Below are 72,089 nucleotides of genomic sequence, written 5' to 3'. Positions count from 1 at the left end.
TGATTAACCTTATGTCTAAGTTTCATGAACTAGGTTCATATATTTTCTAAGTTATGATGACATTTCAAAAACTTAACCTCAGGTTAAGATTTCGATGTTGATTCCTCCAACATGGTCTAAGTTCATTGACCCTAAATGACCTTTGACCTTGGTCATGTGACATGAAACTCTAATAGGATGTTCAGTAATACTTGATTAACCTTATGGCCAAGTTTTATTAACTAGGTCCATATACTTTCTAAGTTATGTCGTCATTTCAAAAACTTAACCTCAGGTTAAGATTTGATGTTGACGCCGCCGCCGCCGTCGGAAAAGCGGCGCCTATAGTCTCACTTTGCTTCGCAGGTGAGACAAAAACTGATTTTCTTGGAGTGGCCCTAGCCTCCTTTGTAACTTAACTTTTCATATATTTCCTTCTTATTTTCCCACTTGTTATCTGTCTCCTGGTTTCCAAAAATCTCGTCTTATTTCTCTTCCACCCCTTTTGTTCCTACTTCCAACACCAGCTCTCTCACCACCCCCTCTAAATTATCTCTTCATAATTATGTGCCCCTCCATTTCTTTCTCATCTCTTTTCAACCCACTTCTCATCACTCTTTCCCTCTCTCGATCTCCGTCTCACTTTGAATTTTGCCAATTCCAAATCCCTTTCATTTTAGCTCGGTACAAATACTATATGAACACAAATGAAAGACATGAAGGAATTTTCTGGTTAGTGGTGAATTTTATTAATTATCCAGAAAAAAAATCACATTATCAGAGGATTAAGCTTTACCTTTTTCTTAAGCGTATGTTAATAGTTTGAACCAAAATAAATGTTTTTGTATGCTGGGGGGGGGGGGGGCACAATTCCCCCTACTTTTTGAAGCACTGAAAAGTGCCTTTTTATGCAAGAAAATGCCCCCTCACGAACGTGTACTGTGTCCCTTTCACCTGATGAGAACCTGTTTTAGGTAATACCGATTAGTGCTCTTCCTTATATGCAATTTTTCACCGAAAAATGCCCCCACGTGTTCTGTGCCCTTCCATCTGAGAGCCCGTTTCATGTAATACAAAGTGCCCCCTCGCCTTCTTGAAAGTGCCCTTTCTTGAATCACTGCCCCCTTTTACCCAAGAAGAGCGCTTCTAAAGAATTTGTTCTGTGCCCCTTTCACTTGAGAAGGATCTGTTTTATGGTCACCATGACGAGTGCCCTTTGAAACAAGAAAACAATATTTTCATTTCTATAATGTACTTCTGAAGGAAATCCTGTGTGCATTAAGTTTAATAATTCATGTGAGTGGGGTATATAAGCAGGTTCGTACAGATGGAGGGGGGGGGGGCTTGAAGGACTCTTGCCCATAGGCGGTGGAAGCGGTGGGATAGGGGGACCTGTCCCCCTAAATTTGAGGTGGGGGACAGTCCCCCTCCTAAATTTTTTGTTGAGAATCTTTTTTTTTGCTCGTCAATTTTTTTTCCTGCGTCCCCCCTAAATTCAGGTAGACCCCCCCTTAAAATTGTTGTGCCCCCCTAAAATTGTGGTTGACAACCTTTTTTTTGCTGGAAATTTTTGTGGTCCCTTCTAAGATTTAGGTGGATAAATTCAGGTGGACCCCCCTAAATTTTTTGCCTTCCGCCGCCAATGCTCTTGCCCCCCCCCAAAAAAAAATCACGACCAAGGGGAAAAAAAGAAAAAGGAAAGCAAAGGGTGAAATATATCATTTTGAATATTTTGTCGAAATCTATCACAAAATTGGATATTTGTTTTTAAAATGTCAAAATTTTGCTTGCTCGCAACTTTTTAAAAATTTCACATAAAACAGCATTTTCCCTGTGCCCCCCCCCCACTTTCAAGCAACTTCAATCCGCTGCTCCTATTTGTATGTTTATAGCTTCTCTTTTTGCAACCAATTTTAATGAAAATCAATAAGAAATTTCATACGTCATGAATTTGGGTTGTGATAATAATTTTTTTTTTAATTGGACTTGGAAAAAAAAAAACTTTTCCATCTTCATCACGTGGTTCCTAAGTCTTCAATGTTGAATAGTTGGATTTCTTGAATGAAAACATCTGTTACACCAGTCCTGCAGATTGAAAAAAATAGAGAAAGAAAATCAATTAAATTGTCATGATTTATAAAACAAATGTTTTAAGAAAAGTGAGACTATGCATATATATGTTTCTTCAACACATACCATAGGAAATCTTACTTCTACTAATTATAAACTTGTACTTCTATAAAGCATATATATCACTTAAACATGTTCTCTGCAGTTTACATACTACTCTCCATTCTAACTACATGTACTCTTTGATTTCTTGTAAATATGAATATATAAATTAACATATGTAAATTATATGAATAGACAGAATTAAAGTTGATATGTTTTGTTGCACAGAATATTTTGATCTGTAATTAAAAACGACAATAACTATAATCTAAAAACAAAATTGAAATGGGTTTTTCAAAGGCAGGTCTATTTGTTGCCAAAAAAATGTGAACAACCTCCATTATCAAAAATAATCACTAACTAGCTCACTCACTCATATAACCGCTGTAGTTTGTGTTTCTCTTTGTGGTCCAGGCACTGTTCTATTAGGCCTACTTCACCAATTATTTATCATCATCAATCACCTCCATGGAAATTGTCAAACTGCATCATCCTATTAGACAAAATGTAAAACCAAAAAAAAAATCGTAAATCTACAAATATGAATATCACACTAAAGAATGAATAAAATGAATTTTATAAAATATAACTCATGAAAAATAAATATTGCTTTGTTTATAAACAAATAGGAAATAAAAAGGCAATTTAATTACTAGTAGATCAAGGACATGACCTAATTTTATAAATTTGCCCAAAGTACATATCTTTTGACATTGGTTCTACTTTAGACTCGAGAGCCTATATATTTAAGAAGTGTATGTTCAGTACAGATCCTACCTCTTTGTGGCTCAGGTTATTTTTATTTAATGTAAACATGGTTAACATTCAATGCATGTTATGTATCTGTAATTTTGAATGGGTTAGTTTAACTTTAATACCTGGATGAGAATCTGCAAAATGATGCATGCACTTATGATCATCATCTTGAACCACATAGGTAGACCTCTATACTGTTTTTCTTGTCCTTGTTCTTCAAACTCAACCTGTTTGTGAAAGAAAAGAGTACAATAATAAGAAGTGATATTTTTCATGGCCGTTTGTATAGGGGAGGGATTTGGGTAAGAGCTGAAATGTGAAAACCTTCATAAAAAAAGAATTGCATGACATCCTTCAATTTTATTTTAGAAAATGCACAAAACGGCCATAGGTAATATTGGTTACTTCTGGCCCTCGCTTTCTGAATTTTAGGTTTCTCTAAATTTTTTCAAATGTCTGCCCCCCCCCCAAAAAAAAAAAAATCTGCATCTTTTTATTTCAGTTGACTTTAACATAATTTCATCTCATGCACTGGGTCTAGATCTATTTGTAAGAAAGTATAGATCTAGTCCAAGACTCAGAGCTGTGCAACAGCATTCGCGTATCTAAATTACTCGTAGGTCTAGATCTAGATAGTAACGATGGACTCTCGATCTATCTAGACCTAGAAAGTAAAGCTTTGGTTCTAAACTGAGATCTAGGCCTATATGGATTTGATGTCTGACTTTTATTCCTGGCTAAAAGTTTAAACTTCATTGCCATTATTGACCAAGATTAGATCTAGGGTCCACTGACACTGACAGACATACTCGTACATGTAAATGGAGTCGTTTAGGCCCAGACCTAGATCTAGGCCTAAATTACAGACCTAGATCATAAGCCCTGGGCCTGGGGTAAGTGTCGCGGGTTGGGAAAGTATAATTTAGATGACTAGATTTGAATTAGGTTGGCCTAGAATTAGAAAGCATCGATGAATAAAAGTAAAGTAGGCCTACCGTAGATCTAAGTCTAAAATAATAAGAAGCAACACTACTCACTAGTTGCTGGTTTCTAACCAAGTTAGAAATTAGATCTAACGTTAGGCCTATCTAGATCCTAGATCTAGCCTATTGATAATAAGACAAACATGCAGAGCAGCATATTATTTCTTATAGACCTCTACAGGAATAACCGTCGTTTCTGGGGATTTATTCAACAATTTCTGACATTAACTATTCGTGAGTGAGCCAACACAGTTCAGCGGAACAACCAAAATAGAGAGACTGAAGCTTTTGGTCTAGTTATTTCTAAGACAGAGTCTAACTATATAGACCCTATTTATAAATAACAATAAGTTAAAATGGGTGGGGGCTAACATTGGCGGCGGAAGGAAAAAAAATTTGGGGGTGTCTACCTGAAATTTTGGGATGGACACATGTAAAAAATTGGACAAGTGCTCCAAAAAATTTTGACAAGCAAAAAAAAAAAAAAAGAAGGTAGGCCTAATCAACCTAAATTTTAGGGGGGACAACACACGTTTCAATGGGGGTCCACGTGAATTTAGGGGGGACGCAGGGAAAAAAATGACAAGCAAAAAAAAAAAAAAGGGTAGGCCTAGCAAAAAAAAATTAGGGGGGGACCGGCCCCTCACCTAAAATTTAGGGGGGGACACGTCCCCCCCCCCCCGCTTCCGCCGCCTATGGGGGCTAAATGCAGAAGCCTGAAGTTATGCAAAATAAATTTGATATCTGAAACTGAAAGTGAGGATTGACACAATGACACTGACAGGCAATATATCTTCATCCACACTCCACTTCACAGTTTATTCCTGACTGGGTTTCGATCTACTGAAGATAGATGCAGATCTCCCTCCATCTCCCTCTAGATCTAACGTTACAGTATACAAAAAGAAGCTTCATTCTTCTTGATTTAATCAATCATGGGTTGGTCCTTGTTAATTGGAAATGAACCAAACCGGCCCGAAATTCTCTCTATGACCAATCGGCTAGGAGCCCATACAAAATACATGTGGTTAACACAGCGGCATAACCGCAACACTGCAAGCAACATACAGGCTGCACTGGGCGACGATGACAATCTAACTTCAATTTCAAAGACCAAATTCTGCTTTCCTTTAACAGAAGAATGATAGCAAACTCTCTAATTTGGTAGAGAAATAACCTGAGATCACAAAATACTGTGTGAAATTTGTAAGTAGTCCACTGAATTCATGTGGTTATATCAATTTATACGTACTCACCGGAGTGTTCGTAGGTCCATTTTTGTGTGGAAAGAAAAGTTTCAGATTCGGGTTCAGAATGAATAAATTAGATGACGTAATGAGGTCAAATGAATAATTACTTCTGTAACACGATACCACTAGTATCGATGACAAAGAATCGGGGAAATCGCGTATTAATGACGCTCTTAGCCAATGAAAAGGGCGGAATATGAATATATTTACGCTCATGAATGTCAATGGGGGCTTATTTTTGTCTTCAAATGATCGCGGTAGGCGGAGCCTAATCTCATTTGTATTGTGCTGAACGCGCGCGCAGCTTTCGGTCTAGTAATATATTATAAGGTCTTTGGTCATACTCCAGTTCAGAATATTGAGCCCAAGAGTATTTGACCACGCTAAACTCACAGTGATGATGCTCTTGCTGTATCCCTCACCCCTGGACCAGCTGCCAAGGTCAACAGATTTGCTTGAGAAGGTAGAGTCATAGCAGGCCTCTGTGTAGAGCAAGAACTGCTCAGGAAAGAGCTGATGTGTCTCAGAAAGCTTCAGTTCATAGGGTGTGTACTTGTCTATGTACCAGTGGACTCCTATTCCTGAGACAAACCTTTTAGCTTCAGGATCCCCAAGAACCTGCAAAGATAATGGCCCGAATTCAAAAAGGTGGTTTTGAAAACTCACGGTTGAGTCAATGGTTTATGCAGATTTCCTGTATAAATTACGCTTAATTTACTAATTCATTAAAAAATATCCAATGCTGATGTGTGCTCTTGTCACAGTGTGCCAAATTGACGCCTGTTGCCGTGGTTATATCCACGCTATTTTATTAATGAGTCCACTGTTTTTGATTAGTGAGTCCACTCTTCAAACAGTGGACTCATGAATAAAATAGCGTATCTAACCATGGTAACAGGCGTCAATTTGGTGCACAGTGACAAAAGCACGCATCAGCATTGGAGTTTTTTATACACGCGCCCGATATGCGCTAAAATAAGTGTAATTTATACTGGAAATCTGTATAAACCATGGATTCAATCGTGGCTTTTCAAAACCACCTTTGTGAATTCAGGCCAAAGAGTTTTACATAAATAAGGCCATGTTCATGGGAGATGAAGGGGATCCAGGGTAAATGAAGGTCCAAAGGCCATAAGGACATAGTTTGATTTAATAAAAAAATAGATACAACAAGCTATTTCACACAGCAGAGAAAAAGTTGTGGTAATTGCATTTTGACTTTAAGAATCATGTCATAACTATATAAACAAGGCATAAGCGATTTTGTGTTTCGCCCACTTGAAATATAAAATATGAAAATAACCAGAAATATCATGATTTGCGACAGAATTTATCGAAACTTCATTGTGAAATGACTGGTATGGAATAACACTTGTCATAAGAATCTTGCACATAAACTTTAAGCTTCATTTCTTTGGAACAATCTCCCCCTACAAATTCGCAATGCTAATAGTGTTAATACATTTAAAGTTATGCTTAAAACTCATCTTTTTAAATCTTAATATCATAAGTTTATTGGCCCATTTTATGGTATTTCTTTATTCATGATCTGTTGAGAAAGTTGTAAATTGTAATATTAGTTTTGATACATTTTGTTGAGCAAAGTATTTCTATTTCCTTTATACTTCATTTTCCTCTCTCTTAACCGCTTAGAGGCAATTTTGCGATTTTGCGGTATATAAAAATTGTTTATCATTATTATTAATATTGACCTCAAGATAAACTTTGACCATACCATGTGACCTCCCAACACAACAATATGCAGGTCCCCTAAGCACATCTACCGTCGAAGTTTGGTTGAAAAGTGATTTACAGTTGCAGAGTTATGTGTCATTAGAGAGAGTCTTGCACGAAAACTTTAACGTTGACCTGAAAATTACCTTTGACCTTAGCATGTGACCCCCGACTGCAACATAACATGCAGGTCCTCCAAGTCATCTACCATCCAAGTTTGGTTGAAAAGTGACTTAAGGTTGCGGAGTTAATACATGTAAGTGTCATAAGAGAGTCTTGTATATAAACTTTAACATTGACCTGAAAATGACCTTTGACCTTACCATGTGACATCCGACTGCAGCATAACATGCAGGTCCCTGAAGTCCATCTACAATCTAAGTTTGGTTGAAAAGAGACTTACGGTTGCGGAGTTAGGTGTCATAAGAGAGTCTTGCATGTAAACTTTAACGTTGACCTGAAAATCACCTTTGACCTTACCATGTGACCTCCGACTGCAGCATAACATGCAGGTTCCCCAAGTCCATCTACCATCCAATTTGGTTCAAAAGTAAATCAAGGTTGTGGAGTTATGTGTCATAAGGTTTGTGACGGACGGACGACAGATGATGGACATTTGGACCCCTAACTAAGTCTAGCCTTCACCTCTGGTGGGCGAGACAAAAAGAAAGAACATATTTTAATTGTATTAGAAGTTGAGGAGAAACAAATTCTTTAACGAAAAAAAAAGAAATTCATGGTAAAGAAAAAAGCTAAAAAATTGGAATCCCAATTAAACTTAAGCCGGAAATATGGCATCCTTTCATTAATATAATGACATGTGTATCTGAACAGGAAGGATTTAAAAGGAAGTTATATGACGTACATGTAGGGGGCAGAGAGAATCTTACAAAAACATGAACGTCATATAACTTCATCTGATGACAGCATATGTTATTTAAAAATGTATGCCTCAGAAATGTTTGCCCAACTGTGGCAACTATAAATTTGACTGACCATTTGTGGCCAAGTTGGAAGATGAAAGCTCTGTCCATCAAGCATCATGAGATGAATCGGTTGAAGACCTGAGGACTCTAGAGCAGGGCCTAGATCTAGCTTGATAAAATCCCGCTCCATCTCGGCGGTGAAGTGCATTGCCTGGAAGGGGAAGTGTTTAATAGCGCCATCAATAGGTTCATTTTGGACAGTCAAGCCCCACAAAGTCAGGTTCTTTTTCTTGTATTCTTCAACAAATCTAGAAAGAAATTGTAATTATAGGGTTCTTGTTAAACATTCCATCAGATAGGCTTGGATATATATATATATATTCTTACAGTGTGGAGTGTGCCACTCTAGTGAGAGTGTTTTCCCCTAATCCCTGAAAATGGAAAAATCGAAGGCACTGTTTATCATTTCAAATCTTCACCAAGTAACCTGTTTGATTACTAAATGCTATAAATTCCATAGACTTGTACAGGAGCGGCTCAGTTCATGGGTTAGTTCATTTGAAAGAAATCAATTCAACAGTATGATTGCATACAGGCCTAAAAAGGTATTATTCTGTGTGCAGCCAAAAGATCCTTCAAAACTGGGTCAGGATTGGTGGCTTCATTGGTGATCATTATAACTCAGTATATCTTACTGTAACGCATTTAAAGGTGTAGCTAACTGTGCACTGTCTCCCACTGACTGTGTGATATAAATGGCTTATCTTAAAATATACCTACTGGGATAACTATTAGTAAAACAGAAAATTTAGCCCATGATTTTATTTGTGTAGATAAAATTGTCTTTGAGAGGAAAGGTACATGTACTTAATTTGCTTATTCATGATAACATATTTGTGATATGAATGTATTGGGCATTGAATTATTAAATGTGTTACCACTGAAGTGGGCCTATATCACAAGACTACACTGCTAAGAATGTTGCATTAGGGGTAATGAACCTGGCCAGATGGGGTTGAGAACCCTAGGTGGGGCTATTAAGACTGCTGGTTCATTTCCCCTTTAACAACTGCTACTAAAATAATCCTGACTCTAATTATCATCCTTGCCATATAATATACAGGGGCAGAAACGTAAAGAGGTATACTTGGTATATATACAATCGAATGTAACTTTTATACAGATTTCCATGGACTCACAGTCAGTGGCATAATTACTCCACAATTTGGAGAGGGCCGAACATGGTGTATGGAGCAAAATTGATGTAAGTTTGTGAGCGAGCAAGCAAAACTACTGACCCACTTGATACATAAAGCTTATTTTAATTTGTGATACCATATATTTTGACAATATATTCAGAATATAATATGGCAATTCTCTTTTTTTCCTCTGAACAACCTCTTTCTTTTTCTCATTTTCAGCTTGAAAGTGCAGTGGGAGGGCATGCGGCCCTGGCAAGCTTATCTCATCCATAGGGAAGGCGGGGTAAGTTGAGCATAGGGGCAAGTTGAGCCACCAGCCCCAGGCCAATAATGAATGAGTCAGACATTGTGGTGGTGTCATGTATTGATGACCCATAGCATAACCCCTAACCCCACCACATTGTTTTCAACTTTGAAACAAAAAGTAGTTTTTTTAGAGGGAAAAATATGAATTTCAGCCAAAAAAGTAAAAAAGAGTGTGAAATAGATAAGTGCTTTATAAACATACACATCTTTAAATATAATAAAGACATGATAACAACATTATTAGTCCAGGTATGGATCTTCATTCTTGTCATAGTCTTTTATATGATGGATGCATAATAAATGTGTGGATACAAAATTATCGCACTAAGTTCGGACTGGGGTAAGTTGAGCCAAACAGCATGGGGCAAGTTGAGCCATGGTAATTCCTATGGTAAGGTATCTTAAAAAACAAACAAACCATAAAAATCAATTGAAATGCTGGCTGAAAGGAGCAAATTTAAATGACTGCTCTTTTCCTTTTAAAGGATGTTAGTATTTATAGAGAATTAGCAAGTGAAAAGACTTTAAACAAAAAATTGACATGCTGGTTCTTCCTTCATACATTTTGTACATAGTTTTTGTGGCTCAACTTACCCCAGAAGGTGGCTCAAACTTACCCCATATATGGGGCAAGTTGAGCCATTTGACATCGTTTTTTTCAAAGGTCACGATGACTTTCATTGTGGGGATAGAAAGTTATATATAGGTGGAAAATATTTCAGAAGAATTAAATTTCAAGGCAAGGTACTTATTTCGACAAGATTATTAATCATATCAATTCTAACATGCAAAAAGCAAAAACTGTCACAACTTACCCCGCCTTCCCCTATATATGCCAGTGCTCACAGTTATGCTTAATTGTAAAAAAGGGGAAATCATTTATGTTTGTAATACAGTGCACACATGTCTAACATAATTTTTTTGGAGAATGATCTAAGCATACATTTAACAGACTACAACCTACATGTATGTCTAATCAACTTTAATGACCCTTACCTCACAAAATATTGAGCCCAAGTCTTGAAGTACTTTCCCCCAGGCTCCCCAATCAGTTGACCTTTTCCATTCATATGTCCATTTGTCTTCATCCAAGCTGGGGCTGACCAGGGACTTCCAAACAGCTTGACCGGTCTTGACGAGTGCTCGAGAGCAGACTTGATCATTGGAATCTATTCCAAGAAACAAGGTGAAGGTGTGTCTGGATGAACTTGGCAACTGTATCCCACTGATAAAGGTGTTGCAAGAGACTTGCGATCAATTGCAAGTCTATTTTCAGTGCCTAAATAAATCATGTGTCTTGCAATTAATTACTCATTTTTCAAGGAGGTGTGTAAGCTGATATGCTGGTTGCAGCTAAAATTGGTCTATTAAATGTAAAATTGCCGAAGAATATTTTTAATTGACTTCAAAATAATTCTTGCAATCAAAGGAATGATACAATGATTCTTCTTGCTCATACATATCAGACTTTCAGTAAATCAAAAGTTTTAAATCTGGGTCATGTTTCATATAGACTTGTTACAGTAACAAGTACAAAATTTCTATGACAAATTTTGAATCAACCAATCAAATTGCGGGATTTCAGTAGCTTTAAACTGTTATTGCAATTTTGTTATTATAACAAGCTTTATGAAACGGGACCCTGGTGCCAATTGTCCAGTCCCTGTTAAACGATGGATGAAGGGCATATTTCAAATGTTCTACTTTTATATAATGTATTTATTATTCATGATATTAATAAATTGTGCAAACAATCTTGTAAATGAAAGTGCCAGCTGCCCTTTTTTTTCATACTACAATATTGTATGATCATAAAAAAATCCCCTTTTCTCATTGAATTGAATTGAATTGGGTGGCCAGATTCAGCTTATCCACGCTTGTGGCAATCATCTTAATCCCTACCTATACTTTGCACGATTCAGTGCGTCCTACATGCATCGGGAAACCAACCCTCTTACTCTTGCTCCTTCACTCGCTTTTCCGTGCCATCCCTTCCCTGAACCATCCACCCAACATGCCCATCTGCATATATCATAAGATTTAAAACATCTTCCGCAGAGCTTGTTCATTCAAAGCATATTCCAAAAATTTAGCAGGTAAAGTCATAATTCCCAGACAAATAAAAGTATCTCAAAAGTGTGTTGATTTATGAAGCTGCAAGAGCCTTGGATGCAGAAACTGAGAGAAAAATTGCAATGCTATGGGATTTGTTGCAATATGTCTAAATTAGCATTTATTTTTTTTATTAAATAGCATCATTAAAATCACATCGTCAAAATGATCCCTACCATGACACCCAATATATGAGCAAAAAGGATACAATATCAATTTTGAACACATTTTACTTACCGAATTCTTCAGATGTATTGTAAACATACTTTGAACAAATGTTCCTTTACAAAAATGTGAAACAGCTTCTTTTGCTTGGGAATGCAAACAACATTAACACATAGGTTTTAAGAACACTTCTCACATCATTCGAAGCCTATCAATATTATATTCATCTCATTGGGTAGAATTTGCTGCCAATGGATGATAGCGGTTAAATACCTTAAACTGAAGATCCTCCTTGGCTAAAGAGAAGTTCTCAAGACTAAAATCTCCATTGTTATCATCATAAGAGTAAGGATGGGTGGAGAAATCACAGCTTGCCATTGGAATTCGCCCCATAGTGTATTCAATACCTGTTAAATGGAACAAATAAAATAGAGATAAGATAACTTTTTTCCGGAATTAAAAATTAAGTCTAAATTTGACCTGGGTATAGGAGTATTGTAAGAATTAATGGGTCATTTCTATGAATGACCTTTAAAGACCTTTGACATTTGTCCTACTATTAACTACTATTAACTAACTATTGAATGATAGTCCCTCCTACAGGCTAGCCTCCTTCATTTGGCCAAGTTTGAGTTGATTTATTGAAGCCATAGGTTATATCAATGAGCAATTAATGATTTCCGTGATGCACAGCTTAGAAAAAAAAATTGAATCATATTGCTTTTAAGAGGGGATGACATACATGTACTGTGGGAAGAGGCACAATATGAAACCTTATTTACTTCAATTGCCCTATTACCTCAAGATGAAAATTTGTAAAAGGAATTTAGGAAATTTATTGCACGCAATCATAAACATGATAGACCTGATGTAGAAATATAAAAAGTTACTTTGTTGTGCTTCCAAGTAATTTAGGAAATTTATTGCACGTGATCATAAACATGATAGACCTGATGTAGAAATATAAAAAGTTACTTTGTTGCGCTTCTAAGTAATTTAGGAGATTTATTGCACATGATCATAAACATGATAGACCTGATGTAGAAATATAAAAAGTTACTTTGTTGTGCTTCTAAGTAATTTAGGAAATTTATTGCACGCGATCATAAACATGATAGACCTGATGTAGAAATATAAAAAGTTACTTTGTTGGGCTTCCTCGTCTCTAAGATCAACATTTTCATGAATAAATCAAAGTTTTATATTAAATTTCTTACAAATACCATCCAGTAACATGTTATCGAATCCCCAGAAAAGTTTGCTCTGACGTAAACTGATCTGATGAAAAAATTACGAAATTCAGTAGTTGATTGATTAAGTTAGAAAAATATCTAAACCTCAAACATAACTTTAACCCTTATCCTACTAGGATTTTTTTCCTTTACATTAGCCAAACTATCTTCCAACAAATAAAAACAGGAGCAATAGCTTATGTCAGAGGCGAACCGTGACCCGGAGGAGACAATGATTGGAGGGGCACTGTATTGTTTGTGAACAATGCTGCGCCCCTCCAATGCTTTGTCTCCTCCGGATCACGGTCCGCCACTGGTTTATGTATATGATGAGATTTGCTATTGATCTGAAAAATCTTGCACAATTTAGAAAGCTATGTACCATTGCTTGAGAAATAAGATTTGATGAGAAGATCTTGCGCCCCAACTGAAAGGTTGAAGAAATTCATCCCAGCTGCATCTGTAAAGGCACCTCCAAAGCCAATCACAGTCTGGTATCTAAGACTAGCATCGACAGTGAACTTCAGTCCATGATCTGATTTTCAAGGGAGCCAAAGATTAAGTTTCACTAATAACAATGACAAGTAAATAGCATTGGCTTGAATAGTATTGATACATAATAGGCCTAATACATAGAATTTACATATACATGCAAAGCATTTAAATTTAAGACTATTATATGAAGTTATTTTGTGTTAATTCTTTGTTCATCAACAAATCTCTCAGGAGAATGCAAATCAATTAAAGCTATCATAATAAATTTTACAAACAAAAAATCATAAATTTGATACCCGACTGCAAAGATACATTTGATAATTGAACTGCATTTTCTAACAAAATTTTTGTATTAATTGATTTGATACATGCATGACAATTAATTGCAAACTGAACTAATCAATATTATTTTTAAATCACTTCATCAATAAATAAAGAAGTACATTCATATGAAGAAATGAAAATATTCATTGGAGTTAATATTGTAGCATTTATTGAATTAGCAAATTAGCAAAAAAGAAAACATACATTAGCAAAAAGAAAACATACATTGCAAATTTAAATAAAATAGTCCTGCTGAGAATATACGTAAACCACAAATCACCAGACCATCTGTAAGTTGTTTTTTATGGTATCAGCTTTATTCTTTGATTTATTAATGATATAGTTACACTGATACACTTTTGATCATTGTTCTTTCTGACAATTAAGACAGTTATTTGATTTTTTTAGTATGATTACTGTTTTTGTTTTTTTACAAAATCATGAAAAATCAATATAAAAATAAAAGATAATTGGGTGATCTGTCATATACATGACAGACCACCGAAAAGAAATCAATGGCCCGAATTCACAAACGTGGTCTTGAAAACCCACGGTTGGGTCCATGGTTTATGCAGATACCCTGTATATTTTACCGCATACTATTAAAACAATTTCAATGCTGATGCGTGCTTTAGTCACAGTGCACCAAATTGATGCCTGTTGCCGTGGTTATCCACGCTATTTTATTAATGAGTCCAATGTTTGAAGAGTGGACTCATTACTCAAAACAGTGGACTCATGAATAAAATAGCGAATCTAACCATGGTAACAGGTGTCAATTTGGGGCACTGTGACAAAGGCGTGCATCCGCATTGGGCATTTTTTATACACGTGCTAAATTAAGTGTAATTTATACAGGGAATCTACATCAACCATGGACTCAACCGTAGCCACCTTTGTGAAATTGGGTCATAAAGTTTCTTGCATAACACCTTGGGCATTTTATCAGATCCTACCTGTAATATTAGACTGTTCCGATATGTTGTAGACATGCTTGGCCAACCGATCAGAGGCACTACTCGAAGAGAAGACGGTAAACTTTGTGCTCGTGAGAGGGTCATAACTGGACACAGTATCACAGTAGGTTGAATTGCACACACATACAAAGGATTCAGATCCTGAAAACTTCTTTGGGATGCAACGTTTCACTACAATAATATTTTAAAAAATGATGTTTTATATTTCATTTGTAAAAATAAAATACCTTATATATTCAGACTGTGTAGGCCTATATCTACCACCTAAAACCATCTTAACAATGCCCTTAACAAGAAATTTGAGATATCACTAGTCTCAAAAGACAAAAGTCAAGAGCAATAGAAGTTATCCTAAAATGCAATTGAAATGATTTTGAGGGGATTTTCACATAATAAATTTCACACTTTTTTGTTTCTCCTCATTGAACTATAAAGAAGGAAAAATCTGTCTGATATTAATTGAGGAATGAGATGAGGAGTTATATTATATATTACAGGCCTAGACCTAAAAAAAATTTTCATACTTTTTTCAGTTTTTTGTTTCTCCTAGACCTAGTGTACCAAACATAGCTCATGACATGATTATCGTTCACATGGAGGTGCAGTGCCTTGGGACGTGGGGCAATGTCAAAATTCAAGTTGCAAAATGACACATTATTGAAAGTCAATGTTCTTTTTTCGGTGGTTATGAGTGAGTTTCTCAGCGGTTTCTTTTAATTGTTTTCATGCACCTTAACAACAACATTAACATGGAATCAAACACACCTCTACACAAGCAAAAACACAACAAACAAACAAACATGCATGGGTATTTTAAACCATGACAACCATGACTAAAACCATGTTATCTCACAGAACCATCACTACAGAAGCAGGGGCTTGATTTGAATGGACTTTCATCTCTATTGACACAGACAAAAGAATCATGTTCTGTATTGACCCATCATGACTATTTCTGCTTGTTTTGCAGCTTTTCAATTCAGACCTCATCCAACACTTTGAATCCTGCTCTTTTCGTGATGGCATGATCATAACAAGCATGGTATCATTTAAAAGAGAATAAAATGATCCTTTGAATGATATCAAATAGGCACTGCGTAAAATTGGGAGTTGGGAGAAATTAATGGTCAAACTCAGATTTCCAAACCCTTTTTGCTCGTTTTGCAGCTTTTAAATTGAGACCTCATCCAACACTTTTGAATCCTGCTCTTTTTGTGATGGCATGATCATAACGAGCATGGTATCATTTTAAAGATAATTAAATGATCTTTTGAATGATAAAAATATATGTATTATGTAAAATAGGGAGTCGGGGAAAAATAATGGCCAAACACTGATTTCCAAACTTTTTGAGGGGTTTATATATCAAGTTTGGATAAACCAGGGAAGTGGGAGTTGCGCAACAGCCAAAGTAAGTCACTGTTTTTTTTCCTTTTAAGTTTAATAATTTTTTCCCCGTTTTGGTCCAGTTCTTTTAATATATATTTTTATGAAAAAAAGACAAAAATAGATAGACCCATCGGGGAGATTTTGCATTGTTAACCCCCCTAATAGTGACTGCATGATCGATCGCGAGCCATCTGTGTACAAGGAGAATTTTTTTTTTAAATTGTTAAAAGACTCCTCGAAACAGATGGCTGCCAGCTGTCTACAATGGCCAATGCTCTTGGTTTATAGCAAACATGTACGGCCTTATCCTGAAAAACAAGTCACCTCTTTTCTCGTGTGCTTGTTGTGTACTTAGGTCAATGGGAGATGAAAGTCACCGCCGCTGACTAAATGAACGGCAGTGAATGGAGAGTGGTGACTTAAACCAGGATGCCACTTGTTCTCCTTTCCATTGACGAGTGGATACCGTGCGCCACCATGGGGTCTCGAAAAGTACCCTTAACACGTATTTTCTATATTCTGAAAACGCACCCCTTAACAAGTATTGGCGTGTGAAACCCTACCCTAACAAGCATTAAAAATGATACTCTTGGCAAGGATTCCATGAATTGAACCCCTAAACCAGTAATTGTTATATTACGGACATTGGTCGTCGGTTTTACCTATATATTACAGATTTACAGCCCCACCTCCACACCTCATACTCTAAACATGTAGTGTTGACTCCTGGGGCAAAAAGTACATCCTTTATTAAAAACATTTAGTCTCAATTTTTTATACCCTCGCAAATCTGACCCTAAACACGTAGCTTTCCGAGCAAAATAGCCATTTTTCATTATTTTAGTGTTTTTGACACCCTTATTACAACGTGAATTGGGATTAGGCCTATAGTAAAATGTCAGAAATTGTTAAATAAATCCCCAGAAACGACGGTTATTCCTGTCTAGTATGAAAGATGCCACCTCAAACTTGGGCACTTGCTTACTGCGGCAGCCCAAACCCGTACTGTGTAAAGACGTGTCGAGGTCCCCTGGGCATGGCATTTAAAAACCCAGGAACTCCCGCCCGCTACGCATTTTTGTTATGAATCGTAACAAAATGGCCGATCGAGACTGGGGTAGGAGAGAACTTTTTGTTTTTTTGAGGTTCCAGTTTGTTCCCAGATGTCAGGAAACTGCCACTCGTTAGACCTTCATCCATATAATCATGGTAAGTGCTTGATTTCTGTTTTACCTATTTATTCGGAGAATTATTTTGACCATACTTCACGCTTGTCAGGTGAGTATGCCTTACACGTAAGCCCGGGGGGGGGGGGGGTGCACTCAGTATATAATGCATAGTGGGTATGTGCCGCGGAGGGGACCCCCATTTTTACACCCAAATTTCCGTTCCAAGGCATAGCATTTTTGTCTTATTGAGAAAAAAAACAAAGAAAGCCGCTCCAAGGCAAAGCATTTTGTTCTTATCGAGAAAAGCGAAGAAATCCGCTCCAAAGCTTTGCATATTTTTCGTTACCCCGTTCCGGTCGCATTGATCTGCTGAAATTTTGGTGAAAAGCGGCTGCCGAGCGCTGTCCGACCATCGTCTCTGCCCGAGCGCACCCGGCCGAGGTCGCGCTGTAAGGGTTTACAGGCATACACAGTATTGTTTGCACTAGTCTGGTCAGTTAGCGGAATTATGTGGACACGGTGGACAAAAGCATGATTTTTTCTCCAGACCTTTGTTTATGTATAAGAATTAAGAATGGGGTATGCTCCAAAAAATCTGGCTGCAGGAACAGTGAAAAAATGGGTGAAAATGTCAGAATTTATGAGTTCAGATTTGTCTGATATATAGACTAGCGCTAGTCCAAAACTCAATAGCAGTGCATTATTTTGCATTGGATTAGTTCTTGAATTCAGACCCTTTTTGAACAGATCTTCTGTTTGTCCTCGCATCTCAATGCACCAAATATCTGAATGAAGATGTTAACCAAGCCGAAGGGTGACGGTGGAGGGGGTTGAATGTTGGTGTGTGTGTACATATTTTGGTCTTGGGGTAAAGGTGTGCAAGACACATTTTTTGCATGTGTTGGAAATTGTGTTGCCATGGTAACAGTGTATTATTGCAAATATAAGGTAAAAATCTTGCAGTTAGAACCACTTCCTCTGTTTTTAACCGATTCTCATGAAATTTGGCACACACATTGGTCTTGAGGTGAAGATGTCTAAGACACACTTTTGTGTGTCTCTCAGAAATCTTGTTGCCATGGTAACAACATATTATATGGTGAAAATTGGGAAAAAATCTTACAATTCAAACTGCTTCATCAGTTTTCAATCAATTCTAATGAAATTTGGCACACACATTGGTATTGAAGTAAAGATGTACTAGGCACTTTTTGTGTGTGTTTCAGAAACTGTGTTGTCATGGTAACAAATTATCATATGGCAAAATTTAGGTAAAAAACTTGCAATTTGAACTACTTCATCAGTTTTGAACCAATTCTCGTGAAATTTGGCTCACACATTTGCCTTGGGGTAAAGATGTGCAAGAACCTTTTTTTGCATTTGTCAGAGTGCATTACCAAGATAGCCACATATGATAGCCAGAAATGTAGGAAAACTTATTGTGGATCAAACTTCTTCCCCTGTTTTTAGTCAGTGCTCATAAAAATTGGAAGAAATATTCATCTTAGGGTAAAGATTCATATTAAATTCTAAATGTCTTCTCTGCATTAAAATGTGGGGGTATTAATCACCTTCATTAATATTTCTGGGTTGGGGGAAGGGGCAGGATTAGTCCTTTAAATCTGACATCAAAGAAGGTTAAAGGCAGTGGCCATTAGAAACATAAAAATGATAAACACTCTTAAAAAACGCATCCCCTTAAGGGCATATAGGCTGGAGGTACACTGGGTGAATATGAAACCTTCCGCTGAAGCAGAGGAGTTCCAACACTGGCAAGCAAAACAAAATGTGTACCCCTTCTACTTTCAACAGCTGATTTTCCAAACCTTAGTTCCACCTCCCCAAGATGTGCACCCCTCCCCATACCACTTTTAGTTCTACTTCCCCATGCTCAAACCAGTCTACACCTTTGTCCCTCAGGGGTCAATGCATTTTTGAAGCTAGACATTACTCTTTTTTTTGGGGGGTGGGGTCTTTAGAAAATGACCTCATTAAAATTACAGTTAAAGGATTATGACTAGGAACTTAACACCCCCCCCCCCCCGAAAAAATAGGGGGCTGATAATACTTTTTAGCAGAAAATCCCCCCCCCCCTTCAAAGGTAAGAAGAGTCCTTTGCACTTCAGACCATTCATTTGAAGCTTAATGCATTCTGATTTGATCAAAAAATTGTTTACAGTACCCAATTAACCATTGTTTATTTATATTCTCCTACTCGATTGATTGATTTTATTTGTCAGGTAACTGTGAACAAGTACATGAAAATATGAACAGTAGTGTATACCTTGACAGGATTGCCCATGAAAGCCGAGATGGCTTATTTCCAATGGGGTCCTTACATCAGTAATTGACAACAATGTACATCTATGAAAAACACCTAAAGAAATCTACAAACTACATCAATTAAGTCTAGACCACTAAAATTACACGAAGAATTGTGAAACTTAATATATAAAAAGACAAAAACAAATACGTACTCAGTCTTTTATTCATATTCCGTTCCTACTCTTTCTTTTTAACTTTCACATCACTCTTGATTTTGAGCTTCACCATGCCATCTCCTTCTGTTTCCTGTCTCTCTCTAAGTATATTTTTTCTGACATATTTTAAAGTGTACCTTTAATCATGCAACTAATTATTATAGAAATATAAATATATACAAAAATATCTGCACTTGTTTTAGAAATTCACTTGCAAATCCATGACTCAGTAACATACCATATCAAAAATATACCTATGTGCACAATAGATTTTAGCCTTATATTTTCTTTCATTTAATTTTTTCAGTATATTTCTGTGACAGCCCCTGCTTCATGCTTCAAATAAAACATTGATTAATTGGACACCGGAAACTTTTTTTTTCAAAGAAGAATGTTTGAGGCTTTAAATTAATATGCTGAAGTGTAAAGGATTTCCCTTTTTTTTGGGGGGGGGGGTGTTAAGTTCCTAGTCGTTATAATTTCATTTTAATCTTTATGTGGCAATTTTCTAAAGCCCCCCCCCCAAATAAAAAATGTAAGGGGTGTTTTTTTTTAAGAGTGTTTAAGTTCCTCATGGTCATGGCCTTTAACCTTCTATATTTTTATGCTGTCAGTTTTAAATTTAAGGACCTTCTCCGCCCCCCAAAAAAGCCTATAAATATTATTGAAGGTGATTAATACCCTGCGCTATTATATGACGTTATAAAGGGAAATCAAACCCAAATAAACACATGTTTTTAGAGGAAAATGAAAAATCAGACAAGTTTCTAGGTCAAAGTTTGAACAATATCGGACAAACCATAACAAAGTTGTGAACATATTAAAGTTATAAACATTGGTAATCACTATACCCATGAAGACTTCAAATTGACCGCATATGTGATGTCACAGTGATTTAAGAAGGCAAGGATCACTCTTCCATGTACTGGAATAATTAATTAGCTAAAATTTCTTTTTTTTTTGTTTTACTTCAAATTATATCTTTCTTTCATGAGGACACAAAACATACTACCGGGTTTATATTACGGCCCCAATGGAATAGGGATTTAGGAGAAAACCAAAAATCCTGATAACTACTAGTCTTATGGGAAAGTTGTCCTTGCGGCCCCACCCCTTGTCATAATTTACTTACCCAGTTGCCAATTTGAATTCTACATACTGTAGCCTTAGGGATCTTAATTTTAAAGCAGCCATAACTTTATTTTGCTTGTCCGATTTCTTTAAAACTTTCACCATTCTTATTTTTCTCCTTTTCCATGCACAAAACATTATGACCAAGGCTTGATTCCCTATTAATACTGAATATGAATCGTTACCCAAAATGGATATTTGTGTCAACTTTTATGAGCACAGGCTGAAAACTGAGAAGTAGACTGATCCACAATGAGTTTTCCCCATATTTCTGGCTAAATGTGGTTACCAAGGCAATGCACTTTCTGACAAAAGGTTCTTGCACATCTTTACCTCAAGGCCAATGTGTGAGCCATAATTATTTCATGAGAATTGGTTCAAAACAACAAAAAAAAAAACTGATGAAGTAGTTCAAATTGCAAGGTTTTTACCTAAATTTTGCCATATATGTAATATGTTGTTCCCATGGCAACACAATTTTGGAAACACACACAAAAAGTGCCTTGTACATCTTTACTTCAATACCAATGTGTGTGCCAAATTTCATGAAAATTGATTGAAAACTGATGAAACAGTTTGAATTGTAAGGTTTTTTCCCAATTTTCACCAGATAATATGTTGTTACCATGGCAACAAGATTTCTGAAAGACACACAAAAGTGTGTCTTAGACATCTTCACCTCAAGACCAATGTGTGTGCCAAATTTCATGAGAATCGGTTAAAAACAGAGGAAGTGGTTCTAACTGCAAGATTTTTACCTTATTTTTGCAATAATACACTGTTACCATGGCAACACAATTTCCAACACATGCAAAAAATATGTCTTGCACACCTTTACCCCAAGACCAAAATATGTACACACACACCAACATTCAACCCCCCTCCACCGTCACCCTTCGGCTTGGTTAGCATCTTCATTCAGATATTTGGTGCATTGAGATGCGAGGACAAACAGAAGATCTGTTCAAAAAGGGTCTGAATTCAAGAACTAATCCAATGCAAAATAATGCACTGCTATTGAGTTTTGCACTAGCGCTAGTCTATATATCAGACAAATCTGAACTCATAAATTCTGACATTTTCACCCATTTTTTCACTGTTCCTGCAGCCAGATTTTTTGGAGCATACCCCATTCTTAATTCTTATACATAAACAAAGGTCTGGAGAAAAAATCATGCTTTTGTCCACCGTGTCCACAAGTAGGGCATTTTTGACGCTAACAGACCAGACTATAGAAGCTTTCATATATATTACTGAGGACTGCTTCATACATGTAAGGGAGGGGAGTGCGACTTTTGGGAAAGCTGCTAAAGCTATGGTCTTGGTTATGAGTTATCTGTAGAATAAATTAAGCCTTTTAATGTTATTGTGTGACTCTAAAACTATCCTGTCTGAAGTCTGGTTCTTGTTCAGGTATTCTACCCCTTTCAGCGCTAGCTGCATCATGCACGCATACCCGTTCCATAGGGGTGCATACGCACGTACTCACATGCTGGCGATCCGTTCCAAGGACCCCCGTTTTCACAAAATTGCAGTTCCGAAGCCCGTTCCGAGGACCTGGCCTCCTTTTTAGTTTTACGATAAGCCCGCTCCAAGGCCCCCGTTTTTTGTCTCGCCTGCGGGACACCCCTACCACTTTTTTGGTCGAGTGCCCCCCCCCCCCCCCCCCCCCCGGGCACGTAAGGTCCTGGGCTTAGGCACTTGCCAGCTTTTACACTACAATTACAAATTTACCTTCTTCACTCTGAGCCTGACTGTCATGACTGTGTATGTGACTGTGAGCAATTGATAAGGAAATCGGCATCACTACTAGTACTACTACTGCCACCACGCATGAAAGAACAAGGCCCATGCCATGGCTCAGCTTGCTCATGATGATGATGCTCTCGTGGTCCGAGCCTTCATGTAAAAAGTTATAAACTTTGCTGTCTCGGTGATTCAAGAATAACCTGCATGCGTTGGCCCCTGGTCCTGGACTCCTGATAAACCTTTTGACACTTTTCAACGTTAGAGAGGCGCCTCGATCGGGCTCATATGCTCAGCTAACGTAACATCCGGCTCTGCTCTCTCTCGCGATCGCTGATCCATGATCAGCTGATCGCGTAGCAGCAGTCACCTGTCCGTTGCAAATAGTGGGCGTGGCAGGTCTGGCCACCGCCATGAAAGTTGTAGTCCACGTCCTGGACGATTTTTACTGATTGGGCAAACCATAACCAACACACACACGCCCGGCCCGCGCCCTCCACTGATTCACTTACCCCCAGTGATTCACCTTACCCACTGATTCACTTTCCCCGTTTCATATGACTATTCAGGGTGTGTGTATGCGTGTTATGGGGTTGTAGTGTGTTGGGTAGTCGTGTCGTACAAAATAACAACAGTCCAGGAGGTGGACTATGAAAGTTGTCAATGACAATTTGAGCGAAATCTATGAAATTAATTGGGTGAAAAGTTATGTTGAGATTTACTAATGGATAAAGAAAAATTACAGGTGAAGATGATGATGACGTAGGAGGAGGAGAAGAAGGTGAAGATGATATGGTCAAGTAGGAAAAGAAGAAGGTGCGGGAGAAGGTGAAGAAGAATCAGGAGGAAGGACAAGGTGAAGAAGAAGAAAAAGAGGAGGAAAAGAAGGAGGAGGAAGGAGGAGAAGAAGAAAAAGGAGGAGGAAGGAAGAGAAGAAGAGGCTGAAGAAAAGAAGAGGAAGAAGAAGAACTGAAGAAAAGATTAAGAGGAAGAAGGAAGGAGAAGAAAAAGAAGGAGGAAGAAGAAGAAGAAAAAGAGGAAGGAGGAGGAGAAGGAGTTGAAGAAAAAGGAGAAGAACTAAAGAAAGGAGGAAGAAGGAAGAGGAGGAAGAAGAAGATGAATAAGAAGGAGGAGAAGAAGAAAGAGGAGAAAAAGAAGAAGAAAAGGGGAGGAAGAAAAAAAACATCAAGAGAAAACATGGGAGAACAAATAGTATATGAATGATACAGATAAGTTAGATACTGAAAGTTATCCTGCCAAATAGAAAGTATATTGTTCAAACCTTTTTTGTATTTTGATATGTTAGGGTGAGGGAGTTATTTTTGTGTCTAGAAGCAAAACACTTCTTTCAGCTACCCTGGACAGCTTCAAGATGCTACAATAATCTGACATGTTCTTTACAACAAAAATATTTGAAAACAAAAAATGATCCTATCATCGAATATGTGGTCAACCTGGGTCACAGTTATTTGCAACATGTTTCATATTACTTTGTTTCATGTTTGCCTGACATAGTACTGTCAGACATTAAGCCAACTCAAACTGGATTTTATTAACATCCTCTTGACTCTATATGCAAATTGGCTGAAATGACTATTTTAAACAAGGGTCAGCTGGGTTCAATGAATATCTTAATGGGGGGGGGGTTGTAGGGGGGGCACTTCCTTTGACAATCGAGTGGATAACATGCGTGACCTTTAGGTCTTGAAAAGCACCCTAAACATGTATTTTCCATATAATTCTGAAAATGCACCCCTTAACAAGTATTGGCGTGTGAAAACCTACCCTTAACAAGTATTGGAAACAAAACGATACTATTGGCAAGTATTCACTGAATTGTACCCCTAAACAAGTACAGCGATATTTCAAACACGGACCGGACGTCGGTTTTACCTTTACTTACATCATTGGGTTTAGTAAAGCCCAACTCGCGCAAATCGTACTCTAAACACGTAGTGTTGACTCCTGGGGCAAAAAGTACATCCTTTTTAAAACATTATAGTCTTGATTGTTTATTCCCTCGCAAATTTGACACTAAACACGTAAATTTCCTTGCGAAATAGATACCCTTTTTTCATTATTTTAGTGTTTTTGACACCCTTATCACGTTATACGTAACGTGCCCTATCTTGAAAAAGACATCCTTTTTACGTGTATTTTTGGTCGGACATGGTATCCACTCGTCAATGTAAGTGCCCCCCCGGAATGTTATTTCTATGGTGGCATGTGAATATTTCCTGACTTGAACACATTGGCGTAAATCTGTGATGTCATACTATCAAATGGGGGATGAGACAATAGATAACCCCCTTTGCACACGAACCACCCGGTTCCATATTAAGGCAATGGGGTTCTGACACACCCTATACCCTATACATACCAAGTACCCCCCCCCCCCCTCTCTCTCTTTCTCTCAAAGTCAAAGTCTAACATTTTGATTTTCAAGGATCTTTTGGGGTTCCCTTTCAGGAAAATGACAATATTTAGGGAACAATATAGGGTAAATTTCACACACAATTATCATTCTTTGAATCGGTACAAGCAGATTCTATGAGCATCCTTTTCTCTTAAACTGAACTACTTTTAAACTGCATGTGTAATTAAACAGATTCAGATGATCTTCTTCAAACAAGGTGAATATCAATAAAAAGTGGGAAACTAATAAAATGTTGTATCTTTCAGAATAAAGAATAGAAGTTTTAAAGAATTTGATAATTTGTTTTTGTTTAAACCACATCAGCATCTGTTATCTGTTTATTTTATGTTGGGTGCCTGATTTATTTTGTCTTCTTTGGCTCCCCCATAGTAATGTACATTTCTTTGTATTACTTTTGATCAACTCTGTTCACTTTCCTTTTTCAATTATGTTTGTTTCCTATTCTGTACACATTTGTAATGTTTTTTTATATTATTATATTATTGTAGAAATAAATGATTTGATTTGATAAATATATTATAAAAAAATGCACCATATACTGTACAAAAGCAAAATGTCATGTCCACTTACATGCCTTTCCTACTAACACCTCTGCAAAATTAATGATTGGAAATTGACCACTATGAAATTATTCAAGTAACGCAACAAGAATGCATCTACAGATCCACTTTCTTTGAAAACAAAATCTTTAATGCACTGTAATTGTTATTTACACATTAAATAAACTACATACAAGAAACTTACACACACATTTGATTTCAAGGTGAACGGTGATGCCCATAATTTACATCTCCATGAAGCAGGTACCCATTAATTCCTACCTTCCAAATTTACTGTATTTCTAATAAACTGAGATACTATGCAGATATTGCCTACCAGCTACTGAGAGGTAGAATACATTCCTTAACAACGGTATATTTTTCCCCAAGGGAGAATATTTTGCCTGAAGCACACAGCACTGCTTTAGAAGGCCGGGGAGTTGAAATGTTATTTACTTTAATTGAAAACAGATATTGAGGTAAAGTTTAGTCTACGTATATCCACCAGAGTCTGCATTGTCTCGGATGAACTCACAACGCTTGCTGCAGCTCTGATCCGTCTACATCATAATATAAAAACATGCGCATGCTTCATGTAATCTTTGCATACACTTGACAGCATACATGTACCTCAGGCAAACTACCTGGTTACTCAGCTTAATAAGCAGTGAGAGATGTCACCTCAGTGAACAACATAATGCCAAGGTTTGCAATACATTGCAGTTTTATTCACTGAGGTGATGTCAAAGCCGAGCTGCCGAGAATATAACAGAATTCGCTGTTGCAGCTACATGTACATGTATGATCAGGTAATGGCTTATATATGTCACTATATAAATTTATGACCATGTATCATAATTCATGTACTAACATTATTTACAGCCAAATGTTTAGCCTTTCCATGAATGTGTAGACTTCAATCGCACATCCAGGCTATTAGGGATTCTGCCCTGCCCCTTCTGGAACACATAAAAGTGATAATCTGTGCCTTGAGCACTGTGTAAAATGGGTCCAGGCACTTTTATAAGTTGCATCGTTATATACAACAAAATATATTGCTTATCATATATACATGAAGTCCATGTATCAGGTTTTTTTGTTGCGCTGGAACAAGTAACATAATAAGATAGGACATTTGCATCTTTCTTTAAATAGAATTTCAAGGTCATTATTGAATACATTTAAATAAACTCATGATTTTTGGTGACAGTCAACAAATAATCAAACAATAGTTTCTATGCTACCATTGCTATGGTCATTCACATCAAAAGTCAACCATATATCTGTGCACATCATTTTTTTTTATATATATCAACCTTTTCTGATCTTAGTTTACTCATGATAATATGTGTCCATAAATTATGCAATTTTCATTCTAGCTGACTAGGTTATCTTCATTCTTATGAATAAACCTTGATATGATAGCTTACACACATTTATAAACATGATACCAACTTTGGTACAATGTGAAAAGTATTATCTACATTTATTCTTGGGGGTGATAAACATGTAGCTAGTTTCCTACCCCCTTCCATCCCCTGCCCCCCCCCCCCCTGCCTCCCCTTGCTCTATTTCCTTCCCCCTCTCTCTCCATCTCTCTCTATTACTCTCCCCTCTCTCTCTTTCACTTTCTCTCTGAATAAATTTATCACATTATATACATACAGTAATTTAAACTTATAAAGATGACATTAATATATATTACTACAATTTAAACAAGAATTCTACTTTGAGTGAAAGAATACTGTATAAAAGTGAACATTTTTTTTAAATACGTGATTGTCTGGGTTGAACACAATTACTAGTCTTATTTACATTTATCAACAATTTAAATGAATATCAGCTCTTACATTACTTTACAATGGTATTATAATAAGAATAATATCATAGTTAAAGGTTCATAGATATTTCCATTTAATATGAATCTGTTTCATTCTTGAAAATCATTAGGCCTAATATCATATATTCTTTATTATTACTAAATAGGTTCATTATTGCGGATTGAAATAATCGCTAGAGGGTATTCATTTGTCTCGCAATCTACTATGGTCAACAAGGAAATTTGTGATCACTCTCGCAAAAAGTGTTCACTGGCTTTCTAGGAAATTTGTGATCACTCTCGCAAAAAGTGTTCACTAGCTTACAAGTTCACGAGCTTTCGAGTGCCGCTGCAACTCTTTATCAAGTGACGAAAATTATCTGATATCGTACTCTATTTATACTAACCTCCAAGACCGTACGCACGAACGCGAGAACAATAGGTGGGCACTGATCCGATGTGCGAGTGGTCAGGAGTTATGCTAATACGCCGTGGGTCGGCAATATGCAAATGAGACCAAAAAATTGGCGGGCTCGCTAGTTTCCCGTGGGCGGGGGTTGACTAGCTGAGCGGTCCCTTGATCGGGGCTGGGAACGATCGGGTCGGCGTGCACTACCTGGCAGTGCACGCCGACTCGATCGTTCCCGGCCCCGATCGTTGACCATGTAGTAGATTGCGAGACAAATGAATACCCTCTAGTGATTCTTTATTATTATTACAGGAATTTCTACAGGACAGAGTTGATCATCATAAATCATTTAACATTGAGAACCTACTCATTTGAATGCAAATTAACTCTTTATATCTTTATATTACAATACAAAATGCAAATTAACTCTTTATATCTTTATATTACAATACAAAAACTATTGCTTCTTCTCTAACTTGCATATTTTCATATCAAGTCATCATGAAACAATTTTTGCATACATACAAATGTGGATGGAATCTGGTAGCAAAATCTAGAACTTACATCTTTTATATACAAGTTTACTGTACTAAATAGTGAACAAGCAAGGCTGTTGAATAAAAATAAAACAAAGGTTTGAATTAATCCTTTTGTTTGTTTGGGGGTATTTTACAAACAAAAACAACCAATGACGATTTAATCTCCAGATTTCAATGTCAAAATTTATGTTCATGGCAAACATTGTTTTGCTTGATGTCCAAGTGCATCCATACAAAGGTAGAAATAAAAAACAATAGTGAGAGATCTATCTCATACTGATCAGCCCTGAATGAATTCAAAATGCACGCAAAGAATATTCAGTAAAAGTTTCAAAGAAATACGAAATACTGTCTGAAAATATGACAAATGGACGGACTCCTGTGGTGGACGAATTTTATTCATATGTACATTGTACATACATGTACACATGCAATCTCCTCTCCCAAGCGTTTCATGATATTAAAAATCTAAATCTAAAATACATGTACATTGTTAATTTCAATCAATTATTACACATTCTTCATCAAATAGCATAGAGTATTCAATTTCAATGAAAAATTACCCCCTAAAATTGAAAATTACTAAAATTTTGAGAACATCAGCTTCCCCCAAACCATTCCTTCAACTGAAGGGGTACTCCAGGCTGAAAATAATATGACTTTAACAGGTAAAGAAAAACTAGACAAAGAAAACACAAAAAATTGGACAAAGAATAACAAGGTTGTCACACTTCAGAGATTTGCATTTTTTTGGTGAAACATTTCCATGCATGCCTTGAAGAATATCAAATGAGCAAACTGATGATGTCATATCCCCACTTGTTCTTTTGTATTTATTACATGAAATTATACTTATTCAATTTTTTTCCACCCAGAATTGACTAAAATAAATTGAATTGACAACTGTTTTTATGCATTAGATTTCATTGGCACTTCAACTTATTTTAACGTAAGGGAGACATATCATTCATAAGAAAATTAGAGTAATTATGATTTCATGTGACATAACATATGAAAACGGAAAGTATGGGTGTGACTGTGACATCACTAGTCCACCTACTGTATATTCATGACAATGTGCATATGACTGTTTTCACAAGCTTTTGCAAAACTTTACAATTCAATAACTTCATTATTTGTTATCAGATTTTTATGACTTTTCAGCCAATTTGCGAGGTGAATTTATTTCACTCTTTTTATTCAGATATGATTATTTTCAGCCCAGAATACCCCTTCAAGTTCTACGAAAGAATGTTTTAAGAACTGCCACAGAGCCATCATGGTCCCATGACATAAAGAAATGTAATGCACAATTTCTACATCAAATGTGCCATTAGCCAATCAGATTTCAGTAGCATTTAACGGTTACTTTATTAAAAAATTTGTTGAATTTTGTGAAACTGTCCATAGATTTTGCAAATACTGGTGAACTTGAGGGTTCAGCAATTAAGCAACCAATTTTACCTCATGGGAACTTCCTTCAATTTATCAAAGGAACCACCATGTACATTACATTACGAATCAATATTAAAAAAAAAACAATTTTTTTTAGTCTACATTCCTCCTATCTTATCTCCTACCTCTCTGTAACTTAACACAAGTAGCTGCAACAAACACAAGTATTTAAATCCAAAGTTAAATGTCACCATATTACCATAATGATTTTGGAGCTTAATGTATTTTAGGCTGAGATGTAAAATGATCTCCTCAGGCTATTAAGCTGCCAAGTTCTCATAGGCCACTTAAATAAAAGCAAGTTATATAATTCATACTTATGGGATAAGAGCACACTATTGTCTTAAATTCAGCAAATAAAATTCAATTGGACAGAGAACACTGAGACAAAACACTTGTTGCAAAGATGATGATCAGCCTTTTTGAGTATTAATGTAAGACCCTGCTTTCAAACTATTACTACATATATCTCCATAAAATTACTTCTGAATGGTACCCCCCCCCCCCCCGCCAGGACAGCTCCTCTATGACAACTCCCACGAACAACAGTTCCCCTGGAGGACAACTCTCTGGACTCCTGGAGGATAACTTCCTTCAGACAACTCCCTAGCTGGAGGACAATTTAGCATGAAGACAACTGACCAGAGGACATCTCCCCTCATTTAAATGCTTTCAGGACAAAATTACTGATGAATATTGATGTCATGCCAACTCCTTGGTTTCTTTTTCCTTTTTGAATATAACTCAATTATTCCAGTATTTTCCTTACTATTCTCCTGAAGATGCCCCTCAGGGATGACAATTAGTGATTGAGATGGCTTACAGGAGGTTTGCACCTCTAGGTAACAACATGGTAACTAATATGTTGCTTGTTATCAATTGTAACCCTTTTGTTTTCAACAGATAATATTGCCCAGGGGGAGAGGGGCATGGGAAACCTTTATAGTAAAGAGTGGACAGCAACCGCGAGGATCGTCCTGCAGGAAGCACTCTAATTAAGGATTCGAGGATAGGCTGCTTGGACACCCTAACACGGAGTTACGCAGATGTCCTAGATTTGCACACTTTGAACATTTACTTCGTTAAATTTTTCAGTCATTCCCTAATTCAGGATATATTCACATTTCTATGCCAGCTGTTATAAGTAGAAATGTAAGAGCAATTACATTCATTTAGTTAGTTATTTTCTCTTTAAGGATATTCATGGCTTATAATGATATTCCAGAATGTCTCAGTAAAGCTTTGTTAGACATGCCTATTATAAGGCTGAGTAATCTTTGTTATTTCTGGAATGTACATGTACTTAGATAGACAATAGACTCCTAGTAGCAGTGAAAATGACAATAGGATTTAATAGCTATGTTGTTTACATTGATAATTTCACTGAGGTCACTCAAGAGTCTTCTAGACGTGGACTATTCTAGAAAGAAGGAGAATGTTCTTTTTTAAGACAATACTAGAAGCTTCCAGAATAGTAGAAATTTATATACACTTGGCAAAAAAAGTTCTTGGACACTTCTGAAAGTTTAATCAAATATTCCATATAGATATTTGATTAAAGGCAAATTATTGTATGTCAACATGACCAGACAATATTCCTCTTCCGGTATGACATGATTTTTTCATGTGAACAGTCATGCATGGGTGGTTAAATGCTTTAAACAATAGCAATGTCAGTAAAAAAAATTCAAGAAATGGATCAGTCAGTGCATGGCTGGTTACAGGCATTCAATAGCAATGTCAGTAAAAGAAAATTGCAGGAGAACGATCAGTCATTCTTTCAGTTGTGAAAGTTTGTGTGGCATAAATATCCATTTAACGATAAAAGCAAAGTCAAATACCACTCTAAAAATGGAGAGAAAGTTATCCACCTTGGATGCATCACTATTCCACTGGAATTTTAAGTCAAAGTTAGTCGATGAAAAAATGTCAAATTTCTTCTTCATTCTCCTCCTCTCTTCTTCTCCCTCTCCTCCATCTTCTTCATCCCACTGAATGGAATGGGTGGGGGAGCTCTCAGTGGAATTTTCCTCCAGTTAACCTTTAGGGCACTGGTGTACATTCAAGCAGCAAACATATTGTTCGGGGGGGGGGGTGGGCAGGGGTGATGAACTATTGTTCTATCCCCCCCCACTTGAATATCATGACGCCATTTATTTACCCTGTAATTGGGGGAAATGTCTCCAGGGGAGAGGTCCTGAGGGGAGTTGACCTCTGAGGGAGTTATTCTTTGGGGCGAGTCTTTCACGAATGAAGACCTTTTATATTTTTTTGCTTGTCAAATTTTCAGGACAAAATGCACATCCTTAGTTGGAGTCATCCTCAGCTGAGTTGTCCAACAGGGAACTTGTAATACGCTTCAAACAATATGGAACCTTTAGAAACCTATCATAATATAATTGATATTTCTTAACTTTCTTGCGTAGGACCGTGAATGGTACATGTAATCATAATTATGTGGAACCTGTTGCATCAATGGTACATGTAACTAACAAAGATAAAAGACAATTGCAATCAATATCTAAAGGTACTTGATAAATTTCAATCTAATTCAATTCAAATTTTAATTCAACAAGGTGATCCAACTAATTGAAAGAGGCATGTAAATTAGGGGAATTAGGGGAATTAGGTGTTATGAATATATACTTGCAAGATCTGCTTGTGTGTCATGACGTAATGGAGAAGTTTGGCACCGTCTTGTGTCTTTGTATAGGTGAGGGAAGGAAAGCAGCTGCATCAGGTGGATTGGTCATGTGTTTGGTCACATGACTCTGCTGCATAGCCAGACTGATGGTCATGTCTTTCAGAATGAATGAATGGATGAGTTCGTTGACCTTCTGTGGTTGCTCCACCATCACCATGTGACCGGCCGATTCCACTACCTCCAACTGAGATGCATAAATAGTCTGAGAAAAAGAAAACATAAATACACAATTTAGAAAATGGGAAATAGCATTTGAAGTATATACCTTGACCAGGTTATGAAGGGTGTTTTATGATTCTTTACCTACATAAAGTTAAATACCGATCTAAGAGCAACAGGGTATGGAGAGTATATCAGAGTTATATGAAATGCTGATTAAATTTGTTGCTGTTATCAAACATTTTCAGCCAGTCTATTTATTGACTTATTGAAATATGGAATTTAGACCTGGATTTGGACAACACAGGCACAATTGAAAACTCTGCAAAATGCAGAACAGAGATTAGTTAACTGGACCAAATGAGTATCATACAAACTGGTTTTCAATGAAACTTTCAGGGATGAGAAAGAATAGGTATACGAGTAATTTTGATTCGACCGAGATGCAATCAATACACACTAACCTCTTGCATAGTTACTGATTCCTTCTGTGGCACGAGCTCATCCTGGCGTCCATGGATGATAAGGACACCCACTGAGAGTGACGAATGGTAGTCACTCCCTCCTTCAGGCCAGTACTGTCCCTGCATGGTGGCACGTAGAACGTAAGCCGGGATGTCAAAGGCATTTCTCAAGTCAACTGCAGAGCGCTTATCTTTGGTATGAAAGGCTTGTCTATCAAAGAAACAGACCATGATAATAATAAAATTACCTAGACCAATAAAGAGCTTTTAAAGAGGATATGCCTACATAGAACTGTCACTTCGTTAAAGAGCAAGTTAAATCTTGCAATATTTCTGCACACGTCACATGCTTCTTGACAAGGTAAAGCAAATTCTTATTTTGGGGACATGTAGTTTGTTCCAGGGATCACGTAAGTACAATACAATGAAATGAATGTTTTTAGGATTTGGGGATGAAAGAAAAATCAAGGAAGAAACTGATGAGGACTTGCAGAATCTATGGTTCAACTAAAACTAAGGTACAGTCATATTATTCAATATTAACCCTAAAAAGACTGGGCTATTTCGTTGCCTAAGACTGGGGGGGGGGCTGATTTGGCCCCCCTATGATCTCGGCCATTGATCGCGCGATCGCGACGAAAATTGACACGCGCGTTACCCATGGCATTATCTACAAAACTATAATATCAGATTCTGCAAAAAATCTCATTGCTCATTAATTATGCTAATTTATGCATAAAATCATAAATTTGCTCCAATTAATAAAATAAAGACCCTAAAATGCTAATTTTTGTTTTTCACATACTCTAGATAGGCATCTGATCAAATTTATTTTTCAAAAATTTCAACATCACATTTATTTTCTTATGTATTCTATTGTTTTCTAAAAGTATTTCTCTGTTTTTCGACTTTTTGTTTTTTGTTGTTTTTTCAATGAAAATCGTCAGGGACTTTATTTTGACCATAAAAAAGGTGAAATTAATTGATTTTAAGGAGTAAAAGGAAAAATAATGATACATTTATGAATTTTGGCTAAAAACACAATTTGCTATGGATTTGTACACAAATTCACGTTTTTGAGTAATTTTGGGTCTGCATGCACTTACGAAATGTTGTGTAATTTCGGAACCGCGTACACGGGGGTCACGATTTCGGTCTCAAAAGTTGTGCGAGACTTGAAAGTAAAAAGTTTTGAGGGGGCTGAATCAGCCCCCCCCCCAGTCCTTTTAGGGTTAAACCTAATGAACATATCAAATTTAGTGTTATTTGATATTTCTCTATTTTGTTGAAGTGAGGTTAGCCTTTCAAGGTATGCTCAGTGACAAGTAGTGACAATTCTGTACGCACTATGCAGACTATGAGACTGAACCTTTGATTGTGAATTGCATCCGCTGTGTTTCCACAAAAGTCTTGAAAATATAGCCTAAAGAGATTTTTACCTTGCAAATGTTCTATTGATAATCGGCTTGATACAAGCAAGGCAACACGATGGAAGACAGAACAGATGACATGGCTCAGGTGAGAGGGGAATAGGACCTCCATTGCTGATCAAAACAACCTTGGTAACCTTTCTTGACCTCTCCTTGGCAATCAAGGTGCAGAATGATCCACTGTTGGGGGAAGGGGGGGGGGGCAAAACAAAAACAAATATTTATTTCATTCCATTTGGGAAAATGATTCATTCAATAATCCTTCATACTGTACTACAAATTGGCAGCTGTAGTATTTTTATGCACAGCATTATTCAAAGTTCATGAACAGTAAAGTGCTTGAAATTCATAGGAACTGATTCAGAATGTTTTGATTTTGTCAATTTGTATGGAGACAATAACTTTCGTCTCATTACTATTTTAAAGCCTGTTGAAATTATTTCATAAAGTTTATTCTGGAAAAAATGTGTCAAATTCATTTCATTTTCATTTTATATCCATCACATCATTACTGTTTTAGGGGACGCAAAATCATAAAATTCTTCTCTTTTTCTTATGGATATCAAACTAGAAATAGGTTTTCAAGGATTTTAGATATTTCCTTTGAAACATAAAAATATACCCAATGTAATAACAAGTGGAGCACCTCTGGCAGTCTCACCTGCATTACGCAATTCAATATGACGAAAATGACTATATGAAATAATTAAAAAAAAAAAAAACACCATTCATATCATAATACACTACTAAGTTCATCGACCCTAAATAACATTTTACCTTGATCAAGTGACGTAAGACTTGTGCAAGATGAGCAATGATACTGGATCACCCCTATGTCCACATTTCTACAGTGTATCCATAAATTTTCAAAGTTATAATAGCAATTCGACAAGTACCCACAACATGGTCAGAGACCTAAAACAACCTTCAACCTCGGTCATGTGACCTGAAACTCACACAGAATGTTTAGTGATACTTGATTACTCTTCTGTCCAAATTTTATTACATAGATCCATAAACTATCAAAGTTACGAAGGTAATCCAACAAATACCCCCAACATGGCCAAAGTTCATTGACCCTAAAATAATGACCTTTGACCTAGGTCATGTGACCTGAAACTCGCACAGGATGTTTTATAGTTGATTACTCTTATGTCCAAGATTTATGAACTAGATCAATAATTTTTATAAGTTATGACGGCAATTCAAAAATACCCCCAAACATGGCCAAAGTTCATTGACTCTATTAACCTGAAACTCAAGCAGGGTGTTTAGTAATACCGGAACTTCATTACTCTTATGCCCAAATTTCATGAACTAGGTAGGCCTACAAATACTTTCTTTTAAAGTTATCATGACAAAAACTTAACCTTAGGTTAAGACTTCAATGTCGATTCCCACAACATGGTCTATGTTCATTGACCCTAAATGACCTTTGACCTTGGTCATGTGACCTGAAGCTCTAGCAAGATTTCAGTAACACTTGATTACCCTTATGTCCAAGTTTCATGAACTAGGTCCATATACTTTCCAAGTTACAATGTCATTTCAAAGAGAACTGTCAGAAAAGTGGCGCCAATAATCTCGCTCTGCTATGCAGATGAAACAAAAATGGGGAAACCTTATTTGGAAGAGATTTTACTGCAAGTTACAAAATACACTCTAGAATCTTTAAACCACTTAGTAAATTTCAGAATCAAACAGTATGTTATTATAAGTCTATCAAAATTTCTTCTTAATACCTTGAGACAAAGTCTTCAAAATAAGCTTTCTTACCCATATGAATGACCAATCAGGACATTCCGCTTCTTTGCATAGCGATCAAATATTGCAAGCACATCTTCAGCCAATTCTTCAAACTTGTAAGCAGCCATTTCCTTCGGGGCTCTGCTGAATCCATGCCCAAGCATGTCAGGCACTACCATCTCAAAGCCAGCCTCCTCAAAGTATCGCAACTGGTGGTACCATACTTCTGCACATCCTCCAACCCCATGAAAAAAGAAGAGCACAGTACCAGGTTCTTCCATGAGAGAGATGAGGGAAACCTGACTGGACCACTTGGAATAATGTTGGTTTTGCTGCGTATGAACATTGTCTCCTGAGGGTAGATTCTCTCTGTGGAGACTGTTAGAGGTAGTATTGGAGGCTTGTTCTGAACCTTCATTGTTCATAATGATGCTTCCTGCAGAAAGATCTCTCGTATTGGGGCCACCATTGGGTTTCCCAGATGATCCAACTTGTGAGTTTCGGTCATTGCCCTGGCGATGCTTCCCAAGGATATACTCAATGCGAAGCCACCTTCCCGGTCTAATCTCAAGAATGTTAACATTATGCTGACCAGGTGAGATGGCACGGTTTCTCCAGTTTAAAGAACTAAAGGCTCCACTGGATGACTGCCTCTGTGGCTGGTTCCTCATTTGGTATTCTGCTTGGGGCACTGGTCAAAGACATCTCAAACTTCACAGCTCTTGTAATTGCTACTGTCATAGTTTCCTCAAGATCCAATGAAAGCAATTTTTTCACCTATCCTCTGATAAGTTCCTGTAAACATTATTTACTGAAGCTGAAGTGTAGCAGTTCCTTCATCTATTACAACCATCATCAGTCATAATCAATGATGATAACTGACCTGTAGATCAAAAGCAGATCAAGATAGTTATTCATAAACTATAGTATAATAATAATAATCGTCACAATAACTATAACAATAATAATAATAGTAATATTAATAGTAACAACAACAACAATAATAATAATGATGATGATGATGATGATGATGATGATGATGATGATGATAATGATGATAATAATAATAATGATAGCAATAATAATCATAACAATAACAATAATAATAATCATAATTATAATAATTTCTTAACAGAAAGAAAATCCTGCTCATTCTTTCCAATGATTCTTAATCCCCCCCCCAAAAAAAATGATATGAATGCATTTATAAATAAAATCTTTAAAAATACAAATAGGTCTAAATAATAAACAAATGAAAACACATCTTTTCATTGCCTTGTCGAAGAAGGGAATATGGAAAAGAGGATATGTGAGAAGAGAAAGAGAAAAAGGAACACACTGTAGATGAAAGAGAAAGAAAAGCAGAGAAGGGAAGTCGGTTCTTCTTCTGGAAACAGTAGTATTGTACAGGCCATCGTCTGGTGTATTGTCGTACTGGTGAAGAAGTGTACATGTATGCAGAACATCCAATAGAATATTGCTTACAGCGTGGAAGTAAATATTACTTTTACATGATTTAGAAGTAGCCTTTGGCTTAAGGCTTAGTTTCAGTGTAGGTCTAGTCTATGACTATGATTTACTGTACAAACTGTTATTTTCACGTACAGAATTTTTCGTGAATCACAGAGGACCCGTCATTTTCGCGGGTTGTAAAATTCGCAATCGTCAGATGTACGAAACACTTCCACAGCATTTCAAATAAGAAAAACTAGAACAAATTATGTGCAAATCTATGCTCATCAAAGTCCCCATGCTGATGTGTTTTTTTGTACATAAATATGTCCCTGTAAAAACAGAAAGTGTGTGTGGAAAAAGATGGTTTAATTTTCACTTTTTTTACCTTTAGATCTGAAAATTAATCATGTCACAGTTTGATCTGTAATCAATAGGGTCAAGCAATCTTTGGAATTTGTGTTTTGTTAGATTCATTTTTTAAAAGTTGGTAAAAGTGCAAAATAAAGGAACTTTGTGAACAAGATCTTACACCTCTAAAAGCTTTGGTCATGTGACTTATGAATATCAATGAGTATGCAAATAGCTGCCAATACTCGTGTATAGAGTCAATCAGATGACAATAAAATCAAATTATTTCATGTAAAATACATTGTAATATTACAGTGAGTGAATGAATATTGATAAAATTACATTAGAAAATAGTTTAGGCTCTGATTTCGTTTGAGAAATAAAAAAAAGTGAAATTCTAGCTAAATTTTTAAATCACTAACTGTACTTTCTAACCCTTTTATTCTAACCCCTTTATTTCCCATTCCAGAGACCCTCAAATTTGTGATTTCCCATTCCAGTGCACGTCCATGTTGAACTACTCAGCCTGTCTGAGCGGCGATCTCGATCAGCACATATATGTAGCCCTAGCGCCGGGCTGTTGAAGCTCCCCATGCTCGCAGCTAGCTTGCGCCAGCTCGATATGAATACAGCCATGCATGCATGTTTTTTTACATGGCCGCTAGTACCACGCTGTGCCTACGATCCGGAGAGCGCCTTTTTTTTATCTGGTCAGTTCCAAAGCATTGTACTTTTAGCAATCAGTGATCCAACAGGCAACAGCCGCTCTGGAGACCCGTTTTCAACCCAAGATTTAGTTCCAGAGCCCCCGACCTCCAGGTAAAAGCATAACTTAATTTTTCCCCTTTTATTTAGAGTGCTACATGTATTGCGACCCCATTCTACCCCATTTTGGAGAGCATATGTCTGCCTTGTATTACACGGACGAGTCCTGGGCTCCGGCCCGCTTCCAGGACCCTAACCCAGAAAGCTCCGGCCCGCAAAGCGGGTAATATGAGGCAGACAAATACTCTCCAAAATTGGGGTAGAATGGACAATAGCACTCCAAATAAAAGGGGAAAAAATAGATTATAATTTACCTTGATTATACATGTTATATGGATGAAGGTCTATCGGGACACAGAATCCTGACATCGAGGCACAAACTGGACCCTCAAAAAGGAAAATTTAGATCTCTATGTCTCAGTCGTTCTCAGTATTGATAGGCCATTTTGTTTTCAATTTTGAAAGAAGGAGAACGAACAAGACAAAACTTTCCTTTTTGTGAGGGTCCAGTTTGTGACTCGATGTCAGGATTCTGTGTCCCAACACTAGACCTTCATCCATATAATCGAGGTAGGCCTAAGTGCATAATTTATTTCCCCCCCCCTTTTATTTGGGTGCTATTGCAACCCCATTTTGGAGAGTATTATCAGCCTAATATTACACCGACGACTCCTCCTGGGCTCCGACCCACTTCGCGGGTCGGAGTTCCCTGACCTTGGTTAGACAGGAGAGAGACTCAGACTCAGAGAGAGAGCTCGATCCTCGGTTCGAGTCACTCTCTCACTGCAACCATCCTGCCTGTGGGGAATCTAGAGGTAGGACTATGGTCAGATGGTATGCCAATGCTGTATGATGGGTGACCATAATTTGCGCACATTTTAAAAATTACCATGAAGTTGATTTTCAATAAAAAATTTCTCACAGTTCACACAATATTAATCAAAATCATAAATACCAGACGGAAGGCAAGATCCCAAAGTCAAATTCGCTTGACGGAATTTTAAAGTAGGTCGAGCGTTTTGCTGGTATTGTGATCTCAAAATTCCATGGTGATCGACTAGTGCGCGCTTGGCTGAGAAAGTGCCATAAAAAGTGTGACCTTAATTTGCACACGATCGTTTAGCAAAGCTTTAGAAACTAAATCAAGCAGGTAAAGGTAAGTTAATTGTATCTGATGGAGGTTAAAATGCCATAAATTTGGTTGGCATCACATTTTACTTTCCACTTTGGAGACCTCTGCTTGCAAACTGGCAATTTCATTCTTAATACTTTAATATTACGATTTTGTTCTTTATATAATTAATTGTGATTTAAAAATGTTTTGAAAGTAAAGCTTCATTGACAGGAAAGCAGATTTCTACTTTTAAATATTGCACTACATAGGCCTCCAAATACAGCGTGTGTGAAAGAGAGAGGAAGAGGGGGGGGGTTGTAGCTAGGATGGTCGAAGGGAGACAGCGAAAGTGAAGGGGTCTTGGTGTGGACAATGACAAGGGGATGTTAAGATCGTACGTGTGTGTGTGTGGGATTGGTGAAGAAGTCAATATTCGAAGCGAATGCATATGATGACGGCTGAATAATCTTTGTTTACATGTATATTTTGGCGATTTTGAATTTTCAAAAATATTTTCTTGCACCATGAGTGGGAAGATCGAGGTATGTGATTCAATAAATAACATCACTTTTGAAGTTACAGAAATTCACGAACAGATTATTATTAAAACAAATATTTTGCGATTCCTGATAGTGATATCTATCGGCAGATGCTTTTGCAAGTATTTTTTTAATCCAAGTTGGCAGTCAACTGCTAAACTAAAACTAACATTGGTGATTTAGATCTAGGTCTAGGTTCGACACGGGTAATCCTGTCCGCTATGGAAAGGCATGTAAAGCAAATCCAGGCGTTAGTGGGGAGTGACCATACGTACAGTATATGACTTTCACTCCCCAAAACGCCCCAGGCTACTCGGGCGGGAGCCCAGGACCTTGCGACGTTACGTGTTGACCAGGGTGACCAGACGTCCCGCATTTCCCGGGATTGTCCCGTGTTTTGCTCTTGTGTCCCAGCATCCCGACAACCCTTCCCGGGACGCCTATTTGTCCCTTATTTAAGAATATTGAACAAAATGCAGTTAATACATTTAAAAGTGATGAATTTTCATTAAATAACCAACAGCTGACGAAGCAGGGACAACAATTAAATCGATAACTGTAAACTTTTGCAAGTTCTGCGGGGATTTCTTGCTAACCCAATACATTGTAAACGAACTGGCCTCCTGCCTATGTGTGGCAGGCTACTGGCTAGTCATGTAGGATCAAAGCAAATTCTCAATGGTGCAAACAATCTCACATGATAAAAAGTTTTTCCACCAAAATAATCAAACAATCGGCGGGAAATTCTTAAAATTATACTATGGATTCTCAGATTAATGATTTGGAGATGTAATCGGAGGAACAAGTTATTGACTTTTCATAGATCTAGTTGTTTCAGCTTTCGTTTTGAGTCTTGGTGTGCTCGATGCCGCAATGTTTCATCTAATTTTTAAGTTTGACAATATGTTTCACTTTGAAATTTTTTTCATATCTAAAACATTTTATTTTTAAAATTTTAAACATACATTTAAAAAAACACCAAATAAAATTATGATTTTTATTAGATGATTGATTTTTTTTGTTTACTTGAAGTTTGAACTTTTCCCTTTTTCTTTCTTTTGTATATTCCCTATCCTTTCTGCTTGCCCTTTTTTGTTCCAACTATCTTTATTTCCTATCTTTCTTTCCCAGACATTTTCTTTTCTCTCCATCTCTGTTAATTTTTCTTTCTTTCCTTCTTTACCGACTTTCCTTCTTTATCAAATATCCTTTTTTATTTCCTGCATTCTTTCTTTCCTTGTAATTGCCTTGGCTTCATTCTCTCTTCGTCTTCGTTCTTTCTCTCCTTCCATTATTTTTTTCTTTTTTTCGTTCTCTCCTCCCTTCATTCTTCCCTTCCACTGTTTCTTCCCTTCATATTCTTTTCCCTTATTCTTTCTTTCTTTCTTTCTTTCTTTCTTTTGTTTCTTTCTTTCTTTCCCTTCCTTCCAGTTTTCTTATTTCTTTCTTTCAAAGAATGAAGGAAGGGATTTGCCTGCTGTCGCCAAGCGGAAGACAAAGAAATCAAGATGGCGATGTAAACACGGAAGTAAGCTCTTTCCATCTTTGCAAAACAAATCTCTTGTTTTTTTAATGAATTCTTCTTTAAAAATGAAATCCATATCGCAGAAATGTTGGAAATGAAGTTGGACCCCAGTACATGTTTTAGGGCTAGATCTTTTAGAGGGAAAGTAGAATTCTCGGGGGCGAAAGTTTCTGGTCTTGTACCCGTATGTGTGGAAATATAGGTAGGGCTCCCAGGCGTTAGTGGGGAGTGACTCCATACGTACAGTATATAACTTTCACTCCCCAAAACGCCCCAGGCTAGGTAGAAGGAGAGAACTTTGTTTTTGAGGTTCCACTTCCAGTTTGTGCCCAAATGTAGCGATCGCAACGGGTTCGCGTTTAACACATTTCCTATTCTGCCAACACACAAAATGGGCAAAATTCATTGAGCCAGTGTATCAACATTTCAAATCCTTTTTTCATAAAATGTTACGATCTTTTTCTATTTATATCTAAACTTCTTATTTCTAGTCAATTTACTCACATTTGCATCGCCAAAATGTTGTTTTTAAGGCCGTCCGTCGTCACACGATGGAAGTCGCCATTTTGGAAAATATGACTCAAGAACCGGGTTAATCTTGCAAGTTACTTTTACTTGTTGACGCCCTCTAGGGGCATCAAATAACCATGTGTTATGTATCATTAAAATCGGCAGACTTTCTTCTACAAGTTAGTGACGATTTCAGTTCAATGTCGGCAATGTTTTTCATTACAAAAAGGAGATTTTTTGGACACTTAAGGTAAATCATGTTTCTTTTTCTTACTTCAAAGCCGTATAAACAGAAAATTTCCCAGGGAACAGTCAAATATCAGATATAAATTAATTCTTTGAAGTGTATTTGTATCAGAAAATCTAATTTTGATATATAAGAATGTGTCGCATAGCTGCGCAAGAGGCGAATGCAAGCCCATGTTGTGCCGCCTAGAGTGTGATTTTGGTGCCATGGCTGACCGAAAGGAGTGAGTGGGCGTGGTGGCCGTGGGTGTGGTACTTGATGCATGTATGTTATTGTTAAACCCATTGAAATTAGTTGTAGGTGATAAGTTGTGCATTTGATTTCTGCATGAATTATGTGTATTGATGATAAATTAATGATAATTTCAACTTAATATTTCAAGAAAAAAAAAACAGGCGGGAATTAAAGCATGTTTAATTCCAGTCTCATTTTTTTTTCATGGTGTACAGGCGCAGACCATGCATTGACTGCTGCCTGGTACTGGTATTAAAATGAATAGATACATGACTATATCTATATTCTGTTGTTTTGTGTCATCATATCAATAAGCTGTCTCATCAATTCACATGATGTACACAATAATGGGTCCCTGTTTTATTATGTTTACTAGGAGGGAGATTATTTTGTAAATGTGATTTTAAATGTAGTAGAAATTCAGATAATGTCAGAGACTTGCTTTTTAACTTTATATATTCCAATATATTTAATGTTAATATATTCTATAATTCTAAGCAGTGGAGTACATTTCTAGCTACTGTTGCAGCTCCAGCTGTCTGATCTCGCATTCTCGGATCTGCAAACAAGTTTGAGACATCATGGTAATTATACAGAATACAGAGTGAACATGGACAAACAGAAAGAAAAAAAAAATTTACTTGCAAAACTTAATTTTCTACTTTTGAATGATATAAATCTTACAGATACCGGGAAGTATAGTGGGACATTCATTTTTATTTTCTGATTAAAGTCTGTTGAGGAATGAGACCCCCAAGAGTTTATTAATTTTTTTTAACAACGCAAAGCGTCCCATGCACTTCTCTTGTCTTATTCTAATTTGTTATCTTTCTTCTTGTATACTATATTTTCACAAATAGAAGCTGTTTGAATAAGAAAAATATGAATTCATACAACTATATTTTGCTTAAATTGCTAAAAATTGTCTGTTCTCATTCTAATGCCTTTGGTTGATTACCCAACTGTAGATCTGCCACCCAATGGGTACTGGGGTAGACCAAAAGCTTCAGTCTCTGTATTTTGGTTGTTCCGCTGAACTGCGTTGGCTCACTCACCAATACATAGACTGAAAAGCTTGGAGGCCCGTACGTACAGACAACGTATTTTAGCAGTAACGTTAGATCGAACAGCGGGAACCCGATTTTCCGATCGTTTTTTGTACATAAAATGTCATATTATGAAAAAGAAATCACATCCATATTTACGAAAAATGTTTAAAATTCAGAAATATCGTACCTTAGACCTCAGTTACCGCTAATTCTTTTGAAATGATGATCGAAACATCGTCATCTTCGATCCTTTCGTTGGTCAAGGTAAGTTGCCATCTTGGATGACGTCATCATCATTACAGACGTATTTACCAGTCGCTACCTATCGCGATTTGTGCCGCTGTTTTGCGCTGCGCTTGGACATATTGATGTGCGTGCGTTCGGAACTTGTCGCTCGCATTGATTGGCCAAGATATCGAAAATTTAATCGGAAAGCCTTGATAAAAGCACAACTCGTTGACGGCTGCCATATTTTCCTCTCCGGCAGAAAGTCAAAAAATAAGGAATAACCCGGGGAATAACTCATCGGTAACGTATATTTTCAAAATATTATAAAATGTATATGATATCAATAGAAAGATTAGAGTCTAACGAAAATAGTGGACCTTCGTCCAAGATAATATAATGTCATTTAGAATCTAAAAGAAGTAACAAATCTGGACAAAACCCGTCCGCCAAATTGTCGGATCGGACCAGATTACACATGAAGGCTCGTACTGACACATTGCCGTCGGTAAATGGGGATTGTAGTAAAATGTCAGAAATTGTTGAATAAATCCCCAGAAACGACGGTTATTCCTGTCTAGTACTGCGGGTGCTTGTCCTGGGTGGCAGAAAAGTTCCGCATATAGCGTCCCTTTAAGAGGCCATATCTTCAGTTATGGTGCTCCAATTGTAATTTGGTCTTCACCATTGAATTTGTCTTCATCACATCATCACATCACATCAGGTACGGAAATGAAGGACTTCTCCTGTAGATTTTCCGATCTTTACTTCTAGTAATTGACGGCCTAAACACTTTAAACTTGTGGAACTTTACGTGCGTTGAGAAATGGAGGTTTTAAATCTTTCCCCCCACCAAAATTTATCCAACAGATGTTTAAACATTTCCACTGATTTTGCTTCCACTACTTTTGTAGGCAGTTTGTTCCAGTCAGAAATTACTCTTTGACTAAAAAATTTGCTCCTTAGTTCCAACCGAGATCGTCCTGTGAAGAGCTTGAACTTGTGACCTCTAGTTGCTGAATGGATTGCAGGTGTGAAAAATGTGTCACTCGAGATCCCAAACTTTCCATTTAACAGTTTATACACAGTAATCATATCTCCTCTTCGTCTTCTGTAAAACAGTGAGTGAAGGTTTAGTCTCTCTAGACGTAGTTCATACGGTAAGCTCTGGAGACCAGGAATCATGCGAGTAGCTCTCCTTTGCACTTTCTCTACTTTGTCTGCATCCATTTTGAATCTCACGTGCCATAAAATGTTCCCATATTCCAGATGAGGTCGAACCAGAGATACAAACAAAATTGGTAATATTTCAGGGGTTATTTGAGAAAAAGTCCTGTGTATTATTCCAAGTATTTGGTTAGCTTTCAAAACAGCTGCTGAGACATGTTGGTGAAAATTCAGCTCTTCATCCATGATAACACCAAGATCTTTCTCCTGCTTCCATGGTTCTAATTCATCTCCATTCATAGTATAAACACTTTTTGAATTGTTCTTCCCAATATGTAGAACCTTGCATTTCTTAGTATTAAATTTAAGTTGCCAGGTTTCACTCCATTCGACAGCATGAGTAAGATCAGCTTGAAGAGTCTTTTGTTTAACATCAGAACTAACATCGCCGATGATTTTGGTATCGTCGGCAAAAATATACACAGAATTGTCCAAAATATTAGGTAGATCATTTATAAAGATGACAAAGAGAATGGGTCCTAACACGCTCCCTTGCGGAATTCCGCTGCTTACTTGACTCCAATCAGAACTCTCACCATTAATAGTCACTCTCTGTTCCCTTCCTGTTACAAAGGCTCTTATCCAAGCATGTAATTTTCCAACTATACCATATGACATTAATTTCTTGAGAAGTCTCTCATGAGGAACAGAGTCAAATGCTTTACAAAAGTCTAAATAAATGACATCAATAGGAATTCCAGCATCAAGTTTGCCTGTTATTTCTTCCATTGCACATAAAAGTTGTGTCATACAGGACCGATTGGGAGTAAATCCATGTTGACAGTTTGAAAGTAAACAATGATCCATCAGATGTTGCATCACTATATCCCGAATTAGACTTTCCATCAGTTTTCCAACCACTGGAGTTAAACTTATTGGTCTATAGTTTTCAATGTTCTTCTTGCTTCCCTTTTTGTGAAGCGGAGTTATGTTTCCGACTTTCCAATCACCGGGAAGCATGCCTTCATCAAATGACTTCTCAAAGATAATTTGTAGTGGAACAGAAATAGAACGTGCAGTTTCCTTCAACAGTCTTGGATGCATTTCGTCTGGACCTGGAGATTTGCTTCCATTCAGTTTGAAAACTTTCTTTTCTATCTTTTCTCTAGTAATAATTACATCTGATAGTGGTGGACCAGAGTAAAGCCAATTTACATCCGGCATACAGTACAAATTTTCATTAACAAAAACGCTTGAAAAGAAGTCATTAAGAAGTTTTGCCTTCTCTAAGTCTGAACTTATGACTTTTTCCTCAGAGTCTACTAGATCACTTATTCCAGGCCTTGATTTTATCTTCCTGTTGGCATACTTCCAAAATCTCTTTGGGTTTGAGGCTACCTCCTTAGCTAGTGATCCTTCGTACTCAATACAGTCCTGTCTGGTAACTTGTCTCAAATGATTACGTATCCTTTTGTATTTAGCATGATCAATAATACTTTCAGTGTTTAAATATGTCTTCCATGCTTTTTTCTTTTTGCTGGATAATCTCAATGCTTCTTTCGATATATATGGGCTCCTACGTTGCTTCGAGTCTCTTTTCTGGCAAGGAGGCACACATTCTCGAACAAAAGTAAGGAATATATCTTTAAAGAGTTTCCAGGCATCGCAGCAAGTCCTGTCTATTAAAAGTTCACTCCACTTAATATCACTGAGAAGGTGATTGAGTTTCTCGTAATCTCCTTTGTCTAATTTCAACTTTAATGACTTTGTTCTGGCTCTTTTTTCTCCAGAAACTTTTAAGTTCACAACAATACAACAATGGTCACTTTTTCCTAATGGAGGCAGCATATCCAAGTTTTTAATCATTTCTTCTGTGTTTGTAATAACAAGGTCTAAAACACTAGGATTTTGCCCTTGCCTAAATCTTGTATATTCAGATACATGTTGAAATAAATACGAGTCTTGAAGAGCATCTAAAAAATGTTTAGCCTGGCCATCACCTGACCCTCCAACGTACCATAAATTCCAGTCTATTTCAGGAAAATTAAAGTCACCAACAATAAATATAGCTGTGTCTTTGTTTTCAGATAGTTGTCTAAGGTGATTATTCAACAATATATTATTTTCTATAGCACTTGATGGGCTTCGATATATACATCCTACAAGAAGCTTTGAATTTCCTTGTAGAGTTATCATACACCATGATGATTCAATAAAGTCATTAAACATATCCACTTCAATCACCTTGAGCGTAGTCCTTGTGTATATCAAAACTCCACGAGAATTGCACTTGCCCTTTTCAAGGTTTCCAAATATATTAAATCCATGTATATTAAATGAAGTCAGAGTTGATTCTGTTACAGAAGATTTAGGTTTTGCTTCAGTCACCAAAATAATATCAATATTCAAGTTATTCACAATAATCTCCAACTCAATCATTTTGTTAGATAGAGAGTCTGCATTTGTATACAGAATTTTCAAATCATTTCCGGTTTCAAATGCCACTGGATTGTCATCAACTGAACATTTACTCTCCTGTAGTCAACACTCACCGAGGTCAACTCCTCCTATTGCTCCTTCTAACCTTGACTCATCTGTTGGAGCTTGTCCATCTTTAGGTTGAGTGCTGGGTCGCACTTCTTGTATGTCTTCTGACTGTTGGAAGCTAGACTGAACATTCTCTTTCATCTGCTTGTCCTTCGTCTGCCGAGAGGAGGAATGTGCCACATTCTCTGTACGCTTCTGCTTGAGTTTCACATCAACATTGTAGGTGACTAATCTTCCTCTGCGAATCGTCAAATTTTCTTCACCCTCCTCGCGTCTCCTCTTGAGCTCTTCCCTCAGAGCTTTACGCTCTAAACGCTGTTGTTTAGTCATGTCTGGTGCAACGAATACATTCATCCATTTCTCTACTTTTCTCAAGTTTTTTGCTGACTTCAAGATTTCACTTCTGTGTGTAGCATCTTCAAGTTGTACCAACAGAACCCTAGGCTTGGCGTTCTGATTTTGGATCCTCCCACCCAGTCGTATGACTTTCATAATCCTAACTCCCTCTACGTGACATCCTGCTGAGAAGATAGTTTCAGCCTCTTTTGCATCCTCACACTGCCGCTCCTGAAAACTATCACCTGTTGACTCTGGTACATTAAACAAAACTAAGTTTAGTTTTCTTCTTTCTCTATCAACTATTTCATCAACAATTGCTATGTTAATGAATGCAGATTGTTCATGCAGTTGCACATGACTAGCCTGTGAATCTGAATTGTAGTTCAGGCTTTGGCTAATGCCAGTGTCGTCAGATTCAATAACCCTACTACTGCTTTTACTTCTAGGCATACTCTCCACTCTTTCTTGTTGTTTAGTCACACGTACGTATGATTTATTTCTATTGTCATTTATCTCCGAAGACTCTAGCATCGACTTAATTCCTTTCATTTCTTGCATAATTTCACACATTTGATGAGTAAATTGATCCAACTGATTGAAGGGAATATCCGCACTTTGGCTATTGCCTTGATCTCTGTTGGCAGCATAGCCTGAATTGATGTGTTTGCAGTTTTCTGCTCATTCAATTCAACTGATTTGATAGCTTGTATAGCTTTTTCTTCACAGTAAAAACAGTACCAATGAGCATGATTATTTTCATCACTCAGTACAGCATACACTTCCATAGACATGCCTTGACACAACAAACATGACCATCGCTTGCAGCATTCACATTCAATCATAATTTCAATGCCAGCTTTATCACAGTACTCACATTGGAATTCTTTCTCTTCTACTTGGGTCGATGATTTCCTCTCTCTTGATGCTTTCCTTTGTTTGCTTTTATTTGATGATTTACTGGTATTTCCCTTGTTTAATCTCTGCGAACCACCGATTTCGGATTCTGATGACTTGCGTTTCGGAAGAATTTTCCTTTTCGCTCCTTGAACTAATGTGGAATCGATCGGCGGTGAATCTTGATCTGCGAGTGCGTTCGGGGAAAGCCGCTTCATTGCCTCCTGTAGTGTCAATTCCCCGCTGCGGGCGGCTGGATTGACGACCGACGCCATCGCAAATTTCGAGTAGGCAGTACTGCGAGTAGGTATCGGGCTAGCTCCCCGCTGTAACTGTACGTTGCGTTCGGTGGCCCTCTGCGCTCGTTGCACCTCGCGAACGATGATCACCGCGACAATTTAAATCCAACTAAATCCTATCGAGCCGCATAAAAAATGGCATATAAATGACATCCGTGGAATAAGTATGATCCTAATCCAATATATACGGAAAAACTAAGCCCAAAACAATATTCTGATCTTCAAAATTTGAAATTCAAAAACAATTTTGAGAGAGCTAGAAAAGTACGTCCTCCATTTTCAACGCAAAAGTTCCGCAACTTCTTGAAAAAACCTTTCAAGTGATGTATAATTTGTCTGTATTTAAAAAAAATAAAAATCATGTAATATAGCTACCACTACCAGATCAGATGTCAGGAAAACTGTCACTCGTTTAATTAGACCATCATCCATATAATCGTGGTAAGTGCTTGATTTCTGTTTTAACTATTTATTCGGAGAATTATTTTGACCATACTTCACGCTAGTCAGGCGAGTATGGTCAATTACACGTAAGGTCCTGGGCTCCCTCCCGCTACGTATACGCGGGCGGGAGTTCCCTGGGTTACCCGGGCTCGAGACTCGACTTCGAGTCGACTCTCGAGCTCGAGAGACGAGACTCTTCTAGTTAGAGTCGAGATATATCTAGCTGACTCACCTTAAAAATCGCATGCTCCTCTCCTGTACAAGTTACAAGCCGGTAATTTACCTGATGATACGACCACAAAGCAATGGTCATCTGGAAATAATATGCAGGATTAATTTAAAAGACCCTTTCGCCTTTTCAGCTTCGCTTCTCGATGACGATGTACATGTACATGATGTACACGGAACTTAGCTACGTAGCTCTCTACGATACGAGTACGGTATACTGTAGGCAAGGGCAATGCCTCGATCAATATGTTTTATTAATTATTATTCATGTAATTTAGAAAAAAGAAATGATACAATCTTCAATAGTTTTTAAAATATTTTGTTAAATATTTAAATTTATTATTTTTTCACAATTTAATATATCTGTATTGTTATCTTAAATACCATAATCAACATACTTTGTAGCCTAGTAACAAAAACTTTCTCGAAACAGCCTGCAGTCGTTTTTTTAAAGAAAATTATTGACTGCATATAACATGCAGACGAAAAGCACAAAAGTGCAAAAAAACTGCTGGTGCGCACGACACGTAAATACGGGGGAATTCCCTAAAACAAGCGTACCTCATTCAGCAATTAAAGAGCGAGAGTATTAAAGACTAAGGGCATAGAGATGTATCTCTATGGATGGACTAAGGGTGCGGACACCGATACGCGGTTTTCGTTTTCTTCATCTGTTCATGTATCTAATTATTTTAACTTTACAGTGATTGGAGACTGTAAACAAGGATCTTTGCCGTTTATTTGGCAAAATCGACATTAGTATGATTAGCCTAGTAAAGGCCTAACTCTACTGACATGACTGAGTACGGACTGCGTCTGTGGAGTAGATAGACATGGCTGAACATATACGAGGCCCCACTCCCAGGGCCAGAGTTGATTCATGCTGCATGCTAAGCCTGTCTAGACTAGGGAAATAATCATGCGAAGATGATAATGGCCTTGATCAGTTGATAGGACCCACGACCACTACGCCAATGATCTTGCGATCTTGGATCATATGAATGTGATTATTGTGAAGTTGAGTTTGAACAATTTCAACACCAGGGATCATGAAGACTAAGTTGCTTCTGCAAATGACTGTGTCGGCAGTGTTTTTAATTATAATCCTGCAGTTGCAGCTTACATCCGGCAGTTTGGTACAGTATATTTTTACTTAGGAATAGGATTACTTAGGAGAACTGGAGAATCCAGTCCAAAATCCAAATCTAGTAAGAAAAAGACTACAAGATATCCATAATTGCCTTGGTGAAAGTTTGAATAAAATCTTAGAAATACAATGTAGATCTATAGTATAACTTCTAGATCTACTGGTAATTTGAAAAAGTTGGGAAATGTTGTAACTTGCATTCAATAGATTTTTAAAACTAGTTATATTAATAGGCCCCCTAGTCTACATTTCACACAAATCATTTTACCAAGTTTGGACTCTCCTTTATACAACTTCACAGTTCTGCATAATTTGGATTATATCCATCATAATCATAATCTAGACAGATGATTGGTCTGAACCCTGTCATGTGACCAAAGATAGTTCAAACCATTGTCATTAAATTGGCAGAAAGTCATGAATCCCGGCATCTGACGTCACAACCCGGGAATAGTACCCCGAGCCATGACGTCAGAAGTAAATATTTCAAAAACTACTTACCGGATAGCAGCCAGGATGTGTATATTACTGTTTTATGAAATTAAGCGAAACTTATTTTACATCCGATTTTGATGAAATTTTCAGTGTTATGCTTGTTGGATTTTTGTTTTTATTCAAATCAACTTTTTGTTGGGGTGAACTTGTCCTTTGATTAAAAGGCTCCCTTTCTGTTAATCCAGAAGATTTAATATGACGAAGATTATTGCATGATTTTAATTTGGATTGGATTATATAGACCCCATGTAATGATGGACAATCGTCAGATCCTCAACCTCCGGATTGCTTTGATGATTGTGAAGGTCTTCGATTCTTCCTAGATAGAGATGGCCTATGTAAGATGTGTGTGCAGTGTGAACCTGGATTTGGACATAATAAGGTAAATTACTGTTTTTAAATGCATTATACCAACTGCATGTAGGTGGTTGCAGCTAGGAGGTATTGTGTTTTCAGGTTGTCAGTCCGGTTGTCTGTCTTTCTCTCTGTTGTTTCTTCATGTTGTTCTTGTAGCTCTCAGTATGTAGGAGTGATCTATGATGATCTGATTCGTTTTGGGTGGTTGCTAGTCAAAGGTCAAATGTTACAGTAGTCGTTAGATTTTCATGATCACCAATTAAAGAACTGTTTGAGGATCAACTTCAAAATTGTAGAGGAATTAAATGATCTAAGTAGATATGGGGTCATGATGGGTCAGAAGTCACATGTCTTGTTTTTAGACCAACTTCAATCTTGTGTCCATCATCATAATCTGATAGATTTTTAATTCACAGGCCCAAAGGTTACAGAGGTGATTATACCCCCCCCCCCCATATAATAACTCAAGAACAATTAGAGCTAAAAAAAATCAAACTTTGCTAATGTTAGTGGTGATAATCTGATAGACCAATCAGACAATTACATAGATCTTTCAAGTTCATAATAATATATATCTATTTTCAAATTCAAAGGAACTAGGTGTTTGGAAAGGAGAGGAGAAAGGAACGATTACATATCGACACTTTTAGTGGCTTGGTTTGCCTTATCTTTTTGAAGTAAAGAGGGGAGAAATTTAGTGCTTGTTTTAATTTTTATATTGTTCTTGAATTAAATTCTCCCCCACCCCCCTCATTTTCATTTTATTTGCCAGTATTGTGGAGATGGAGAGAATGGTGATGCTGTCTGTGTCCCCTGTCCTGCGGATCACTACTCCTACAATCACTATGACTGTGTAGCTTGCAGATTGTGTGAAAACACTGTGATTGATCAAGAATGCAGCTTCTCTACTGATCGTGTGTGTGGAGAGTGCCTTCCTGGGTAAGGAAAGGTTTCTGTTTTCCCTCCTACACCACGTGGCTCGCCTTTCCTGTTTTGTCCACATGATGAGATGTACCTTGATTAAATAGTTTGATGGATCGACCTTGAACTCTGTGCATATGTATTTAGAACATTGGTTGTTTAATTTGGGGAGTATCAGTAGATATGAGTGGTATGGCAGAATGAGGAAACTTAAATTTATTACCGGTAATTTGTTCATTTCATTCCATGCATGGGCGTAAATACATGGCATCATGCTAAGTTTCAAGTTGGGGGATGGAATAATAGTTCTCCCTCCCCCCTCCCTGAATAATAGGTTTGCTATTTGAATTTACACAAGTGTTTCCGTGGAAGGAAATAATTGCTATGACAATTGTTCACATACAAGAAGGTACACTTCACAATGAATATACCTTTGCCTACCTACTTGAATAATGAGATTGGTATTATGATGATGATGATGGTGGTGGTGGTGGTGGTGATAATGATGATGGAGAAAGATGAGTGGGAGGAGGGGGGTGGAGGAGGTGGTGGAAGAGAAGCAGAGAGAGGAGAAAAAGAAGAAGAAATATGGAAAGAAAGATGGTAAAGGAAAAGGAAAGTGAGACGGATTAGAAAAAGAGGAATAAGGATGAAGTGAAGAGGAAGAAGAGAACAAAGAAAAGAGATAAGAAGAATGAGAAGTTTGAAGAAGAAGATAAAAGAAAGAAAAGGGAAAGACAAAGATGACGATGACAGTGATGATGATGCCGATGGTGGTGATGATAGTGGTGATTAGGATAATAGTGGTTGATGACATTATGGTGGTGATGATGATGTGGAGAAGGAGAAGAAGCAAGATGAAATAGAATAATAAAAGAAAGAAAGTAGGAGGAATTCAGGATATGTGTGGTATGGAAGGAAAAGGTTGTATGAAAATGGCAATAATTAAGACACACTTCAGATATGAGTGTAGGCCTACCTTTGCCTATTTGTATTATGATGATAATGCTTATGATGGGCAAGGATGAAGACGAGGAGGAGGAGGATGTCAAACTGATATCAACTATAGGAAAAACCTAACCAAATGTCAAGAGTGTGAACTTTCAAGATAATATTGAATTTATAAGTCTGTATTATGTCGAACTTGGATGTGATGAATAGGGATTACAAATTAGTTTAGATGAATATAATAACAGGTTACTGGGTAAAGCTCATTTCAGATCAATTAACTTGTATAAGAATTGTTACATGTTTTTTTCTTCATTATTTAAAAAAATACTTTTAAATCAAATTTAATGAAACTTCAATGATTTGTTTGTAAATATGAAATGAATAGCTAGTTTCATAGTCAAGGTCAAACAAAAGGCCATTTGGGGGTCAAAGAACTTTATCATTAAATGAATGGGTGTCTAACTTTTTATTCTCCTTTTGTGAAAATTAAGTTTTCAAAATCAACACTGCTTTGTTATGAATCTGTAGTGCAGGCAAGGCATGCAACTTGTTTTGAACTTGGAAAAAGAGTGTTATACTGTTATACTGGTATACTTGTGTTTTCAGGAAAGCAAGGAAAGCCTTTTCGCCCCATCAAACTCAGATCATACACAATCCTAAATGTGTTTTTTTTTTAAGCTGAAATTCGAGTTGTGATTGATAGTTTGAGGTGTGTTTGATTGAAACTCTTTCCGCAATGGGTCCATTGTGCAGGGAGAAAAAAACTGAAAGGAACAGGCTTAACAAGAAGAATTTGAAGATCAGTCTATTAATTTTAGTTTGGGTTTTATTTATTGAAAATAACCCAAACAAATGTTTGTTCTTTCTCTAGGTTTTATAAGGATCCACAAAACCCAGATCTTTGTAATCAGAAGTGTGAGAAGCTGAGCAATCCCGGAACGATCCCAGCCTGCAGAGTTTGGCTTGAAAATCAGCAGGTAACGACCGTAGCTACCGTCACATCTTGGATGTCATCACTACCTCTGTATCCAGGTATGAGATCATTTTGTGATGAAGCCCCTCAACTGTGTGCTTTTGAACGAGTTAAGGGACAAAACCTTCATACAAATATCGAAATGCTAAGTCCACCCCAGATAAATTCAATTCAATTTATTTCCACTTTAAAAAGCAACAATACAGTGTTCAATACATGTAAGTATAGTGGGGATCATGAAAAGCACAAATTATGGCGTATTAAAAATGACCTCTTACAGTACAAGTAAACAAAGATAAAATAACACAAAGGACAACATTGTATAGTACAAAATAAAGGAGGGAAAGAACAAAGAAAGAAGATATAAAGGAAACATTTGGTATGTAAATTCTGAAACAATCTGGTCAGGTAAATAGGAGGTGTCTTTTATACAGATGTTTTTTTTATTGTTTTTCAGTCTTACTATTTTTAAAATAAAATGGAGATTGTTCCAAAGCATTGGACCATTAAAGAAAATGGACTTTTGTGCTATTATTATTGATGTGCATTTAAGAGGAAGGTGAATGTTTTTAGCATTCCTGATATTAGGACTATAAATAGAAAAGTTCATAGTAAAGATTAGTTATAAATCATTAGAAGCCAATTATTAGATAAATTAGACATAAAAATAGCTGTATCTAATGATATTTGTTCATATATAGGTACATATAGAACCTGCATTTTTTTAAATAAAGGTAGACTATGGGCAAGATATGTGGAATGTGTCATAATACATGTAAACAGTAAATGGAAGTCAATAATTTTGATGAAGTACATGTATTGTCAATCTTCACTTTCAATACATGATTGATGATACGTTTTCATAGATATATGGTGATTTCTGAGAGAGTATTTGATTTTGAAATTAAATGCCCCATATTTAGGAATGACATGGCCGCACTGCAGAGGATAGTTTTAAAAATATAGTTGATTTCAACAATTAATTTCCCTTTTGGACATGATTGCTTGCATTCACAGAGAAGTCTACTCCTTTATAATTGTGTTTAATAATTGTGTATATGTAATAGTGTGATAATATAATATACACATGTCATATACTTTTAAAAAAAAGCACAACATATGCTCTGAAAATCCACTGGAATATTGTCTTCTCTGTTAGTGTGAGATAATAACTGATCATTTATTTTCAATGTTCAGACTGCATGGGGAACTCTCTTTAAATATTTTATGAACAATTTGTTTTTGTTTTTTTCTCTCTATAAGTTTTACTTCTTTCTTTTATACATTTTTCTTTGTGAAGGCCAAGTTTTTTTTTTTAAATCTGGGTTTCTTTATTTGATAATTGAAAAAAATGGTCAAGAAGTGGTAGCATATCTGCATTGAAAATATTGCAGCTCTGATAACAGAAGTTGATACCCTCCCTTTTCTCATGTGCATGATGGTTGATATCAAATGAATATATTTCATTCTCAGTTATTCCTGGTACCAGTTCCAAGTGTACTTGTATTTCACGCATTTACATCTTTAACAGTTTTTATTAAAATGTATGTTGCCAATGTTAAAAACTGATCCTTCCAGCTCACCATTGATTCCACATATGAATGCAGATCTGAAAAAGCATTTGCATGAAATTGAAAAGTGGAGGGGGATGCTACCTCCAGGTTTTGCAGCAATAATAAAGGAATGTGGAGATGCTGTGGCCGAGTAGTCTTAGGTGCCTATTAAATATAGACATTTGAAAGTCTGGGGTTCAGTTCCTGGCCATGGCACCCATAGCCGTAAGCAAGGCATTTACTCAACATTGCTCTTTCATTCGACATTCAAGTATAAAATGGAAATGCTGTATGAATTCTTAGTAACTAGGTGTGTACTTTAAAAAAAGAATTAGTAAGGGAATGTGAACTTCAGGGTGAACTTATGAAGTTTCAGGTCTCACACAAATTGGAAGTACATTTAATTCGTCTTCAAGATGCCCCAAGCTGATTTATATGCATGAGTGGAACAAATTCAAGTTAAGAATGTCACCAAAACTTGCAGCAGATTATAATTTGTCTCTATCGATGTTGTGTGCAGATTGAAAAGGAGTCAAACCCAAATAAAGATCAAAACTTAATTGTTTTTAGAGAAAAAAAGAAAATTCAGTCAAGTAGATAGAATGTTTGAACAATATCGAACAAATAATTTTGATGTAATGAATTTTAAAAGTTGTAAAATATATATGCTCCCGGTGTTTTTATTTTGATTACTGCCCTGCAGGAGAATAGGTACTCTAAGGAAAATTAAGTACAGTACATAGCCTGTGGGGTAGTTTTCCAAGCTACCAGTTCTCCCGATATGAAATTAACATAGTTTTAGGGATCTTAAGCTATGTAACTCAGGTTGTAAATTTCTTATTGCTTGTCTGATTTCTTTAAAAACTGTCGCCATTCTGTTTTACTTACATGTATGTTTCCACTCCTCTGTTGTTATATAACATTTTATGACCAAGGTTGGATTCCCCTGTTGTTGACATGTATGTTTTCAGTCTGGAATTGTCTATGGCAAGACCTCTCTTGATCCTTTTCAGCAAAAAAAAATGATGTTGGTCTTCTTTCCTATATTAGATCACGTAGCTAGAGGTGTGTCTATGAGAGTCGTCATTATTATCATCATTCTTCTGGCTGTTGTCCTTATTGGCGGCAGTGTGATACCAGTCTATGTATGCTGTAAACATTGCAGAAATGATCGAAAACCTCCCTCGGAAACTGTATTGAGAGATGTGTAAGTATATATAAAATTTATTTTGATGTTCATTAAAAAAATGCTGAATCTGGAAATATGATGAAACTGAATAAATCGTAAATGTATGTAATATCAAAACAGATGCATTTTCACCTGGATAGTAGTAATATAAACTGTTATTTTTTCATAATTCTGTTTTTATTGAAAAAAAATCAAGTAAATTACAATATTTTTCCAGAATTATTGCACGATTAGAGTACAAAATCAAAGAAACAAGAAAAAAAAATGCAGAACAAAGACTAAAAATACCTCTCATTAATTCAAGGGTGATGCTCCAAATTCCATGTTGGATTTTAGCCCTGAAGAAATAATTTCCCTTTCTTGGTGTGTACAACCTCTTTGAGTAGTAAACTCTTATTTACCCATGGTAGCCACTATTGGCTGATTTTCAAGCAGGCACTGCATAATTTGGAGGAGCCGTGGTGTAGTGGTTCTGACTCTCGCCTTGTAAACAGAGGGTCGTGTGTTCGAATCCCACCGCGGTCTGGCGTCCTTTGGCAAGGCGTTAATCCACACTTTGCCACTCTCGACCCAGGTGCTAAATGGGTACCCGGTCGGATGTGAAAGTCATTGTAGCTTGACCAGTATTGTGTGCGCCTCACAGGCGACTGACTGGAATACTCCCCAGGGAGTGGAGGATGTGCACACATTGTGTGCGGGAATGACTGATTGAATCCGATGACCGGGGTAATAATATATCTGTAAAGCGCTTAGAAACGTCGTTCCGATGGATTAAGCGCTATATAAAAGCGGATTATTATTATTATAATTTGTTACAATTAGCCTTCTCCAAATGTGCCTGACAAGAAGGCCATTTTTCAAGTCCTTGCTATGACTATGCCAGGGTGAGGCGCGCTCTACCTCTGAGCCACCATATTTATAGTTTCTATGCATGTGAGAGTACCTATGAGAAAACTGTTTGCACACAATGTATCATGATTGACTCACATAAGCCAGTACATGCAATTGAAAGACTATTTAAGGGAAGTGAGATTGTAATTAGACATCTGAAGAGAAAAATAGATGGCCTTTTTCTAATTTCCAGAGGAATTGTTTATTTTATTGTCCTAGTATAAGTTCTTGAGAACACCTCAACTAATGATGGTACAGTCATCAAAGATTTTACAAGTGTGTTATAAACAAAAAATAATTCATTCGCTGTTTGGGGGATTGCAATCATTCATTGCGGATCCTTATCTTACATGCACTGTAAATTGTTTTCTCATTTCATTTTTTTTATCCCTGTAGAGTATGCTAGACATCCTGACTTGTATGTTATTTTTAGTTTTAGAAAATAGTGATATTTATAATTTATGAAAGCTGTTTAAAAAAGGCATTTTCTTTGTTGCTTTGTTTGTAGTGAGATCTTTCATCATCCAATTCTTTAATATTAATCAATTCTTTCATTCCTTGTAGAGAGACTCATTCATATCCAGATGAGACACATGGCAGAGAAGTTCACGAGTTGTCAGATAGTGGTAGTATTGGAGGGATTGTGATAGTTGCTAATAATCATACAGGAGTTGAAGCAATGGAAGTAGTCACAGTTCCACTTGTGACAGCTGGTCAATGTCAAACTCAAGAGCAAACTCTAAGAGGTGGATCTGGAGAGAATGTTGAAGATGATAAAGATTGTGAAAAAACAGTCTTGGAGGCCTTCCACAGTGCAAATGAAATAAATTACCCCAAAGGTTCATCTGTTTCACAGAGGAAAGAGCAGCCTACCCGTGGTAATTCAGAGATTTCTTTGCCTTATGTGAACGAGACCGACTCTGACCGTAAAGTTGTAGGTAACCTGAAGGAAAATGGGAACAGTTCAAGTGATTTCTTCCCATTTTTGAACTCACATTGCAGGGATTATGGAAAACCTCCACTTGAAATGTCTGAAGGTCTTAGTGTGTCTGGCACATGCGATCATCACTCAAGTTCAAGGAGATTAGAGCAAGATATTCTTAATGGTCTTGAGCCGAGTGATGGTGGGTCACCAATATTTAGTTTAGAATCTGATGTTGCTCCAAAGAATGTGGGTGGGGGGAGAGAAGAAGAAGGGAATAGTCGCGAGGCAGAACCTGATGAAAAACAGACACTACAGTCTGCAACTTTGCAATGCACATCAAGCAATGTCATTGGTCTTGATGAGGATAACCTCCAGACGGTGAGCTCAGATTTAGATGGAGCCCAGAGAAACGACATGAATCTAGGGTTTAAGGAAAATGATGCCAAGAGAGAAGAACTTGAATGTCTTCTGTCTCATCATGATAGCAATTACCAACATGGAGAGGCCACGCAAGAAAACTTGATTGCTTCGGCTAATGCAAAAAAGTTGCACCTTACGAAAGAAAACAAAGAAGAAGATTCTTCAAAGAACGGTAGCTTCGGATCTGGGATGAGTGAAAATCCCAGAACACTTAGAAGCAGTGAAGGAAATGAAAGTGTGCCATTGCACTTGGGTTCTGGGCATGCCAAAGACAGTTTGGATGGGCCAGCTGATAGGGGAGAAGATGTTGACAGTAGAGTAAGGGAAGAAACTGATGAACATCAGAGACTTCTCCCAGATAAACAGGAGGAGAAGGTTGGGGGAGGTGCTAATTCTGGAGGTGATGGTACAGGATGGAGGGGGTCGGCTGAAGAAGAAACAAGGAGACCCACGAATGGAGAGGGAAAGGATACATCTCTTGAAATGAACCTGGATTTTCCAGCTCAGGATGATAGTAATGGCAAACCACAAAGTTTGATCTTAAATATCACTGGACCAGTAAACAATCTTGTGATTGGCAATCAGACTCACAATTATAATAATGCAGGGCCCCCACAATGAGGGAATGATGTCTAAATGTGGCTTATGAGAATAATGATGAAAAGGAGAAGGGTGGGTAGGAAAGGGGGAATGGAGGTACGAAAAGAGAAAATATTGAAATGTCCATTGATCAGAATTGAAAATATTACAGTTTATGATCCAAGTGAAGGTGCAAGAGAGAAGCGTTTGAAACCGGTAGGCAATTCAATTGTTATGCAAATTTGTACATTCTATTTTCTATTTAATTTTTTATATCTTGCAAGTGAAAGGAAAAAAATGAATGGGACTGTGTTCATTGAGAGAACAACAGAATACTGAATCAATGAATAAAAGCGATGGATCCTGCATTATCCATAATGAAGTGGAGAAACATTTATGTTTAATTGAATGACTTTTTTGTCTAATTTTAAAGTGTTTTTTTTTTTAATAAATTGTTTTGTCTTTCAACTATGGATAAAAATATTTCTATCAAAGTGTTACATTCTAGTAGTATAATTTTATCTATTGCAGAAGTATGAATGTATAATTTTGCAATTTTATAGAGATGTACATGTAAATAGTTTGTAGCTCCTTTTAACTTGGCTTGCTGCTGAGAAATACAAGCTTGCATAATGGTTGTGACACATATTATGTTCGACATGCCTGGATTAAAGGGGAATCCAGCCTTGGCCATAAAATGTTGTGTTGGGAAGGAGAAAAATAAATTAAACAGAATGGTGAAAGTTTGAAAGAAATTGGACAAGCAATAAGAAAGTTATAGCTGCTTTAAAATTGAGATCACTAATACTATGTAGATTTCAAATTGGCAACTGGGTAAGTAAATTATGACAAGGGGCAAGGACAACTTTCCCATAGGCCATGTACTTTATTATCAGGGATTTGTGGTTTTCTTCTAAGTACCCATTCCCCTGGGGCAGTAATCTAAATATAACCCATGCAGTATATTGTTTGGTTACAGCCCGATAGACCGCGGGTCCGATAGACCGCGGGTCCGTTAGACCGCGGGTCCGATAGACCGCGGGTCCGATAGACCGCGGGTCCGATAGACCGCGGGCCCGATAGACCGCGGGTCCGATAGTCCGCGGTGTGTGTAAAATTATGATCAGGACAATATAGTGAAATCCATGTCATCAAGAGGTCAAAAGGTCATTGATACGAGTCCATGGGGTTCTATAACGATGACCCACAGGACAATCGCCCCCTGACATCTACTTCAAGGAAAATATTATCTCCATATTTTTATCGTCGGGGACTGTATACCCCCCCCCCCCCGGAAATATGCCCTCTAGACGCCATACGGAGCCTCTAAAATGCCATCGACTTGACGACATGGCGAGATACTTTATCTCGCCATGTCGACTAAATAAGCTTATTATGTCCGCATGGCGAGATACGTTATCCTGCCAAGTCGACTTGCCAAGTCGATTGTATCTTGCCACACGGGTCGTGTGGTTCAGTGGTTAGAGCATTGGACTCATCATCGCAAGGTTGTGAGTTCGAATCCCAACTCTGCCATTGTCTCCACTTTGATAAAAAGGCCCAAGAGTGATATCTGTCGTCTATTACGTCAGCCACTATGACTGATTAATCTAGACGTAAAATGTTTCATTGGTAATTGGTTATATACCAGCTTGGCGTTTACCAGCAAAAACTGCTGTCCTGCCGAGTTCCTACGGGAGTTACCACAAACAGAAACAGAAACAGGAATATGTTACATGTCAACATGGCGATATGTCGGGATTCTTGCCGGGACTTGTACACTTCATATCTCGCCATGTGGACATATCGACTTGACAAGATAGAATACATCGCTATGTCGAAATAATAAGCTTATTAATTACTTAGGCGGCGGAAGCGGGGGGGGGGGAGGCTTTCCCCCTAAACTTGAGGTGGGAGGACGGTCCCCCCTAAATTTTTAGTTGAGAACCTTTTTTGGTCGTCAATTTCTTTTCTACGCCCCCCCCCCCTAAATTGAGGTAGACCACCCTAAGATATTTTTGTCCCCCCCCCCTAATTTTGGTTGATAACCTTCTTTTTTTTCCTTGTCAAAATATTTTGATGGTCCCTCCTAAAATTTTGGTTGATTTGATTGTCAATTTTTTACCTTTGTCCATCCCAAAATTTCAGGTGGATCCCCCTAAATGTTTTGCCTTCGGCCGCCAATGATTAATTAAGACATGGTAAGATAAAGTACCACGCCATGTCGTCACGTTAAGGCATTTTCACAATCATTATTTTCATAATCTGGGGTAATTGTCTGGAGAGTAAATTTCGGGGGGGGGGGTAACAGTCCCCGGCGGTAAAAAAATATGGGGATAATATTTTCCTTGAAGTAGTTGTCAGGGGGTGATTGCCCCTAATTGGCTTATTGTTATAGAACCCAGGCGCAGTTCCAGGATTTCAAGGGGAGGGAGGGGGAGCAAATTTGACCTGATGTTTGGCGCCCATGTGTACTTTTCGAAAAATGGCGCCCACTCCCTCCCGGCCAGGCTAACTAATAATTATCTTATAATCACATAAAAAAAATAAAGACCACTTTTTAATGTGTTCTCGAAAAAATCCATGAATACATAAATACCAAAAGGTAGGGGGACACAGGGGCGGTTCCAGCCTTCGCCAATAGAAGGGGGGGGGGGGCGGAAATTTGTTTCAGCCATATTTTCCCCGGCCGATCGGCAGCTCGAAGATAATTTTTGTTTGTTTCTTTGAAGGGGTAGTCCTCATTAGTCACTTCTTGGCTTTATTCTTATAAATTAATACATAATATCATAATCCTCATTTATATGATGCGAGCGCGAAGCGCGAGGTAATTTTTAAGGAAATTTTATGTATTTTTTTCTAAATTTTGAACTGATTCTGGGCAATGTTTGTTATCCTGAAAAAGACATGTATGCAACTCAATAATTACTACGAACGCAAAGCGCGAGGAGAAATGAACTGATGAAAAAGATACCTGTTAAAGTAGCATTTAACAATCAAATAATGCGAGCGCGAAGCGCGAGCTGAATCTTTTTGAAATTTTCACCCAAAGAAAGGAAATTCGTTTTTTTTTTTTTTTTTAACTAAAGCAGAATAGGTATATGAATAAATAATTAAAGCAAGCGCGAAGCGCGAGCGGAAAATTTCTAGATTTAGTCCTATAATATTTACTGAACGAGACACTCTATTCATGATTTGTAAATCCTAAAAAATATGAGTATTAATAATGCGAGCGCAAATCGCCAGCAAAAAAAATTATACGTTTTAAACTGGTACCTGTTAAGGACTGCTTGTACTTAGCCATGAAGGCGTCACATATTTCAACAATCAAAAATTGCGAGCGCGAAGCGCGAGCTTAACATTTTTAACTTTTTTAAAGAAAGAATGGAAATTTTCAATCAGTTTTTGTAATCGTGAACAGGATAGCTATGTAATTTAACGATTGATGCCAGCGCGAAGCGCGAGCAGAAAAAAAATCGAGATTTAGACCTAAAAGTGGGCCACTCTGTTCATGTTTGGTAAATCATCAAAAGGATGAGTAATATGGGGTCTTCCTTCATTAATAATAAGAGCATAAAGCGCGAGCAGAAAATTTTTGATATTGTGATCTGAAACTGGATAATGATTTAAAGTAGAGAACAAGTTGGTTATCTGAATAAACATGCGCGAGCGTGTTTCATATTTAAACCTAGCATCTAGGCATTCTAAATACAACTTTAATCATGAAAATCATGAAACTTTGATAGTCCGATCTGAAAAAAATAGTCAATTTCAGCTTTATATTTCTAGCACGATGTAGAAAAATAATTGTGAGGTGGATATGGATCGCACTTAAAAAAGAGCTGTTATTATTATTACTTTGAGTTTTGACATAGGACCGGGACATCCTTACGACATGCCATCATATGAAAATGATGACTATCTTCCTATTCATCTTGCTAAGCGCGAGATGAAACAGGGACAATTTAATTATTAAATTGATATCATATTTATTTATGCCTATATCTGATGATATCATGGCATAAAAACTGGACATTTCTATTTTGTGATTATGAATAGGATGCATCACTTTATATATTTTTAACCATTGATGCGAGCGCAAGTCGCGAGCTATACTTTTTGATAAACTGTCATGAAAAGGGGATTTTAAGTAGTTTGTTGTATAAACAATTTTGAAACATTTATATAACTTGCCAATCAAAATGCAAGCATGCAGCGCTCTAGCTGATGCGCCTTAACAATCAGACCAGAAAAGGGATATTTTGAAAACTTTATGGAATACTAGAAAATATAGGTACCTGATAAATCAAAATTTGCGAGCGCGTAGCGCAAGCAGCAAATGTTAACATTCAAACCATAAAATTGACATTTTTACAGAGCACTTTGTAAAAACCAATTTGTAAATTACACAAAAAAAATGAAAGTTCGATTTCCGAGGTGAAATATGTGTTGTATATTGACTTCCAAACTTGATATTCGAACTCCATATTGAACAAGATATGCAAATCACCTAATAGGCAATGTGAGCGCGAGCGAAAGTTTTATATAGTTGCACAAAAGATTATTTTTATTTTCCAAGTCTTCCCCTCATCTTATGTTATGCCTTCGTCGTCCTTCTCTTCCTTTTCTCCTCTCTTTTCCCTCCCTTTTCCTTCTTTCTTTCCTTTTTTTCTCTTTTTTTGCTCCGCCAAGAGGGGGAGGGGGAGCTCGGCCCCCTGGATCCGCCTATGGGGACAAGGGGCGGGAAAATATGACAAGCAAAAAAAAAAGGTTATCATCGCCAAAGTATATAAGGTCATCTCGTCCCAAAATACATGTTTTATTTCGTTTTAGAATGATGTATTTCTATGATTATCAAAGACCAAAATAGTAGGGGGACATTTGATATTGTGTCCCCCCTACTATTTTAAGTAGGTGGGACACGTCCCCCCTGGGATTTCCGCCCATGATGTAATATCAATTGGAGCGCGAAGCACGAGTGATTTTGGGGGGTTTCAATTTGGTTTAACTTCTCACCAGAGTAGGCCCTACTAGAATATTGTGAACGGGAGCTGTAGTTTCTGTACTGTTGTTTTAGTATACCCTTCAATATTATCAATAATAACCTCTAGGAAATATGCAATCTCAACTAATTATCCTCATCAGTGGGGTATTAATTCAGCATGGGTGCAGGGGGGGGGGCCGAGGGCACCAAGAAAAAAATAAATGAAATGGGGGGGGGGGTAGACGTTAAAGAAAATCTGAGATTTTATTCTTGAAAAATACATTGAGGTATCTCACAAGGCCTAAATAAATAATGAGAACGCGAAGCGTGATCTTATTTTTATTTTTTTTAGAATTTTCCTGTATTTTATCCTGAAAGCCTAAGTCAGGGGCGGACCCAGCTTCCGCCAATAGGGGGAGGGGCCATTTATTTCACCCATATTTTCCCCGATCGGCCGCTCAAAGTTGATTTGTCCAAGTGCTGTAATGAGCCAACAATTTCGAGGGGGCTCGATATGGCGTATCGCATGAAATTAATAAGAAGTTGGCAGTGAGCGAAGCGAGCAAGCAAATATGTTGACACTTTTATTACAAAAATACAAGGTTGTGATAGATTTTGACATAATATTTGGAAAATAATAGTATATTACATCCTAATCCCTTTCCTTTTCTCTCTATTTTTTCTTAGCCTTGGTTCTCTCTTTTTTGTAGGGGGGGGGGGCAAACGCCCATGTCCTAACAGTCATTTCCTAGATTTACTTTATAATCAACATAAATGTGTTAAAATCTCATAAGCCATATGCAAGCTAAAAATTAAATTTCATGTATGTTGTCCTGAAAATTTAACATTCTGGGCAATGTTTGTGAACCTGAACAGGACGCGTATGTAACTAGATAATTACCACGAGCGCGAAGCGCGAGAAGAAATGTTAAATATTATGGACTGGTCGAAAAGTTAGTCATTAAGACGATACATATTTCAACGATTATATAAACTGAAAATTTTTGATATTCCAACCTAAAAGATGAGATTTCAATTCCCCTAATGGGACATTCGACATTCATTTCCATCTTTCTTTTTCTTATCTTTCTTCCCATCTTTCTCTCTTTTTAATATTATTCTCTTCCTATTTTTTCTTCTTCTTTCCTTTCTTTTCTTTTCTTTCTCTTCCCTCTTCCTCTTTTTTTCTCTTTCCCCCATTACTTATCCCTCTTTTTTTTCTTTCCTTTCCCCTTTCTTCTCTTATTTTTTTTCTTCTCGCCCTACCCCTTCCACTCTCTCTCTGTTTATTCTCTTCTTTTCCCCTCTTCCTCTATCTCTCTTTTTTCTTATCTTTCTTCCCATCTTCCTCTCTATTTAAATATTCTTCTCTTCCTTCCTCTTTTTTTCTTTCTTCTTTTTCCTCATTTTCCTTTCTCCTAGCTTTCTTTTCTTCTCTCTCTTTTCCCTCCTCTCTTTTTTTCTCTATTTTCCCCCTGTTCTTCTCCCTTTTTCTTTGTCTTTCCTTCCCCCCTCATACTCTCTTTTCTATTATCTTCTTTTCCCATCTTCCTCTCTCTTTTTATTCTCTCCTTTTCCCCCTCTCCCCCTCTTTTTTTGAGCGGGAGGGAGGGGATGGATGAGGCAGTTCTCCCTCGCCCTCCAGGGATCCGCACCTGATAGAACCCCATGGTCTCGTATCATTTGACCTTTGGACCTGTCGATGACATTAGATATATCTGATCATAATTTTAAACGCACTGCGGTCTAACGGACCCGCGGTCTAACGGACCCGCGGTCTATCGGACCCGCGGTCTATCGGACCCGCGGACTATCGGACCCGCGGTCTATCGGGATGTCCCCTATTGTTTAATGTCCTCATGAAAGAAAAATATAATTTGAAATAAAACTTTTGGGAAAAATGACATTTTAGCGATAATATGTATTGGAGTACATGGAAGAGTAGTCCTTGCCTTACATCACTATGACATCCCATATGCTGCCAATTTGAAATCTCCATGGGTATAGTGATTACCAATATTTACAACTTTTAAAAATTCATATCTTTCTTTTTGTTTGTCCAATATTGTTCAAACTTTCACCTATCAACTTGTCTGATTTTTCTTTTCCTTATAAAAACAAGTTTTTATTTGGGTTGGCTTCCCCTTTAACAGAATGATTATTGATTAGACATTCCACTCATCAGGCTACAGTATTTAACCCAAGGAACATTTTTTTTTTCAAAGCACATTTGTTTTAAAAGGAACATTCTGGTTAGATGATGATCCAGTATATTGCCACTTGTCTAGAAATAATTTGTCTACTTTCTGTTTGGTTTCATCTCAGTTAGGCCAATGACATCTTATCAATATTATTAGTTGGTCTCCTAACCATTTGGTCTAATTTTATTATCAAATGAAGACTCTTCAATCTTACATATTCAAGAGTTGCTTCAAAAAGGCTGTTTATTTTTGTTATAATATGCAATAATATTGTAGAGTTGTATGTAAAGTGTATAGAGCAGCTTTGTTTTATTATGCTTATGTAAATATCAGGATTTATTTTTATTTTATTATTGCCATTTAGCTTTAATATTTGGTGTTTTTCTCATTCAGTTTCTTTTTTCCCCTCTCTCTCTTCCATCAAAACAGTATGAAATACACAGAAATAACAATCGAAAAAAAATAGAAGTAAACTACAATCATACATCAAAATATTAAAGTATGTTTGGAATAATACGAATAATCAAATAATGATGAATGATTTTCTAGATATTCAAGATTTACAGTACTATATTTGTATGTTTTACAAGAATATGTTTATTTTTAAGACAATATTTTGCTAGCAAAAGAGATGTGTAAAGTTATTTTTTTAAAATGTAAAGTCAGGAATTTCAAAATCAAATTTTTATTTTATTTCAAAATAATATGCTTGAGTAGAGACGTTTTATAATGTTTGATTCGGATTAAAGATTTTTAAAAACATGCCTTTTTAGTAAAATATCTGAAACCTTTTTTTTCAGTAAAATATCTTAGGCTAATGAAAATATATGTGTACTTAATTTTAATGTTATATTTGAATCATTGAATGGTATATTTTATGCTAAGTTTAATCAAAATTGAGTTAATTTTTATCAAAATTTCAATTTGTTTTAGTTTAGGTTACAAGAAATTAATTTAATCAGAGAAACTTTTAAATGTATTTCCGAGACATGTTAAGAGAATGTATTTTATGAATGATAACAAAACTACATATTCTTGAAGCAGAAATATGAAATATATAATTTTCTCATAATTACAAAATCAAAAGTTAATTCATTTTTTTTTTTTTAAACCCACATGGGCATTTATTATATACATAATTGAACATTCAAAGTCACATCACATGTTTACATAATTCTCTTTCAAACAAATATTCCAAATTAAATTCTCGACAATCTTTTCCTGTTTTGTTTCTTATGAGTATACATTTGTAGATACACCAAAAAGCAATTGTAAGAAATGAATCTAGTCCGGTTTCTTTGTGGGCTTTAAGTAAATGCAATTCTGTTACTTGAAGGTCAACATTGTATTCCAACTTCGCTATTGTTGTCAAATAAGAAAAGAATCTCTTATTTAGTTTACACTCAACAAAATCATGTACATCATCTTCGTCCACATAACAATGTGGGCATCTCCCATCTGTTATAACATTCCATTTAAACAAATTCTTTCTTACAGGCAATAAATTATATATAACCTCAAAATTGAATTCTTTCAGTTTGTTGTCTTTACAGTGACACAAGTTTCTTTTAAAAGTTTTTTCCAATCTAATGGTGACCTAATTATCTGTTCCCAATACAAATAGCATCTGTTAGTGTTTGATAAATCTGAAGATAGTAGTTTATATAATTGTTTACTTGAAATATCATGAATATTTTTTATTTGATTTTTTGCTCCTACATCTATTTTGGGAAACTCTAATGAAGGTTTTTTATTGCGGTTGGTGCAAGGTGTTGTATTATCATTTATCCAGATTTTAGGGATAGCCTGACGTAATAAAGTGTAATCAAATATCAATCTTTGCTTACTCTTCTGCGACTTAAGAAGGGAATGAATTTCCATTATAGGTAAGAAATTTCCATTCCTGAGAATATCTTTCAAAAATACTATCCCAGATTTGTACCATTCTTCAAAAAATAGGGTGTTGTTGCGAAAAGTTACATTTTTATTATGCCACAAAATTTCGTAATGTAGACCATGTAGTTTAGAGTGATATTTTAAACATGCATTCTTCTTTATCTTTAACCAGGCCTGTAATATTTCAATGTAAAAAAATGGAAGATAGTGCTTGCATATATGTTTAATATTCCAAGCATCAAAGTCTGAATTGAGGAGTAGTTTCAAACCACCTAAATATTAAACCAATAAAGGCTGAATTTACACCACATTCCTTTACTTGACGCAAGAGTGCGCCCCACCCATTTTAGTCGAAAGCTCAATTTTTGGGTATATAGATCAATCATGTTTACCCCTCCATTGTCCAGTTTGTTGGTCATTATAGTTCTTTTCACTTTTTCAATCTTTGCCAAATAAAATTATATATTAGAGAATTTAGTCTTTTTAACATTTATTAGGGTTAATTCATAATGGTATCATGAACTTATTGTTTCTCTTCAGCTAAAGTTTGCCAAAGCAATTGGAGACTTAAAATTGCCTTGATATCCATGTTTTCAGCTAATGTTCAGTAATGATTTATGATGACTTTGCTGATTCAATTAAATACACATGTGAAAGAACATGACCTTCAGGTGAATTTCATGAATTATTGACACAATTTTCCAATCTAGATATGTTCATCTAACCAAAGAAATTTCGACATTGAACAAGCATCAATGCAGGCAATATTGGTTCCGGCATCATATGTATTCATTTTTTCAGTCACTGGGAAAAATGTCAATTTCATCTCACCCCCATAGATAATTGCTCCAAAATATTATTAAAATTGAATAACCCTGTGTGCATTGACCCTGACTATTGACATATAATTATGGCAACCAAGTATAAATGATAAATGTTAAGTTTAATACTTATTTTTCTTTTTGAAATGTTTGATATAGTACTAACCATAGGCGGCGGAAGCGGGGGGATGGGGGGACGTGTCCCCCCCCCCCCCTCCTAAATTTTACTTGGGGGACGGAACCCCCCCCCCCCCCAAATTTTGTTTTGATAACCTTTTTTTTTTTTTTTTTTTGCTTGTCAAAAAAATTTTGGTTAACAACTCATAAAATTTAGGTTCAAAACCTTTTTGGGGGGCGCTCGTAATTTTTTTTACCAGTGTCCATCCCAAAATTTCAGGTGGACACCCCCTAAATTTTCTGGCTTCCGCCGCCAATGGTACTAACTATAGTAATTCTACATTTATACATTTATAAAGATATTAAGGCTACTAGCTATTTATTCTTTTTAAAGAATGTTGGATGTTCATGTATTATACCCAGTTGTTTTGTGTTTGGACAGGTTGTGTGTCCGGACGATCAATTTTAGAAAGTCATTTGGAAAAAATTACAAGCAAAGTTTCATCAATTTTTAGTACAAAATGTTAAAAATATTATAGAGAACAAAATAGAAGATGATTACAACTATTGAATTCATATATTTAGTGTAATCCAAAGACAAAAAAGAAGGCTTCAAAATATAAAGTGTCCGGACACCCGACCCCCCCCCCCCCCTCCCCCATCCTACATTCAATTTGGTAAGATTCAACTCCTTCAGAATATATCCTACTGTCACAACTGTGGTGCAATTATTGTGATATTGCTCACTTTGTATTCAAATAATAATTGGCATTACATATACTTTAAGTAACAAAGTAGGGCTGAAGATCAACATGAAAAAGACAAAAGTAATGTTCAACAAATTTGCTACGGAGCAAAGAATCATAATGGATAATTCTGAAATCGAGAGAGTAGATCATTATATCTACCTTGGGCAACATGTCAGAATGGATCATGAACAACTTACTGGAAGAAGTTAAAAGGAGGACAAGAGCTGGATGGATCGCTTTTGGGAATTTCAATGACATTATGAAGAGCAATATGCCAATTTGCCTTAAAAGAAAAGTCTTTAATCAATGTGTTATACCGCAATGACCTATGGTTCCGAAACCTGGTCTGTAACAGAAAATGGAACAGAAATTAAAAAACCACTCAACACAGTATGGAACGTATAATGCTAGGGATATCAAAACGCGATAGGAAAACCATACAATGGATTAGGAGCCAGACTAAAGTAATAGACATAATCAAAGCAATTAAATCAATGAAATGGAGATGGGCTGGCCACCTTGCAAGATCTCATGATAATAGGTGGACCAAACGCATCACAGAATGGAGACCATGGCTAGGATCACGAAATCGGGGTAGACAGAAATTGAGATGGAGTGACGAGCTCACAAAATTCATTGGTATAAATTGGATTGCGTCAGCACAAGACAAGCACCTTTGGCACCAACTTGAGGAGGCCTTCGCCCTGCAGTGGGCTGAACATGGCTGATATGATGATGATGATGATACTTTATAGCGATCAA

General features: G+C 36.8%; 3 protein-coding genes across 6 annotated transcripts in view; 1 reads left to right on the top strand and 2 right to left on the bottom strand.

Moving 5' to 3' along the window:
- Window positions 1-22,843, bottom strand: part of LOC121415584 (lysosomal acid glucosylceramidase-like) — a 28,799-nt gene extending 5,956 nt beyond the window's left edge. Inside the window, exons 1-7 of one of the 2 annotated variants that reach the window (XM_041608851.1) lie at window positions 22,517-22,843; window positions 14,593-14,784; window positions 13,200-13,352; window positions 11,859-11,992; window positions 10,305-10,477; window positions 7,871-8,108; window positions 5,534-5,758 (exon numbers count right to left, since the gene is read on the bottom strand). In XM_041608851.1, coding sequence (XP_041464785.1) covers window positions 5,534-5,758; window positions 7,871-8,108; window positions 10,305-10,477; window positions 11,859-11,992; window positions 13,200-13,352; window positions 14,593-14,784; window positions 22,517-22,655 — 1,254 coding nt within the window. In that variant the 5' untranslated portion in view covers window positions 22,656-22,843. The remainder of the gene's footprint in view (window positions 1-5,533; window positions 5,759-7,870; window positions 8,109-10,304; window positions 10,478-11,858; window positions 11,993-13,199; window positions 13,353-14,592; window positions 14,785-22,516) is intronic. The other variant, XM_041608852.1, reaches the window with a different exon arrangement.
- A 9,503-nt stretch (window positions 22,844-32,346) lies between these two features.
- LOC121415583 (protein ABHD8-like) lies at window positions 32,347-50,311 on the bottom strand. Of its 2 annotated transcripts, none has more exons than XM_041608849.1 (5): window positions 50,163-50,311; window positions 36,260-37,112; window positions 34,493-34,663; window positions 33,054-33,264; window positions 32,347-32,632 (listed from the first exon to the last, which is right to left on the bottom strand). In XM_041608849.1, exons 2-5 carry the CDS (start codon window positions 36,898-36,900, stop codon window positions 32,393-32,395), a joined length of 1,263 nt encoding a protein of 420 aa, XP_041464783.1. In that variant the 5' UTR covers window positions 36,901-37,112; window positions 50,163-50,311; the 3' UTR covers window positions 32,347-32,392. The 2 variants fall into 2 exon arrangements, with proteins under 2 accessions (XP_041464783.1, XP_041464784.1); XM_041608850.1 differs by having other exon boundaries at window positions 50,214-50,311.
- Window positions 50,312-50,962: 651 nt separating this feature from the next.
- On the top strand, window positions 50,963-60,849 carry LOC121415582. Of its 2 annotated transcripts, XM_041608848.1 has the most exons (7): window positions 50,963-51,294; window positions 52,042-52,182; window positions 52,930-53,096; window positions 54,901-55,061; window positions 57,606-57,762; window positions 59,200-60,236; window positions 60,270-60,849. In XM_041608848.1, exons 1-7 carry the CDS (start codon window positions 51,208-51,210, stop codon window positions 60,599-60,601), a joined length of 2,082 nt encoding a protein of 693 aa, XP_041464782.1. In that variant the 5' UTR covers window positions 50,963-51,207; the 3' UTR covers window positions 60,602-60,849. The 2 variants fall into 2 exon arrangements, with proteins under 2 accessions (XP_041464782.1, XP_041464781.1); XM_041608847.1 differs by having other exon boundaries at window positions 59,200-60,849.
- The last annotated feature ends 11,240 nt before the right edge of the window (window positions 60,850-72,089 follow it).

The sequence above is a fragment of the Lytechinus variegatus genome, chromosome 5, assembly GCF_018143015.1.
Source record: "Lytechinus variegatus isolate NC3 chromosome 5, Lvar_3.0, whole genome shotgun sequence".
NCBI lineage: Eukaryota > Metazoa > Echinodermata > Echinoidea > Temnopleuroida > Toxopneustidae > Lytechinus > Lytechinus variegatus.
Note: the sequence above shows the minus strand (reverse complement) of the source record. Positions and strands in the feature narration are given on the sequence as shown.

Excerpts from the sequence above, each read along its gene's own strand:
- LOC121415582 (XM_041608847.1), top strand. The coding sequence starts at position 51,208 with ATGAAGACTAAGTTGCTTCTGCAAATGACTGTGTCGGCAGTGTTTTTA. Across the intron at positions 53,097-54,900 it reads TGTGGAGAGTGCCTTCCTGG|GTTTTATAAGGATCCACAAA; the intron begins GTAAGGAAAGGT and ends TTCTTTCTCTAG. Across the intron at positions 55,062-57,605 it reads ATCACTACCTCTGTATCCAG|ATCACGTAGCTAGAGGTGTG; the intron begins GTATGAGATCAT and ends TTCCTATATTAG.
- LOC121415583 (XM_041608849.1), bottom strand. The coding sequence starts at position 36,900 with ATGAGGAACCAGCCACAGAGGCAGTCATCCAGTGGAGCCTTTAGTTCT. Across the intron at positions 33,265-34,492 it reads ATCAATAGAACATTTGCAAG|ACAAGCCTTTCATACCAAAG; the intron begins GTAAAAATCTCT and ends TTTCTTTGATAG. Across the intron at positions 32,633-33,053 it reads AATCAGTAACTATGCAAGAG|ACTATTTATGCATCTCAGTT; the intron begins GTTAGTGTGTAT and ends TCTTTTTCTCAG.